General features: G+C 49.4%; 3 protein-coding genes across 6 annotated transcripts in view; 2 read left to right on the forward strand and 1 right to left on the reverse strand.

Moving 5' to 3' along the window:
• The first annotated feature begins 24,953 nt into the window (after positions 1-24,953).
• On the forward strand, positions 24,954-56,675 carry CSNK2A2 (casein kinase 2 alpha 2). Of its 3 annotated transcripts, none has more exons than XM_033517110.1 (12): positions 24,987-25,090; positions 25,299-25,410; positions 36,221-36,322; positions 37,043-37,093; positions 43,111-43,170; positions 45,189-45,272; positions 46,112-46,222; positions 46,433-46,534; positions 46,851-46,951; positions 47,630-47,778; positions 47,952-48,045; positions 56,596-56,675. In XM_033517110.1, exons 1-11 carry the CDS (start codon positions 24,987-24,989, stop codon positions 48,026-48,028), a joined length of 1,053 nt encoding a protein of 350 aa, XP_033373001.1. In that variant the 3' UTR covers positions 48,029-48,045; positions 56,596-56,675. The 3 variants fall into 3 exon arrangements, with proteins under 3 accessions (XP_033373002.1, XP_033373001.1, XP_015495581.1); XM_015640095.3 differs by lacking the exon at positions 56,596-56,675 and adding an exon at positions 51,467-51,913; XM_033517111.1 differs by lacking the exons at positions 47,952-48,045; positions 56,596-56,675 and having other exon boundaries at positions 24,954-25,090; positions 46,851-46,987; positions 47,630-47,733.
• CFAP20 (cilia and flagella associated protein 20) lies at positions 54,434-60,742 on the forward strand. 2 transcript variants are annotated; one of them, XM_015640097.2, is made up of 6 exons: positions 54,434-54,595; positions 56,596-56,675; positions 57,754-57,865; positions 58,205-58,393; positions 59,461-59,571; positions 60,446-60,742. In XM_015640097.2, the coding sequence occupies exons 1-6, from the start codon at positions 54,512-54,514 to the stop codon at positions 60,449-60,451; spliced, it is 582 nt and encodes a 193-aa protein (XP_015495583.1). In that variant the 5' UTR covers positions 54,434-54,511; the 3' UTR covers positions 60,452-60,742. The 2 variants fall into 2 exon arrangements, with proteins under 2 accessions (XP_015495583.1, XP_015495582.1); XM_015640096.2 differs by lacking the exon at positions 60,446-60,742 and having other exon boundaries at positions 59,461-59,580.
• A 6,378-nt stretch (positions 60,743-67,120) lies between these two features.
• Positions 67,121-68,830, reverse strand: part of MMP15 (matrix metallopeptidase 15) — a 3,918-nt gene continuing 2,208 nt past the window's right edge. Inside the window, exons 7-9 of the mRNA XM_015639511.3 lie at positions 68,697-68,830; positions 68,466-68,581; positions 67,121-68,217 (exon numbers count right to left, since the gene is read on the reverse strand). The exon at positions 68,697-68,830 is cut by the window's right edge and continues 17 nt beyond it. Of these exons, the coding sequence (XP_015494997.1) occupies positions 67,778-68,217; positions 68,466-68,581; positions 68,697-68,830 (690 nt within the window). The 3' untranslated portion in view covers positions 67,121-67,777. The remainder of the gene's footprint in view (positions 68,218-68,465; positions 68,582-68,696) is intronic.

The raw sequence follows: 68,830 nt of genomic DNA on the forward strand, positions 1-68,830 counted from the left end.
TAGATCAGCTTCATGTATTCATTTGAAGACTAGTGTCTAAATTTAGATTTATTCCCAAATGAGAAGGGATTTGTGGCCTCAATTTCAATAGCTGTTTCAATCCAAAACTACCACAGGAGTTAGTGCAATGAGAAGTCTTTGATTTGGACTCTGGAAGGGAATGGTAGATTAGAAGCTGGAGCTCCTCCAGCCTTGAAAATTCGTGGCAGAAATTCCTTGGATGTCTGACTTTGCTCTCTGTCCAGCCTTTCTGTGAGTTCTCAATTTCACCAAATTCCCCTTGATTTATGGCAGGTTACCCGTAAGGCCCAGGTGTCCCTGGCTGATCCAACAAAGCATTTATGTCCTTCTTAGGTGGTGCTGAAACATAGGCTTGGTGTTGCAGCCTCTGAACTTGCTCTCAGTGAGACATTCCCTGCTGTGGAGTGAAAGCCATAGCTCCAGGTGAGAGATTTGGTTTGGGCTAGAAGTGTTACCCTGCTTTTCCAGCAGTACAATGGCAGCACATCCAGAGCTGGTGTGGCTGTCACTTCACAAGAGCCTCTGTGGTATCTGTAACCCTGAAAATGACAGAGCATTTCAAAGTATGTGGGGAAGACTTGCTGAGTTATTGTGTATCTTATGAGCAGGTCTTCTGCAGGATGCAAAGCTGGGGTCAATTCTGTCATTCTGCCTTTCTATATTAAGTGTCATAATCTTTGCCCCTTGTATATGTGCAGCTTCCAGCAGGGAAAATGGTAATGAGTTTTCATACCAAGGGGATATTAAATCCCCATTCCCCTTCAGTAATGTATAATGTCAGCAGCAGCCTTTGATGAATACAGCTTCTTCTTCTTTATTAGATGCTTGAGCAAGGGATTATTAATCCATTTATCTCAAATTCTAATTGTACCATGAATTGCTTGCTGAGTTTATGATCACAGTTATCTTCTTACAACCTTTAAGGAGTCATACTCATAAGGGAATGTATTTCTGGAAACTTGAATTGTTGTGTTCTTATTTGGATTACCTTCCTCAACATGTATGAGTGTAGATATTCTGAAAGTCCCACTCCATCAGCCAGGGCTATCCTGCAACACAAAAATTCAGCAACTGCAGCTCGATGCCATTTCATGGTAGTGACATCATGCCTTTAAAAAAATGAATTTTAGCACCAGTAAGGGGAACTGGGTGTTTCTCATGGCAAAGGCTGGGGGTTTTATACCAGAATTACTGAGTGGGCTTGATTTGGAGACCTACCAGCATTGAAATGCACATTAAAACTATTAACTTCAGTTGTGATAGTAATGTATAATTACTAATGATCCTATAGATCTAAAAATCACTCCTAGGACATTCAGGGCAAGCCAGTCCATTTGTTAAAAGAGGATGTAGTTGCCTAAGTGACACACACTTGCCTGGATACAACCAAGGATTCTTTTGAAAATGTCCTCAGAGCAAGCAGAAGGTTTTTTTCCCTTTGAACAGGCTGAACTGGCCTAGTTTGCAATCCATGGTGAATACTGCAATGGCTCCATCTGCTGAAACAACTAAATCACCGGGAGCTTCAAATAGTTGCAGTAAATGGGATTTTTTTTCCTGCTGGGGTCTGTACTATTCATCCCCTCTCCATTTCTGTGTCTAGGGTGCACTATTCCAGAATGGGCTCAGAACATGTTGTAGCTTCTCTGTGTGTCTGTGTGTCCCCACGGAGCAATGGGTCTGACAGGCACGTGGCTGACATTCAGCCAAGTGGAATAATAAATGACAGTGGGTGAGGCCACTTTCTCAGTCTTCTTGTTTTTATTTAGGCTGTTGTGTAGGGTTGCTGTGTGCCAATAGAAATTTAATGGCACCATCAAAATGGTACAGTGATATCTGGGAAGAGAGAAGGGTATTCAAGTGAGGGTAGCAGGTTTTTCTGTTGTATTCTCTGATTTTAACCATCTATTCTGGCTGCTATTAAAAAATACAAACAAACCCTTCCACGGTCACTTGCTATTCCAAATACTGTGGCAGATGACAGCTCTTCTGGCACTGCTGGGCTCACGTGTTGCCAAACAATTGCTTTCCACTGGTGTTTCTGATGTCCTCACTGACAGCTTGTCCTGCTTGTCCTTCCCAGTGCAGAGCTTGTTTCTCGTTAGGGTCCCTGTATCTCACTGCTGAACAAATTCCAGCCGGGATGGGGCCGGCTGCTCCCAGCCCTTCAGCTCTGGAAGCCCTTCACAGCAGGAGCTGAGTGTGTTCACAAGCAGCTGGGCTGAGTTTAGTTCCAAATGTGTTTAAAATAAAATCATACCTGCACAGCTCAGTGCCACTGTATCTTGTTTTAGACCAGAGAAGAGTTTTAGGTGTCTGTTTTGAGTACATCTGGCAGACTGAATGAACAGAGATACCTGCAGTCAGGTTAGCAAGCACAGGGGGGTTCCTTGCACTGTCTGCACTCGGGAAGCTGTGGTCACTTGGTGTGTGAGCTCCTGTTTCATTCTAATTGTTTTACTTGTTCTTGTTTGTGTATCTCATCATTGCCCTGAAACTGTTCCCCACTGCCAGCAGTGGCAGCAGCTATTAAAAACTGAGATCTGTTTATAGCTCAGAACTGGGATTTCTGCACTCTACAGTTTTCTGAACTCCTCCCAGCTCTGCCAAGGATGTGACTTGGGGAAAGTCAGATCTCTCAGTTTCCACTCAGAGGGTATCTTTGAGCCATGGAGATATCTCGTGCCTCATCAAGACTGGAAGGATTAATTGACCTGTACATCCAAATTAATAAATTGCCATACAGGGCCAGACCCTGCACCAGTGAATAAAGGGGGGTTTTATCATTGCTAAAAATGCTAAATTAAGGGGAGGAGAGCTCTAATCAAGTGCCTACCAGTGGGCAAACCCCCACAGTGACAAGGAAAGTAAATTCATAAGTTCTTTCCCCTGTCTTCCTCAAATCTCCCTGTTGGCTTTCCTTATTCACTTAATAACATTCCTGCTCAATCTTCAGGCTCAGCTTTTTCCTGAGCTTTGTTTGTTCCTGCTGTTCTTTCTAGCAGAGCTCTTCTGCTTGAAAAAGGCACTTTGATTCATTCTGTACTCATGACTTGAAGCTAATGAGGTTCATCTGATCTGGTGAGTCAGAGAAAGTTCCTCTGCATCTGTCTTGTGGACTGAGTGAAGCAGAGCCTCTGTGGAAGACAGACATGGGATCATATATGTAAAGAGTGTATACAATATGCCTGACTCAATCTTGTAACTAATTCAGTATAAAACATACCTTTTTTGCCATGACTGTTTGGGGAATAATGGCTAAAATTATTTCAGATCCTCTGTGCCTTTGACAAACTGAAAGCAGTGTTATGGTGATGCTGAGTGGTTTGTTTTGAATACTACACTGCATGCTTTTTTTTAGCCAAAGTCCTATTTATTCTGCTTTTTAAGTTCTCTGCTCTCCTCTTCTTAGAACATATGAATATTTTTAATGTAGTACACAGTGTTTTCTGCTTATACTACTAGTATTTTGTGGGGCACACATCCTCAAAGTAGAGATTTTTAGTTACAGGATCTCCTTTTAAAGTGACCCAAGAACGGCAGTGATGGATTCTGGGTTCCCATGTTGTCTGTGTGTGTTAATGAAGAATTCATTTGTACCAGAGGTCCAGCTCACAGCTGAAACATTAGAGACAGGAGGAAGTGTGGAGGAGCTCACAGTCAGGTGCCAAAATACAAAGAGACAGAATGAATAACTTTTGTGGTGGTCTGGCTGTTCACTGTGCCCCATTTGTTGGGGCAGCAGTGCTGGGGATGCAGGCACAGCAGTTAGAGACTGTGGGTGCTCTGGGTCTGGGGTGGTGGCATTCTGGGTGAATCCCACAAGACAGAGGAGAGGGATCCCTAACCCAGTTTGCTGGAGACTGCCCAGGGGTGAAACAGAAAGCAGAAGGGGGTGCAATATTCCTGCTGATACCATCACCCTGGTGCCATGAGAAGCTGAGTAGTGCAGGATCAGCCATTCCTGGTTACGTAACTCATTTGTGGCCTCAGATTCATTTGATCCCTTTTATGCATTTTGTTGGCAGCAGAACGTTCCAGCCATTGCCCCAGGAAGGATGAAAGAGGGCAGTCACAGCAGATCACATACCCAGTGAACCTGAAAGGGAAAGGTAACTAACCATCCTTTTCCAGTGGTTACCCTCTTCTCTGTCAGCAGAGTAGGATTTTTATAACAAATCCTACTCCAAGTTGCTGAGATAGGCCAGCAAGTGGATAGCTTCTTCTTCCACCAAAGGAATAACCATCCCTTTTATCATCTCTTAGATGTGACATTATTCCTTCAAAATCTAACCTTTGTTGGAAATTACTGATTTTAGAAGTGACCTAAGATTGCCAGCTTCAAGCTTGGTGTTGTATATTTGACAGCACTTTGGGTATAAGAAGTTCTGCCACCTCCTCCTGCCTGGTCTGTTTTCTGTGAATGTGTCTTTCACCAGGCAATGGAGACAGAGAAAAAAGTCCAAATGGAAAGCATTTTTAGAAAATCACAAGTGTTGGTGGCTAGTGATTATTTCAGGGCACATGCAGGTCCTGAGAACATTTTCAAACACATTTTTGAATTATCCCTTTTTGGTGGCTGATAAAATTAATTTGCATCTTTGAAAAGTCCCTTCACTTGGACTCCTTGGGTGCTGTGAAGTTTCCTGTGCTCTGAAGGTCAGGGTGTTAGCTTAGGTTCCCAAATGGCAGTCTAACATTAGATATTTACTGAAAATGCCCAAACTCATCATCACGGGTTCCAGGGGTGATGCATGTCTCACAGGCCTGCAAGTCATCAAGGCAGGGCTGTTCTGCAGAGCACTGGTGACAGAGCCTGCACGCTGTGCAGCAGTGCAGCTCTTTGATCTGCTGGGCAGAGATAAGGCCCTGCTAAGAGGATGTATTTACCTTAGAAGCTCTCTTTGATGGGTCCTCTCCTTTATGAGAGTAGAGCTCTGTGTCTGCTCAATTTCTCTGAACAAACACCGTATCAGCTTTTCAACACAAGGCTCTGGGGTGCTGTACCCCTGCACTGTGCCAGAGGGTCTGTGCTGACCGTGGCAGCACCCAGCAAAGGGTGAATGTAGTGGATTTTATCTTTCACCTTTGTCCTCAGATCAAGGCTGTAAATCTGATGAGTGCTTTGTCATTTAGGACATGCAGAAATGAAATCTTTCACTGCCCCATCCTTTAATATCAAGAATATTCTTAATAACCTCAACAAACCAGCAATCACCCTATACTATTAGAGTGTAGATAATTTCTCCATGTCATTCAGTGTTATGCCATCAATGTTGCAGTCCTGAGCTTGGCACCTTTCTGTTTATTGCCACATTATTAGTCCTGAAGGAAAGCTTGAAGTCCCTACTCTTTTTTTTACTTGAGGATAGTTTATGGTAGGGATTCAGTGATGTGCTGCTCACAGCTCTGTGCAGGAACAAGAGGTTGTACATGCCCCTTTCTCAGGGCTGGGAATGGTCTTCACAAAGCCCAAGGCTCTGCCTAGGATTTGTGTATTTACATGGGTTTTAACAACATGGTGACTCCCATCTATTTCCCAGCTACAGTCAATGAAAACATGACCAGGTATGCACTGATACAGCACCCAGAGCTCCACAGAACAAGAAGAATGTCAGAGCAGAACAGTTTTACACTAGAGCTTTCATAAAAAACACAATGTGGTATTTCCTTTCTTTCTTCCCAGACTCAAACTACTTTCTGCTAGACCCCACACTTCGCTACTACCGCAATTTTCCAAGAAATTCACAGGGCAAACACAGCTGTACCTGGGTAAAAGGGTCCTGGAAGCAGTGAGAAAAAAGACTGCAGTGAGAAAAAATCCCTGTCCTCTTCAAAGACTCTCCTTGGACGATAACTCTTCAATGAATCAAGAGATTCATACTGATGTTGACTAATGCTCCCTGGGATACTGACATTACAACCGTGTGTCAAACTCTGCCCTATCACACAGGTTTGTATCTTCTGCTGTTTGGCAAAAAGTGGGGAGCTATTTCTGAGACTGAAGAACTATTTTCTTAACTCTGCTGGGCCCTGAAGGAGTAAACCCATTCCTGACAGACTGTATATGCACTGCTAGAAATGCAGCCATCACCAGACACTCCTCTTCTTGTGTCCAATAATGATGCAATTTTGCTGTGAAATGACAATTTCAGACATTACACAGTGGTATTTTACTACTCAGGACAATTTTACTCATCCTTTTCTAATCCCTCTCGCCTTTTTTAGGATATTTGGATGAAAGCTACTGTTTGGTTGTCAAGGACTAACCTTTTAAAGGGCTCTTGTAGGGTCCAATGATTTCACAGTCATGATACAAAGCATGTGGGGCTTTCACCTCCTGCCAGTGAACCAGCCCAGGGGAAGCCCTCTGGTCTAGCAGCTCATCACAGCAAGACTGAGCGTGGTCCACTGCCAGTGCAGGCAACGTGCATGGTGAGAGCTCTGAAACACTGACAGCGAGAGGAGTCCTTGCTCTGAGATGTTGACATCTTGTGTTAGAGTGAGTAATGTGCTGGGATGTGTGCCAGCCTCCGAGACCTTCATGGGAAGGCAGCAGCATAAGCAATTTCAGTGTCAGTTAATTACACTTGAAGACACTGGTGGTTGTGGTATCTATACACAAAATAGACGGAGATGTGGAGCAATGCCTCAGGACATGGTGGCTTTAGTGTGACAGAAATGAAGGGCTTTGAAGTTCTTGTCTTGTTTTCTTTGCAGATATTTCTCTTTGATCTCATGCTGGGGGGGTGGTTTTGACAGGTTGGGGTTTTTGCTTAATGTTAAAGCCCAAGGATCCATTGTCACATATAACAAGAGCTGCTGGATGTAGTTCTTAGCCTCTGACATTAGAGGAAAGCTATGGCTGACCTGCATCGCTGAGTTCTCCAGACCTCCTCTGCAACCCCTTAATGCTGGTGTCCTGCAGGACCTGCCCACTGTATCATGACTTTACCCACCCTCATGTCCCTAAAACACAGTGGCTGCCCCATAGATTATGATTCCAGTGCCTGCTCAGTGTACAGAAAGGAAAGGGTGGACACTGGGATCAGGGGTGTTGCCTGTCTCATTTTGTGGCCTATTAGATGTTCTCTGGATGTTTTCTCTCCTCTGTGAAAGACTGTAACTTTTTAAGGTACTTTGGAATCCACAGGAAAAAAAAAGCTTTGTAGCTGCATTAACATAAATAATTCTTTTCCATGCTTCCTGTGGCACTCTCCCAGAAGCTGTCATTGGCTTTGTGCATGATCTCTGGCAGAATTTCTCTCCAGAACCCTTCTTCTGCCAACAGCATGGACAGCTGAAAATAGTAAAAGAATATTTTTTATAAAATCAGTGGAGGTCGTAATGTGTATTTTTTTATGCCAGTATAAGTGTGATATGTTTGTAATAAAGCAGTTGTTGTATTGAAGCACTTAAAATAGCTTCCCCTGCAAACTGCTCACATTGGGGGAATTGCTGTGGATGCTCTTGGCTGTTAAGCCATCCCAAAAGAACTTTTTTGTGCCTTTCTGTCTTGGATAGAGAAGACTGGAGGACTTTGTCCTGCTGTCCTTGGCTTGTCCTACCTGCACAGGAGAGCTTCAGTGGTGAAGGCTTTAGAGCCATCCTCATCCTCTCTTTGCCAGTATCAGCATCTCATCAATCCATATGGACTTACATGCACCAGGGGCTGCAGCTGTGTTTTCTCACCAGAGTAGACACAAAATAATGAGTCAGTTTGCAAGGCCTTCCAATCAAAACTGTGTGTACCTTAATTCCTCTCTATTTTTCCTTTCAGTGCATTTTACCAAATATATACATGAATTAGCAAAGCTAATAGATGTATGCAAATAGTGCCAATTTATTTTCTTTAAGCATATTCTACTTCATGTCATCACTAGAGGTGATGTTCTAGTCTGTTTTATTCGTTTTTCCTGGGTAGAGAGTGTTTCTTGCAGAATACATCTGAAATTAGCAATAAGATCTATCTACAAGGTTTTTGTTGAACAGCTGCTCTGATGTGCTGTTACAGAGTTCACCTTGCACTGTAGAACAAAGGAGGTCAGGGAATGCAAGCACGTGAATTCTGTTCCCTTCTAAATGCTGTCAAATTCCATTCATTGCCCTTCATGGTGGTGTTACTGAAACACCTTCACACAAAATACTGATAACAAAACCAGTGGATTTCCTGGGGTATCTGTGTAGGATCTCTTGTGGAAATCATTATTTTGTGGAGGCTCTTTTGTCAGTTTTTATGAGGCTTGAAGAACTATCTGTACTTTGCAGTAGAAAGGCTTTTTTGGATAAGAGAATTTCACAGTATTTTTTAAAACTTGCCTGGAAGTTAATGTGTTACCTGGAGAGTATTTCATTTCCAGCTCTTTCCTGGCTTATTTTTGGGCTGTTGTCTCCTGGCAGTGTAACTCTTTGGTGGTTTGGGGGTCGAAGTGTGCTATCTGATTTTGCAATGTTTCATGCATCCCGTTGATCCTGAGGAAGGAGGCTGTGAATGGCTGTGTGTGAGCTGGGCAATGACAGCCTGTGCTGGCTGGAGCACACGCTCTGCATTCACAGCCAGCCTCATGCAGTGACTTGTGGTGACACAGCCAGGAAGAGAGGAACACACAGAGTCTGGGCTGAGAACAAAATACAGACTTTTTTAGAGCTGGAGTGAAAATTCCAGCACTATTTAGCAGCCACATCCCTTTTCCAAACACTTGTGCAGGAAGAACCATCCCATATCTGAGGGAACCATGTGTGTTTTTTTTGTCCCCTGGTTTCATTCTGCCCACTTTGGTCACATCATATTCCTGGGCAAAACATCTCCCCAGTTTCCCACACTCTGGCCCTGACCCACTCAGGGGATCTGCAACCACTACATGGGAATTTATGAGCAAAGCTGCTGCTCAGGAGGACCAGGGGGTCTTTTACTGCTGCACCTCAGAGCCTTGGTGACCTTTAGAGAGAGTTACTGCCCTCCCAATAATTTGTATTATTTTAAGTGGACTTGGGCCCAGACTCAACAACCAATTTAATCCCTGAACCTCCTGCTGAAATTAATGGGCTGCAACATTCATGTTGACTTTAGTGGGATTTCTGTCTTGTGATTCATTCATTGCTCTTTTCCTTTTCCATATCTGAACCTTTTCCATTCTATTTAAAGTGTACAGGGGCTGAGCACAGCTCTGCAGTCTCTGCTTGTTGCACAGTGCTCTTTGCACACCCTTCAGGTTGTTAAATTCCGTGATATTTGAGGAAGAGTATTAATAGCTAGGATTCTGCTCAGGGACCAGCTTTTAAGGCTTCTAGGATGGCATTCAGACTGCATGGTCTGTGGGCTGCCAGACATTGACTTCAGAGAATCACAGAATCTTGGAATGGATTTTTGGAAGGGACCTTGAAGACATTCTAGTTCCATTGCCCTGCTATGGACAGGGACACCTTCCTCTAGACCAGGCTGCTCAGAACCCCATCCAACCTGGACTTGAACACTTCCAGGGATAGAATGCCCACTTTTAATGTGGTAGCTTCCCAGAATAAGCCTCCATCACCTGCTATCCCCACTGCAACACCAAACACTAATCACTGGGAGGATTAATTTACAGGTGGACTGGATAAAGTCCCTGCATGTTTATTCTGACTCTTCCAGCATTTACACCCAGATGTGAAGACACAAATAAGTAGCACTGGAAGTTTGCTGTGGACAGCTGTAGATTTTCAATTAACAAGTCTCGTTAATCTTGGGGGATGCAGCTGCCAGGATGGCTTGTGTGCTTTTCCCCTCTACCTTGTACTACTGCTGTCAAGACACGAGGATTGATTTGTGTTTCTGTGCACTAATGTGCAGACAGGATTCAAAGCTGAGATTCACATTACATCTATGTTTTCCCAGCTTGGATTAATCTGACTCCCTTTGCTGCTGCCTGCCTTTCAGGCTGTGCACATCCAGGGAATGATAATGCCAGCAACCCCCAGACCTTCCATGTTGGACAGCTGAGCCAGGTTCTGCTGGCTGCCGTGTCCAGCGATGCGTAATCCCTCAGGGTATCACACAAGACATGAGAGGACCTTGTTTGACATCAGTGTTTCTCTAACATCATCCACCTGAGCACAAGCTTATTCAACAGTGCAAAGTGCATCTTGGCCTTGCACCCTGGTGTGTTGTTTTCCTTGCCCCAACACAAAGCCTCAGCACACTCTGGAGTAAATTGTAGTAGGAAAGATGTTTAAAACTCTTTCCTGAGGGTTGTGAGGAGCAGCTTTTTCCATTTGTTGCTTTCTTGAACTATCAGCCTTACAATGAGGGTATGGTGGATATTTTCTGTCTGCAATTTACCTAACTTTTTCCTCAGCTGTAGCTCAGTGTCTTCCTTTGCTCTGGAGGACACATTCAGCAGAGGACCCTGCCCAGCCCCACAAAGTGCAACACCCTTCCAAGTGCTGCAGTCTGATTTCAGTGTCATTTTCCCCTTGTCTGAAAGATTTTCCTGTGTCCATATCTCTGCTGGAAAAACTAGCTGGTGCTTATCACTCTTCTAATCATGCCAAGTTTTCAGCATCTCTCCTTGTTTGCTTCCTTGCAGTTCCTTGGTGTTTAACCTTTTAATTGCATCTTTTACTTTGTTTGTTCCAGGACAGATGGCTGCTATTTTCCACATTAGTAGTTTGACATGGCATTCATGGCATTAGACTCTTGCACCTCAGAACAGGCACCTTGTGTTAGAATTGTCTTTGCTGTCCCTCAGCTTTATTTTATCAGTGCCAAACCCAAGATCTCCCCCTGTTTAGCCCAGGAGCAGAAAATTGTGAAACCTTTTGGTGAGAGCCCATAGGAGATAACAGGGATATCAACACAGTGAGGTGTAGACAATGCCACGCCTGCCCCAGCCATGCCCCAGGCCTCCAGACACACAAGATCTCCATCTAATCCTGCATTACACAGAGCTGAGCTCAGGCTAAAGTCACCTCTGGGCTCAGACTGGCGCTACCTTCAAAATTTGCTCTGCTTTGGGTAGGACGCCCAGCCCAGTGACCTCCAAATTATTCCATGATTCATTGCCACTCTTCCCTGGCTCCGTGACCCCGGGCAGAAGGTGGCCTTTGTGCAGGCTCAGCTCACTGTCTGAACATGTGCAGGCTCTCAAAAGAAGATTCCCAAATTGCCCAGGGAATTCCTGTCTGATCCAGAGGTGTGTCAGGGGAATGACTGGGAATTCCTTGAAAGCCTGTGTTCAAAGCCTAAGGGCCCAACACCTCTATTTTCTGTTTCTGTGAAACTACTTATAAAATGGAGTTTATACTATTTCTCATATTCCCCTGCTTTTACCACAATACTGAGCAACAAGTAGTATCTTTAGTCTTGTGTAAGGGTCCTCATGCTTGGAGGGTAGCACTGGTGTAGTTCATGACAATTAACACGTTACAGCTGCTGTCTGCAGGCAAGGTTCAGGTTGGTAACCCTGCTGGAAGGTAACATTCTGTTTAATAAACAAGAATTTGTGAACCAAAAGTCCTGAGTAGGTGTGTTTGCTGACACCTTGGTCTCTTAAGACAGGCTGTTTCTTCTTAAAACAACAAATTGCACATCACTACAGGGCATCCCCTTCATCCATGCCTGGAGAAGGAGGCTGAGGAATACGAGCACAGACCAAAGCTGTCTCAGCTTTGTTTCCTTAAGGGCTGCTTTTCATGCTCTGTATTCCAAAATTATCTCATTACACAGCATAGGCCTTTGCAATATTCTCTTAGTATCTTGTGCTCCTTTGGTCTGTGGACTTATTTATATCTGAAACATTTTTATTTGTTGTCTTTTTAATGTCATATTTTAAATCTCCTCGTGGTGCTTGACCTGCAAATGGATACTTGAAACCAAGATGAGGTAAATCTCTCTATAAGAACAGTTGCTGTGGAAAGGGTACATTTATATTAGATTAAATTCAAACTGTGCTGAAGGAATGGAATTGAACCAAGAGAGAAATATGATTTTTATTGCCTGCTTCTCCTGTAAATGATACATCATTTCATCTGCCTCATTTTTTTATTGGCATTTTCCCTCCTGCTTCAATTGCAGAGTTACTGTGATTTGGAGACTGGAAATTTTATTGAGACCAATGTCTTTCAGGTAAGGTGTCTTTCACCTCTTGCAAAAAGTGTGCTGCTGCTTCATTTAAAATCAGACTGTCAGACAACATGATTTGGGTTTGTTAAGAACTGTAAATAAGTTTTCAAACTAGAACACTGGCACAAGTCTAATTTGACAGATCTCTGGCGTGACAGAATTTAACAAGTTGAGTTCAGTACATAATACATGTTTGACGAAAGCAAGATAAGACTTTCACAGAAAAAAATAAAAAAATCAAAACCCTGATGTATCTCACATTTAGGATTGTCACTGATGTTGTGGATGACATCTTGATATCACTAACAGATGAAAAGAAGTCAGCAGCAAAACAAAAATGTGTATCTCCAACTACAGATTCCCTGACTAGACCTGAAGTCTTTCAGAAGCTGCTGTACTTCCATTGAGACAGAACACTTCTGATCAATAGAAACTTTTTTTTAAAGTGAGGTGACATTTTATCAGAAATTCATTTTGTCTGTTTGATTTTGAAAGATTTAATTTTGAAATGAACACTTTTTACCTTCTTTAGGAGTATATTAATTCATTATACTTATATACTTTAGCCAGTAAAATCTTCTTAATACCTGTTAATAGTAATGACCTATATATGTACAGACCTGCATTATGTATTTATATTTTCATTAAATATCTACTTATTATATACATAACTAATTATTTTTTTGAAAAAAATAATAAAAAGGTAAATGTTGAATGCCCAGAAGTTCAAATGAGGGTTTTCAAAGAGAACAGCAACTTGTATTGACCAAGAAGGGAAACACAATCTGCAGTGCCTTAAAGGAATGGGGTTTGATCTGATAGAGAGAAAGAGAGAGAGAAAATTTCTGTAAGATCTGATGTTAAAAATATTGATTATGAGCTCTCAAGTAGTGTCATATTAGTCAAGAATACAGCCCTTTGTTTTCAAACACCATTAGATTTTTTAAAACGTGTAAAATGCATTCAAATTTGTTAATGTTTAATGTAGATACTGTAGTGTTTTTTATATTAAAACTAGGAAATATTTACACTTGCAGCAGGTGTTAGATCAGGGCAGGGGGCAGGTCAGACCTGCCCTGCTCCCCAGCTGTGCTGGCAGCAGGACAGGGCAGGCAGGGATGGCAGAATCCCTGTTCCGAGACAGCCTGCTCAGGGGGATGCACAGCACATTTTCAGCTGTGTCATCGCTGTTCTCTCATTTTCCAAGGTGCTGTGAGGAGCTTTGTGTCCTTGCCATATCCTCTAAGCCAAAAAGATATCAAGTGTCCTAGTGTCTGCTCTCTGGGGATGCTGGCTAATAAAATGCTCTCCAGCTAGCTGCCAGTGCTTCTTAGAAATACCCAAAACACAGGAGGTTACAGAATCCATTAACCCCAGGATGTGTTATTACCCCTAAGCAACAAAGATTTTTATGAGCTAAATCACAGCTTTGACAACAATATATTTTAGAAAATAATGCCATGGTCCCAAAAAGTCACAAAGCTGTCTTAGAAGTCATAGGTTTGGAGTTTTTTCAGAAGGTCTGAGATATATTTGTTAACATGATTATTATTATGATGTCTAATTCTTAACAATTTTCAAGTTTTAAAAAAAGTACTGAAGTTTTTTTCCCCTGATGAAATGTGGCTTCATTGGTCTCTGAGGAAATCAGTAAATACTGCAATACAAAAACATTCCACAGTCTTTTAAACCTGACTGTTAATTTTTAAGACAGTATAAATCAATTGTTTCTGACACAGACACAGCATCTAAGAGAACTGCAAGATTACAGTCCCCAGAGTATAACCAGAAGATGCTTTCTTTGGATGCTTCATCCTCTTTCAGTGCTGAAAGCATTCAAACAAAGATGGAACTTCACTATTCTGGCAGAGTCAAAGACAAGGCAGCGAGTGCTGGTACCTCTCATCTAGCAGATATTTGTCACTCTGACTGACCAACCATTCCAGTTCTCCTTGACTGCCACAGCTTTAAAAGGGAAACTGGCACTGGAGCTGTTTGAATTACAGGCTCAGACACCTTCAGCTCCTCAGCAGCAGCACTGGATGTGCGTCACAGCTCAGGTGTGCATCAGCCAGGTGTGGAGGCTGACAAGAGGTATTTCCTCCTGGGAAATACCTGCAGCTGGCAAATCATTTCCAGAATATTTTCCAGCACCTGATTTTGCCAAAATCTGAAGCTGATGTCTTTGGAGGCTTTCTCTTGGTGCCTATGATTTCAGACATACTTTTGGAACTCAGCCTGACACACCTTCTTGTCTGTCAAGGGCCAAAAAATATTTATCATCCTTAAGTTAGTTGATTTACTACACCAACTCTGCAGCTGTTGTGCTCGAGGTCATGGTCTCTAAACTCTACATCTGGAAAATAAAATGGGATACTGCTATGGAAACATAGCATGGCTCACAGCAAAGTGCAAGTGTTGCCCGCATTTCTGGATTCAAGGCTGGCTTGCAATCCAGCTACTCCCAGGAAGGTTTCAGCTGTGTTGTAAAAAGCAGCCCACATGCAATTTGTTTCTTAACACCTTTACCTTGCTCATGGGGAAGGATGCCCATCCAGCAGGGTGTGTGTTTTCTCTGGAGCTGTGAGATGAAGCCTGGTTTAACTCTTCCTCTTGCAGGAACACAAACTTGCTCTTGCAGCTGTGGCCCAGATGGAATAGCCCAGCACTGAATGCTCCAGTTAACATGTTCTGTGTTTGAAAGAGGAAATACTGGTGCTGAGAAATCAGTAACATTAACAATCTTCATCTTTTTTGAAGGATGAATATGCTAAGGGTATGTCTGTCTGTCTCCTGCATGGTTCTAAAAGTTTGGCTGCCTTGAAATTTAACTCAGAGGCATTGTAATTAAACCTTGGCATTTGAAGTAATTAAGAAGCAGTCTACATTTTAGCATAATCTCAAAGCAACAGCAGGGTGCTGACAAAAATGAAATATGCTAATTTAAAAGTGCCAAAGTTCCTGTAAGCACGTGGTTTGGTACTGTTGGCAACAAGCTCTTCAGAAATAGCACTGTAGCCCCAGTAATCTAAAACCCAGCCCTTCTCTAAGGAGGGATTAAAGAGGGCAGTCCAACTGCTGGGAACTGGGAGCCAGAGTTAGCATCCCCCATCAGAGAATACATCTTACATCACCATCTCTGCTCCTTCACCTCAAAATCTTGGGAAGGTCCAGGAAGCCCAGACTGTGACCATCTCCAGGAGTTGCCTAGGAAGGAAGCAGAATCCAAACCACTGCTTAGTACTTCATCTGGAAACGGGATCTTTGTTACATTGATAAATAGCCAGAATATGTTTCTTTCCATCAGTTCCTCTGGGAGTCTGTTCATCACCACATGCAGATTCAGAAAAGTAAAAAACGCTGATGTGTTTTAGCCCAAAAGCCTCCAGAAGAGAGGCTCAGTCACCTGTCTCCCAGTGCCAGCCAGGGAGTGGGTTCACAAGTCAGGACTGTCGCCGTTTTACTGCTTGAAGAGTGTTGAAAAGGCAGCAGCAGTGTAAATACCGAGACTTTTCAGTGAAGAGGTCAGGACTGGCAGCATCTGTGGCGGTGACTCAGCCCCTACAAAGTCACAAGCATTTTGTGGAGCACCCTTGTGTCAATCTCTTGGTGATAAGAGCTTTTTCCTAGTTTAAAAAAGTAGTTCATAAAGTCAAGCTCCTGAGGCAAATAAATCAGAAGACAAACAAAGGTCTTCAGATATGTTCATGGCATCCAATAAGTACAGAGCATTCACGAAAAGCAGACGCAAGCTGCGTGCTTTCGTTGCCCTCAGTGTTAAGTCAGAGCCAGGCTTCCACTGCTGGGACAGAGTGGACAGACCTGGTGAGGTGAAGGATGTCCTGCTGGACTCCCTACACACCAGACCAGGCTTCCTTACTGGTTTAACCTATCTCAGAGTCTCATATGTCTGGTTCCATAACACCATTTATTCCTCCAAGAAGGACCCACAACAAAGGAACCCCTGAGCTTTTATAACCTCGGAGTCTTCCGACACAAGTCTTGCTCATCCTCCTGAGTCCCCGTCTTTGTGTGCATCCACCTCGCTGGCATCACCCCTCTTCATCTCCAAAAGCCTGGCAATTCCAGGCCCCTGATGTGTCCCTCATTGTCCATTCTCCTGGCTGGCTGTCACCTATCCTCGCACCCTTTGTTATCCCAAAAGGGGGCAATTCACAGCCTCTTGTCTCAGACCCCTACCCGGAGCTCAATCTGCATCTCAATCTGCAGTTTGCAAACTGAGCTACCTGGACCAGATGTATTCCTCAACACCCAGTATGGACAGAGAGCCTAGCTTCAGAAGTACATTTTTTACATCCTCCTCCTCCTATGTCACTAGATTTTTGATGTATGCACAGTAAAAGATGCCAAGGAGGGGTTTAAACACCTCCTGTATCAAAGCACAAGGGGCTGGGCAGTGTGTGAAGGTTTAGACTCTGTTTCAGCAGCTCAGGGCAGCGTCCTACAGAGATCCATCACTCAAGGCCAAAGTCTTGGAAGACAACCACGTTTCCAGCAGAATCCTTAGCTGTGCGTGAGATGTTCCCCTCACTCAGGTGTGTGTGCACCTGGAGCAGCTCCTCAGCATTTTGGGGCTGACTCATGCAAACCACATAATCCTGCTGTGTGTGATTAATCCTGATATTAGTGACTAATAGTGTCTATCATTTTTTCACCCATTTTTCTATGCTCTGTAAACAAACACATGTACAAGCCCTTCCCGCACCATGGTTATGGCAAGTGGCAGCCCTGGCTGGCTGCATTCCTTCTCCCTGTGAGTTCCTGAAAGGCAGGTCACAGGAACATCCATGCTGGTCACAACCACAGCTTCTCATGCATGGAAATCCCAGTTTCATGTGCAGCAGCTCAGACTGCGTGCTTTGCTTTGGTTGCCGACCCCAAACTTGCCTTGAGCTGCAACCACATCTAGAGCAAAGGAATAAGATTTGGGAGCAGGAGTGAGCCAGCAAAAGGTTCTAAATACTGATGTGAGTTCTAGCGAGAGGAATCACTGCAAAATATCCCTGGAACTTCACAGACTGATGAGATTACACTCCAGCATGCTTGTACTGCAACTACTGAGTGGCCAGGTCCCCAGTGCTTTGGTAGCTTGATTGCTTGCAGTTCCTGATCTTCCACCTATGCTGACAATCTGCTAACTTGGGTTCAGACTAAATTCTGGATTAAGTTAGAAGTTTCAATAGTTAAAGGTGAGACCTTTAGCTGCCCTTTGAAGAAAAATTTTACTTTCCCAAGACCTAGGACACAATGGATGGGAAAAAAAGTCTGATAAAGGTAAGTATGCCTGGAGGAAAGTGGCACTGTGACAATTTTGCAAATGTGGCTGTGCCAGGCTCTGCCTCCCACTGCAAAGGACCCAACAGGCAGATATGTCCCTGAAAGTGTCTGTCCTCTGCATTTTGGTCATGACTAGCTTTCTGTCACAGACCATTAAGTCTGACCCTGTTCTGCCGTGCAAACCATTTCATTAATCATTGGGTACTCCATCAGTCACTCATGTCTTCAGGCATCCTACAGCTTTGCAGGTGTTAGAACAGCTCAGATCCACAGGGATTAGGGATAGATCATGCAACAAAATGTAGGGAACTTTCACATCCTCCCACTGATGAGTTGGGATAGCTGCCTGTAGGCAGGAATAAAGGCAGAAACTGGATGAGCCATTGGTCTGCATGGCATCTCCTGCTTCTGTGACAGAAGAAATTGTAGCACAGATTATACTGTCACTTATTCCAAGAACGTTGCTTTGTGACTTCCAGATATTGCTCTGGGGAAGCCTGGAGAAGCCAGTGATGCCCCAGTCCAAAGCAGGAATGGAGTGTTAAGGAGACTTCTCTTTGTATACTCCTGATTCTCACTCCTTTTACTAAAGTGATGAGGCTATAAGAAAAACAGGTGGACAAAGCTGGAAAATTTTTCCTTGGGACAGGTGTCCTGGCTGGCCAACTCAGTTTTGCTCCACTTAGTGGGAACAGTGCCATAGACTGGTGGCCTGGAAGAAACTGTGAATCTCAAGGCTTTCTTTCCCTTTTTTGGATTCATTTTAACTTAAGTTTCCCTCCAAAATTAAGTCAATGAATTCCCACTAACATTGGATCCTTCATGCTTCTTCAGCTACACCTCAGCTACTGTTGTACAGAGACAATACAAGACATGATCACACAGATTTCCTCACTGTAACAATCTGTCAAACAGCAATGATTTCTGAGTGCAAAACCTGTGACCTCCTGTAATCCTTCCCATCTAGCCAATTCCAGCCTTTAAAAATAATTCCATACTCTTTCCATTCCCATGAGAACTGTAGGTCTGGCAGCTCTTGGCTCTGTGGGAAGGGAAAGACCCTTTCTGGGCTAGCCTGGTAAGATTTTAGCGTTAATGGGATTTTTAATTGTTTTATTATGAACTACACAGACACAGAGCCCTTTGGCAAGGGCACCCCGTAGAAATAAATTGAGTCATCATCCTTATAATAGAAAAGCTAATTCAGTATGGATCTGTCCTCCAGTTAAGGGCATGCACATCCCTCAGAGAATGGTTTTACCAACTGACCAGACTTCTGCTTGTAACCACTGTTTGCTTTTCCTGACAGATCCTACTGTCCTGCCTATGGAAATGGCTTGCTACAGTAATGTGTAGGATCAGTCTGGTCCTGGGCCCCCCTCTAACTGTGCTGCTCTACTTGCAGGACTACTGTATCATCTGCTGCTAGAAAGACTCGGCTTGGAGACTGTTTGTCCTGCCCAGAACCTAACTGCCCTCTACTTTCTGCCTTCCTTTCTGCACAAAACATAGCAACACAACCCCAGGTTTGAAATACTCTTCTCCTTAATATGGGAGAGTCTACATAGGCTGTAAAACTTCCATCTGGCGACAGAGAGAAAAATGAAGAATTTCAGGTTGTTGTCTGTCCATAGTGAAGATGTTTGTCCTGGAAAAGCTTTTTGTACCATTGTTATGACAGTGAATAAAGGCCTCCTCAGACACTTCCTTTTCTGCCTTGGCTTTCTTAATACTTCATCTCTTTTGATCTGATATCCTCTTCTTATTGGGAAGGAGGGATTTCATGTAGGACTGGACTAAAAAGAATTTTTATGGTCCACTGATTCCAGTGTCCTACAAAAGGTAGCAAGTCACTTTACAAAATGTCTCTTGGTGCCCTCTCCACGACCAGGACACTCCATGGAAACTCCAGACAAATGACTCCAGTGAGCTGCACAGGGCATGCATTGGAGTACCATGGGTCACACCAGGAACTGTGCCCTGCCACAGCTGCTGCAGGCAGCACCCTCGAGAGCCTCCATGTGTGCTTCAACCCAAAAGCAAGGTTCCCATCCAGAGGTGTATTCCAGGAGCTGGTAAGTAAGCTGCAGAGCAGATCTCCTGTGCAACCACTCTGCCTGCCTGGAGTCATTCCCTGCTGGCCACACAGTTCCAGGCCACCTTTGCTGAGGATGGCAAACACCCATGCCTCTGTGTGGTTTGCCCATGTGTGCTCAACATCTGCTGGAAGGAACTCAACCAAGACAAACACGCAGGTGGCCTCGTTCTGCTGGTACCTGACCCATGCAGGCCATGCATGCCTTTGCCATGGGAGTCTCTGCTCCAGCTGCTGCCTCCAGCACAGAACCAACAACATCCATCACACAATCCTGGAAGTCTTCCAGGATTACTCACAGGTGGTTCAAATTTTGTCTTGGAGTCAAAACTTGCCTTGAGATTTGTCTCCAAGGCAAGATTTAAGCATCTGTGAGTAATACTGTGAGACTTGAAGGCACCAGTGGCCAAAAGCTGTTTTCTTGCAGAGTTCCTCAGTGAAGACAAGGTGCATCGTTCCTGCCAGGCACCTGGCCAGGAGAGCTGTCACCAGGAGTCAAGACCTCAGTGCTAAGGCCAGCAGTGAGGGGAGCAGCGTGGTCCAGAAACACAAGAGGAGAAGCACAAAATGCCATGGAAATGACATAAGAACTTGTCTTTGCACAACAGGGAACCAGGCTTGGGGAAGGAAGCAGCCTTCAAACATCTCACTGTGCTTTGGTAACACAAGCTGTACTCAGAGACTCCACACTAGTGACGTTGCAAGTACCACACAGCATTTGTTTTTCTGGGTGGTAAATTGAATGGATGTGTCCTGAAGGCTGTGAGGGTTATGCTGTACAGACTGGTTTGGCTGGGTTGGTGCTTTACTGTGGTTGATAGATTTTTATCAGATGCTTTTACTTGTTAAATTTTCCTTGGTTGTGGGAACAATCCAGCAAATAGTAAAAATGATGGAGCACCAGGAGACATGCAGCCAAGGAGATCATTTGTTTGGCTGGATCCCTTCCTGCACAAGGGAGCCTTTGTGTGAGCTCACAGAAGAGCCGTGTTCGTCTTGCTGTGGGCAGAACTGGCAGCAGGCTTCAGGCTTTGTCTCCATGCAGAGTCAGGCTGGCTTGGTTCTCCACGGAGCCGAAAACTCATTATTTCCGAGGTTACGGCCAGGCTGCTGGGAGGCTACAGTTCCTTGTGAGAAGTGACTGTCTCCCAGCAGCATTGGCAAGGAGGCAGCCAGGCCTTTGGACAAAGGAAGAGGTTTGTGCTGGTCTCAGAAAGGAATCCCATGCTGCCTGTGAGAGCTGCCATGGGGGTCGTGCATCTTTGGCAGTGCTGACCTCCTCGGAGAGCTGCAAAACTGGGTGAACCCATGGTTTGTGGGTCAAGGACAGGGGCTGGTCATGGTTCCACCAGCACCTGGTCTCCAAGGTGAACTGCTCTGGTAGAGGTACATATGCAGAACTGGAAACTGATCAGTACAAATGCATCTGTGGAGGATTGGCTGCAGTGACAGGGGGCGATGGCAAAGGGACAGCTCTCCCAGGGGTCTCCTGGGGTGCATGTCACTCCTGCTCCTGCAGCACCAGCTCCTGATTAGGCACTGCCTCCAGGCTCCTCCTCACCAACCATGCCAGACAGGACTCAGTCCAGCGGCTGGGTGGTGAAGACTCCAGAGGAGTGCAGGCAAACACTGGCCCCCTGCTCACACCTGAGCTGCATTTGCACCATGGTGCAGGTTCCACTGTCTGTGACATGGCAATCTTCCTCTTACAGACTCTGCTTTGTCACAATCTGGCTGTAAAACTGGGGGAACAATGGCACCAGTCCTGAAGGCAGCTGTCCCCACAGGCATGCCTAATTTTAGGAGCTTTGTGAGGGTGTGGAGAATCATTTGTAAGTCTCCCTGTTTCTGGATCCAGACCATGGCATAGCAATGTGCTCTGACTTATGCTGGATGCTCAGGGCCAATGGCAGTGGGTGGCAGGTCTGTTTAAATGTGTATGTCTCCCACAAAAGTTGATGTAGCCAGTGATCCTTTGCTACAGCTTTTTTGAGATGAGGGGTACAAGTGAATCTAATCATATATATGTGAGAAAGATCAATGCCCTAGCAAAGCCAATTTTATTTCTCACTAGAACATGTCAAAACTCATCTTCAAAATGCATCTTGAGTCATAACCACATCCAGTTCATGGAAGGAACCTCACTTCCTGGCCTTGTTAGGTGCAGGGATGAGCATCGTTCATTGCAGGATCTTCATCACATACAGCACTCGATACCAGAAATTGAGTGTTTTGGGATGAAGAAGAGGAAACAGCATTCATGAGCCTGATGTTCCTCTTTGCAGGCAAGGTGGGATGGGGATCCCATGAAAAAGCTGAACATGAGGACATGAATTAAAAGCTGTTTTCAAAGCACTGCTTTGTGAGTGTTGACTGATTAAGACTGCAAAGATAACCCTAAAACCAGGTCTCTGCACCAGTCCATGGCTGTGGTGCTTCAACCTGAAGCATATTTCAGCAGGATGGGGAGAGGAGCTGGGTGACCCAGCAGAGCCATGATGGGATGGTGAGCAAAGATGGCATCACTGGACAGCCAGGAGGTTTTGCAGATGCAGGAAAGTGGGGTGCAGATTTTTAAGAAGTTTATAGTTCTGTCCAGCCACACAAAGCTTTTCAAAGGTCAGCAAGAGACCCAGCACAACTCTGACAGAAGATTTGTCCCTTACTAAACACCGGACTCCAGAGATCTTGTCTTCAGACAAGGTGATGTTTTAATGGCTGAACAAATATTTTCCCTGACTTTGCTCTGGGAAACAGCTGTGATTTTATGGCCATATTTGTAAATGATAATAATAATAATAATAATAATAATAATAATAATAACAACAACAATAATAGTAGTAGTAATAGTAGAAGTAAAGCCAGCTCTGTACCATTTCAGTGAAGGTAGGTAAAGCTTGGCAAACATCCCGTAATTGCAAACAGGGCTTTTTGCTGTGGGCAGTTCCTGGCAGCATTAGAAGGCAGCAGGCAGCTGTGGTGCCCAGAGCTGGACAGCCCAGGTACCAGCTGGAGGAGCTGGCAGCACACCGGCCAGCTTTCCTGCCAGGAATCAGCCTGGCAAGCCAGTTCAATAGCCTGCCTGTGTCCCACTGGAAAGCATCAAGAGAGTTGTCACCAGTGATGAAACTGCTGACAACCCAGTGTACTCTCCCAGGAAAATTATCCATCAGGGAAAAAAAAAGGCCAGCTCTATGCTTGAGTGTCTCTGCCCAAGTAGTAGCACCCTGTGGCAGGAAAATTCCCTTTTATCATGGGATTTTTCTGTGGTCCCATGCAGAATTTGCCGTGAGAGATGAACTTCTCAGCTGTGTAGCAGGGCAGCTCCAGCCACTTCACTCTGCAAAACAGCTACCTGCACATCCCGGCATCACGGCGCCGCTTTAACCAGTAACTCAGGCATTGGCCTTTGCATATCTGCCACGAACTCCAGTTTATGCAGGGCCCTGACTGCTTTGCTTATGCATTTCTACATCTCCTCCAGGCCCTAGGAGATGATGTTCATCTTCACTCTGCAGTCCTGGCAGGAAGGGCCAGTAAGCTGAGCTCTGGATGGGGCAGCCTTCCCAAAGGACAGTTGATCTTCCTCTTGCTTCGTTAAGAGGTTTAGCAGAAGTGGGTGTCACGTCTGCCTTTTCTTCCCAGGGCCAAGTGCCTTGGAAAAGCAAGCATCATGAACACATCCTTCTTGTTTTCCAAAGATCCTGTGAAAGTCTTGCCTGGACTGAATTCAGTCAGGACTCAAAAGTATGAAATGATAAAGTCCTGTTGGGTTTTTTCATCATTCAGTCTCAGGCACATGGAAAGCTCACTGGGTTTTGCAGTGTCTGGTTGAATCCACATGCTTATCTTTTCAAGGATACTTTGGGGCCAAGGCTGTTTTCCACCAGAGCCTAAGCTGATGTTTTGAGGCCAGCCATGAGCAGCCCCAAAGGACAACCAAGCAACTCCTATCACAAGCTCTGCTCTTTCAGCTCGGGCTGGTGGCTGGTGCTGGGGTCTGGCTGCACCCAGCCCACACAGGCCTGAGGAAGAGCTGGGTTTGGCAGCTGCCCTGGGACTTGGGGAGGTGAGGTGGATTGAAAACTGGCCCAGAATGTGGTGATCAGCAGCACAAACTCTAGCTGGAGGCCAGCACGGTATCCCAGGGGTAAAAACCACATCCAGTTCTGTTGGGAAGTAGCTTTTCTGGAAAGGATCTGGGGGTCTTGGTGGGCACCAGACTGAACATAAGCCACAGAGAAGATGAAGGGTGTCCTGGATTGCTTTAATCAATGCCATTGCATTCAAACATTGCCAGGAGGTGAAAGGAGGAGATGCATTCCCCTGTGCTCAGCTGTGGTGGTCACCCCTAGAGCTTTGTGTCCAGTGCTGGCCTTCTCAGTGCCAGGGAGATAGGGACATAATGGGGAGAGGCCAGAGAAGGGACACAAAGGTGAATGAGGGACTGGAGAGAGGGTGCAAAGCAGAGGGAGCCAGGCTCTTCCCAGTGGTGCCCAGTGCCAGGCCCAGAGGCCACGGACACACACTAGAACACAGAACGGTCCCTCTGAACTTCAGGAAACACTTTTTCGTTGTATGACCAAGTACTGGCACAGCTGGCCAGGGAGGTTGTGTAGCCTCCATCCTTCGAGGTGTCCAGCAGCTGTCTGGACACAATCCTGGACAGCTGGCCCCGGGTCACCCTGCTGGAGCAGGGCTTGGACCAGGTGATCTCTGAAGGTGCCTCACCTCAGCCAGTCATGGCTCCGTGAGTTCCTTCAGAGGAACGTGGAGCCTTTTGTCCACCCCAGGTCCCACCTTGGGGCTGGCAAGAGGTGATGGGGTGACAGGAATAACGAAGGAGTGTGACCAGAGGTGGCGATGGGGTGACGGTGTAACAGGGCTGTGACCAGGCTGAGGTGAGGTCGTGAGGGTGGCAGAGGTGACAGTGTCAGCAGCGGCGTGCGGGGGTGGCGAGGGCGTCAGGGTGTGGCTGGTGTGTGACAGGCTGTGAAGGTGCAGGCAGGAGGAGGCTGGGCGGGTGACACGGCTGCAGAGGAGTGTCAGGGCGTGGCGGGGCGGTGACCCGGGACAGGTGACAGGCGACGGGGAGGGTGGCGTGGCGGGACGCGGCGCCTGAGGGGCGGGCGCGATAGCGGGAGCAGCCGAAGGGCCGGACCTCCACGCCGCCGGGGGGCGCTGCGCGGCGCTGGGCGGGCGCGGCGGCGGCGGCGCCGTTTCCGGGTTGGCTGCGCGGCGCTCGGGGCGGCCCCGCCTGCAGCCGCCGGCACCGGGCCCGGGCCTCGGCAGCTCCGCGGGCCCCGCGCCCGCCGCCCCCGGGCCGGCCCTGCCCCGCCCCGGCCCCGCTCCGGCCTGGCCCTGCCGCCCGCCGCCGCCGCCCTCCTGCGCGCCGCGCCCCGCCTCGCCGGCCTCCCGCGCCGGCCCCGCGCCCTCCTCCTCCTGCTGCTGCAGCCGCCGCCCGGCGCCGCCATGCCCGGCCCGGCCGCCGGCAGCCGGGCGCGGGTGTACGCGGAGGTGAACAGCCTGAGGAGCCGCGAGTACTGGGACTACGAGTCGCACGTCCCGAGCTGGGGGTAAAGCGCCGTGCGGGGACCCGCCCTCCGTCCCGCGGGAGGGCCTCAGCCCGTGGGGAGGGTTTCCTGATCCCCGCTCCCGTGCTGGTCTGTCCCCGGGGGGCTGCGGAGGGCGAGAGGCTGGGAGAGGACCCCCCTCCCCGGCCTGCTGCCCTGTTAGTTATCCGCTCTTCCCCCACCATCGCCTCTCTCCTCTTGGTGTCCGCAGCAATCAGGACGACTACCAGCTGGTTCGAAAGCTCGGCCGAGGGAAGTACAGCGAGGTCTTTGAGGCCATCAACATCACCAACAACGAGAGGGTCGTCGTTAAGATCCTCAAGGTGAGTATCCCGTTGATGATGTAGAGGCTTGTGGCGGCTGGGAACAAGGGAGAGAGGAGCTGGGTTGGAGGGGCCAAAGAACTGTTGGATCTCTTTCTTCACCCCAAAACTCCTGTTTTTTCGTTAAGGACATTAGGATGGTGTGTTTGGAAATGGATTTGGTGTGTTGCATGCCGTAGTGATGTTTTGATGTCTTCACCCCTCCTCGTCCAACATAGCTCAGGGCTGAGAGTTTCTCTAGTGGGGAAGAGCTGTGAGTCCTGACATTTGAACAGCGTTGCGTGTTCTGCCTGTGTTTGGCAAATCGTATCTGGCAATGTCTGTCTAAAACAGCCCAGGGACTGCCATTTCAACAAGAATGTGAAGCCTGGAGGGGAGAATCCTTCTGTTAACCTCTAGACAGCCGGCATGTGGCCTTTGCAGAGCCAGGCTGTGGGATGCTTAGCGGTTAAAAAAGTACCAATATTTTATATTCAGTCCTTTAGAGGATCTAGTGTGGAAAAAAACTTCATCACAGTCAGACTATAAACACTGTGGAAACTTGAGGCGGCTCAAGGAGACCGACCAAAGTTTGGCAGTGTTGGTGACCTGTGTGCTGGTGTGTTGACCCTGGTGGGGTTGGGCTGTGGGGACCTTTGTGCAGCACTGGGAGGTTGTAGTTTGGTATGGCTGTGCATGGGTTATACACTGCAGGGTATGTCTTACTGTGTTTGACACGGAAGCAGCAGCTCACAGTGAGCTGTGCTAACTGTCCTAGCAGCACTCTGTGTTGGTGATCTCGGGGCAGGCAGGGAAGTTAAGACAGAGATGAAAGGTTAGAGTTGCAGTATGTTTGGTTCTGGCTTGGCTGACACTTGTGGCTGTCACTTGTTGGACTAGCAACACTTGTCACTTGTTCCCCAAGAGCACATGGGAGCCAGTGTCTGACCATGGGTGTCCTAAGAATTTGGGCACACATTCATCCACAGTGTCTGAGCTTAATGTGCCCCTGCAGCTACTGAGAAGAGCAACTTTCCAGGACATGCATCTCTGCAGGGCTGTAGCCTTGAGGCATTCACTAGATTCACTCAGAGAGCATGTCTGGCTGTCTCTGCTGTCATTCCTACTCTCTCACTGTGCCTGCGTCCTTGGGATCTGCCTTAGATCTTGCCCAAGAACTTGTCATGGTTTGTCCAGCCAGCACTCTTGGGAAAGGTATGATCTTCCATCTGCCTCTGGAAGGAGGCACACAAACCCCAGCTTTGGCTGTGGGCAAGGACGTGGCCAGGTGAGCTGTTTGGGAGAGCCTCTGTGGCTGAGCCTGACGTCAGGGCAGAGTGGTGTGGTTCACGTGTTCTTGCCAAGCCAGGTTCCTCTGGTATGTTGTTTGGCCCTCCCCCTTCTTTGGATGCTTTTTGTGGTTTGGGTTTTTGTCTTTTTTTAAAGCAGATGCAGGCAGGAGTTCTTGCTGTGAGACAGTAGTCACAAGTGGCAGGTGCAGGCCTGGATTTTACAGCAAGATGCCTTGTGGCTAGCCTGGGGAAACTGTGCACTTGTGCATGCTGCTCTGGAGCCTTTGATGGCCTCTTCAGGGCTGCTGCGGCTTATTAGATCCTAGGTCTTGTCCCACATAGAAAGGCACCAGGAGGCTGCAGGGAAAAGTCATCAGAAACCCTGCTCCTTGCCTCTTCCCAGCCCAAAGAGCCTCCCCTGGAGCGATGCTGCTCTCCCTGTGGCAGCTGAACTCTGTCACGTCTAGGGAGCCTGTCAGCCTTGGACTGTGAGTCAGCTGGCAAGAGTCATCTGAGGGCAGCTGGGTGCTCCTTCTCCTTGGGGCCTGAATGTGTTGCCTTAATGCCCTGCAAGCAGGAGACTGGATTGTCCCAGATTTGAAGCGGATGGTGTTGCCACTGGTTCCCCTGGCTCTCCCCACTTGCATTAACATGCAGACAGCATTCCTCTGAGTGAACAAGGAAAAGCAGAAGGTCCAGATAAATAAAGATGAACTTTCTCCTCAGTGGAAAGTGGGTCAGTGAAAAGGGAGTTTCAGAGCACCACGTTGTGTACATTATGAAAACCTGTGAAGTGTGGCAATAACATCACTCTGATCTGTGGAAAGCGCTTCTGGTTTCCTGTAGCTAGACTCAAAACTTAATTGCAAATATAATTGCATGTATATACAGCAGAGCCTTAGCAAAGGGGCTGGGCGTCCCTGCTCCTTCTAACTGGGGAAAAATTTGGATTCTGTGAGATGAGAAATGCAACCAAAAGTCTTCAAGTTTTTGTGTGATGCATGGATGGGTCAAAGGGAAGTACCATGGTTGGGCAATGGAAGCTGTTTAGCACAATTGCTCCTTTCTCTTTAACATTTTTTGAGAGTACAATTTATGTTATGTGTTAGAGTAAGTTTCAGCAAGTCACTGTTTTAATATCTCAGTTTCATGGGAAGTCATTGGTGTGTCTTCCTAGTCTTTGCTCTTTGAAGAAACTTGTCCTTACTGAGCTCAAGCTAGCACATAGCAAGTACTTCCCCTGCTTTGGCGTTGTACTACCTGTACGTCTTGTACCATCCTCCACAGAGGTCAGGAAATTTTATCACCCTTTGATGCAGAACTGAGCCACAGAGATTTCCTGTGTGACTTTGGGCAAGTCCCTTAGTCTCAACAAATCTGAGACTAGAACATAGGTCCTGGTTTAGTGCTTCATGAGGGAGATAATTGCTCTTCCTCTTTGGGCATCCACTCACTAGTTTGTTTGTAAGTGCCCCATGAAGACTTTAGCTTTGGACAAGGCCAGGGAGCTGAGGGCTCTGGTTGGTACCACAGTGCCCTCAGCCTTTTGGGCTTGCGTAAAGCAGGGTGTTTCCCTGGCCAGTACCCAGCATTTCCTTTCAGTTCTGCTACCCCAAGTGCAGGACCAGGCATAATCCTGCAGGAAAATGGGATGTTGCTAATTATGGTCATAACATGGATCAACAAAGGAAGAGTATTAAGATCATGACTATGGCATTACCATTTCCTGGATCAAGTGTCTTACAAGTATGATGCTCTTAATGTCACTTTTCCTGAAAAATTCTGCAGCTCTTTTTTAAAGGGCAAGTGATGCAAGCAGGTTGCTTCTCACTCCACTGCAGCAGGACATCAGGATGCACTGTGTAGGATGGTGCGTGCAAAGCGGTGGGGCAGGAGCCTGGTTTTCCACACAGACACCCCCTACCCAGCATCCTCCAGAAGCTTTTATCTTGAGCAGTGAGGCAGAGGACAACTCCCCTCCTTTTCAACATATTCAGGGAGCAAAGAGTGAGAAGGGTCTGAAGTGTGGGCACTCTGCAGTGTACTGACCTCCCTACCCCTCAGGTTAGTAGGGCATGGAGTCAGCCAGCAGCTGTGCTCCTGCAGTCCCTCACTGGCCTTGGAGGTTCCTGTGGGCTTTTTGATCTGGCTGGCTTGGGTACAGCTGTGGCCCTGCTTCCTGCCTGCCTTGGGGCAGCCCACACCAGGAAGGGGGAGTGTGTGAAAATGTTCTGTACGTGCATTTGTGTCTGGCTTAAATCTGATGGTAAGGTTTGACTCTCAGGATGAGGCCTTACGTTCCTCAACATGTACAAAGGAAGTTTAAGACATCCTTGTTGCCCGTGAGTCATGTGTTGTCTACATCCAATGCAGGTATCTAAAACACAGCTCTGCTCTTCCATAGCTTATAACATAGAGGTTTTTGATGGACTGCTGAGGTCAGTATGTGCTGTCTCTTTGATGAACTCCTCATTTTGTTTTTCTGCTAATGCAGCTCCAAAATGTCTCCCAGCATGCCTTTAAAGTGAATCCTCTCTTCTGGGGTGTCCTGGGGTGAGCAGTGTTCCTGGAGGATGTGAACAGTGTTGCAAGTTGCCACTCTAAAAGCCAAAGGCTAACTTTCCACATTGCTTGTAACTGCTACAGGTGATACCTTGTAGTGAGAATGCTGCTGTTATAATGACTTATTTGCAGTTAGTGCTGGTGCTGAGTCTTGGCTGTACCTCTGTGTCCTTCACCTCCCAGTCTCCTGTACTGCCCCCATCCCAGTGTGCACTGGGGGTGGAGATTACAGCATCCATGTTGGCAGGTCTCTACAGGAATCAGGAGATGTTCTGCTTTCCTGATGCACCTGTGTGTCCATGTATACTGGTAATTGCCTGCGAAGAATTAAACCCATCAAAAAGAGGCTGTTTTGTCTCCTTGTATGGTTACTCTGCATAGGCACAACATGGGTGGAGGTAGAGGAAGAATGCAGATGCAAGGAGATGGACTAGTGAGATGGAGGCCCTGCAGCAGTGATGAAATAGCCTTTTTCTTCTTTGGTGGCTTTTGTCCCTCTGTGCTGAGTCCATGCACTGGAAATTTCAACCATGTACATGGTTTCACAAGTGCATTCTTGTTTGTTTGGCTTTGTTTTTCCCCTGTTCCCCCATTTGGGCTGTGCAAACCCTCCAGAGCTGCTGCTCATACCAGGCACTCCTGGAAGGTCCTGCCAGTGTTATCACTCTAGTAACTAGAGAACCAGGTTGGGATGGTGGCTCTGGTAAGTTTTCTTCTGACTCTACAAGCTTTAGAGCCCACATAAATCAGCTTGCTCTAGAGAGGGGCTGCAATGACTCCCATGCTGGTGTGCAGGAGGGATTGCACAGGGAAATAGGATTGGATGCTGTTGGTCCCTCAGGCTGGAGCTTTTGACTGCATCAGTGACCTTCCACCAAAGCCGTTCAATGCCTGCTCCTGGTAACTGTGTCTCATGCTCCTCCTGCGTTTGCATGCATTGAATCAGCTCCCCCTGGCCCACTTCCTCCTCTGGCAGTCTTGAAATGAGCCCTTTTGCAAGAGATGGGTACACAGCTCTTCTCTTTTAAACACCAGTTGCCCACAAGGAGCTTAGCAAAGTTGGCTGCTGGAGTCCAGCCTTGTGTGAGCTGAGACCAACTGGGACAGTACTGGGTGTCTTGCAGAGGCTGGAGATGCAGCTGGTGACTCTGTGGTGGTGGTGTAACACCAAGGAACTGATGAGCTGCAAAGCTGCGGCTCCTGCATGGAGGAGGGTGAGATACAGCATTGTGTCTGATGCCAGGGGCCTGAAGGAATGATTCCCATCCATGGAATGGTGTTGGTGGGGATCAGGGTTTAGTCCTCATGTGCCTCCCTTTCAGTTGACTGCAGAATTCTTGACGTATCATGGGCAGTTCTGAAGCCCCAGGTGGGTTGTTTTGGGGTGTGTCATGCTGGACCAAAAAGGATTCTGAAGGAATGAAACTGCCTTCAGAACACATGCTGGGATTTTCTACCAAACTTAAGTATATTTTATTTGACTAAAAAAGCAATAGTACTTTTACAGTTTCAAGGTATATTTCCACCCCACTCTTTTCTAAAATTCAAGAGCAACTCACAGAAGTTTGAATTCCCACAATGGAAGTGGTAACATGCAAACAGCTAGCAGAATGTTAACGTAAGTGGGCTCCTTGATTTTGTAACTCTTTGGAATACGATTATTTGGTTTCCCAGCTGATGTCTGGCAAAATAAGCAGAGCTGCTCTGAAGCCAATTTTCCTATTGAGTAATTGGCATCGGGCTTTATAGGCCGATTATTGTGATCCTTTTGATAATACTTGCTAGAGACAAATGAGCTTCTAGTGCTAGCTTTTAAATGTTTAAAGCCTGTGATAGAGATACTGCTCGAGCCTTTCACTGGTCCTGGATGTTGTGTGTTCAGATCCCCCTGCTTGATCACTGGAAGCATCATTGTATTTCCAGGCTATTCAGGCTTGGTGAGCAAAGAATTGATTTTTTTTTTTAATAGGGTGGTGGAATACATTACTTTAGTTTCTCATGGATTTGTATCTTTGGACTGCTAAACCTTCTTTCCTGCTGTGCTAACCCCAGTTTTGTTTCAGAGCACCTGCTGGGCAAAACCCAGCACCTTCTGGGATTCCTTCAGAGATGCACGTATGCTCCTCAGCTGGCAGCGTGTGTGCACTGCCAGGCTGCCTGCTCTGGGCTAACGTAAAATGATTTTTATGCTTTGGACTTAATTGGTATTTCACATGCCTTCCTGGTCACTGCTCCTCTTTCACAGTGTGAAGATGTGTAGAGAACTTTGGGTAACAAATCTAATCTCTCTCTTTGCTTGAATTCAAGCAATGGGTCCCCAGGTTGTTGGGGAAGGCTGGAACTGGAGCATCTGACAGAAGAGTGCATTCCCTTTGCTTTAGAAACCAAGCAAAAAAAAATGTTTAACCAGGAAGCCATGTATTAGTTCAAGACAGGAAGAGATGGTTGCAGTCTTTTATTTAGAGGTTTATTTTAGCAAACAATGTTAATTCTCCCAGCTGGTGTTTGCTGCAGCTGGACTCTTTCCCTGCTTACAAGTTTACATGATCCTGTGGATAATGACCAAGGATCTGTTCTCTTGGTCACAAAGAGGTATTTTCTTCTGGATCTACCTAACTGCAAAGCTTATCAGGTGACATTTTTCACCTCTGCAGAGGGACAGCTTTGCATGATGCTTCCAAGTCTTTGGGCAAAGAGAGTTGAGATAGCTCTGGCCACTGTCATTGCCTCTTCCGTCCGACTTGCAAGTGCATTGGAGCATCCTTATCCATTTGGCTGATAGGATGGGAAACCTGCAGCCACCAAAGGATAGGTGGATGGGGATAGTCAAGTGAGAGTTGCTGGGTCCAGCAGAGACCATCCTCCTGTGTCTGGAGGTCATCCTGTCCCTCTGCTCTGGGCACTCAGCGTAGTGACATCTGTGAGGTGGTGTGCTTTGTCTCCACAGTATACAACCACCTCACTTCCAGTTTGCTTGAGGAAGGAAGCAATTTTCTGGGAAACTGGAAAACTGCCTTGTGCTAGACAGTAATGTTGTTCTAAGGGTACTGATGCAGTGGAAGTAATTAAACCACTCCCAGTGTAGACACAGTTAAACTGAGACATGTCTTTTAGCCTTGTTTCCTATGGAAACGAGTCTTATGCAATCCTGCTGTCTGTCAGCCTTTCTCCCCCTCCTCCCTCCAGTAGTTTTTGCACTGGTTGGCCAATTTCAACCAAATGCGACAGAAGTCTCCACGCTGTCAAGTTTGTACAGATTTCATGGAAGTAGGTGTTTGCACAGAGCAGGGTGACTGTGTTGGAGCCCCTTTCAGAGGGAAAGGCTTTGACCCATACTGCTCACTGGATAATCCCAGTATGCAGGAAAGCTTTGAAATGCCTCTGGCATGGGAACAGATGGAGTTGGAGGCTGTACCTGTGTAAACCATTGCCTTGCAAACACAGGCAGATCAAACTCAGGAGCAGTTAATTTTGTCAAGGTGCCTGCTCCTTTCCTCTGCTGGAAATCCCCCTCCCAGTGCAGGAGGACTGGCCTGTGTAGGAAGCACAACCTGAAATGCTGCTGTTCATAGCCTGGTTTAATAAAACAGTTTTAAACGAGTATTGTTAAAAATACCCTGGCTGCAAGGGCTGGTGTTTTAGAAGCTGTCCCTGCTGGGAGAGGCAGATGGTTGGAGGCCATAATAGCTTCAGTTCACATTTAATCCATGTGTGTTTGGAGTCAACATCCTTGGAGAGACAGATCGGGTGACTCTGAGAGACAGTTGTAGCAACCCAGACTTAATCCCGGTGCGTGGCTGATATGCTGCTGCTGGCCTGTGGTTTCAGCAGTACTGGTCTCTGGGGCATGAAGGATGTCAGCAGAGTTTCTCTGGTTTGAACAGACACCCCCAGTGCGGTGCTGGCCACGTGCTGGAGTGGTTTGCACCAAGGTGCAACATTGACTTGCCATATGCAAGAGCCTGGGCTCAGTTGGTTACTGGGCAAAAACAGAGCCCCAGTGCTGTGCCCCTGGCACACGGTGTTTGCAGCTGTGGCTGGAGCAGGGGTGTGGGACCTGTGTGTAGGAGGTGGCATGAGGCTGGGTAGGTGAAAGCTGTGCAGCATGGGGCGTAGGCCAGCAGTCACCACTGAAATGGGGAAACTGTTCCCCACATTGCTCTCTCTGAGCAATGCTTTTCCTCTAAAATGACTTCAGCCTGTGGCATTTCTTTTGCCTCATCCTTGTTTACCCAGTGGTGAGAAACCCCATTCCAAGCACTGTCTGTGTGCGGGGAGAGCGTCTGAGGATGCGCTGCTTACAGCCCTGCACTGAGCAGGGCTTCCCAACCCCAGCCCTGCCTGGAGGCTTGTGGGGCCCTCATCCCAGCTCACTGGGATGTGGGGATGGTGTGACCAGCCTGGCCAGAGCTCTGCAGCCCTGCAGCTTAGCAAGAACGAGTGCAAACAGCGAGTGGCTTTTAACTCCCCCTCCTGCTGAGATGGTGTTTGCCCAAGTGCCTTTCCTTGGTGATGTCAGAGATACTTCTGGGGGTGATTATCTCCAGGTATTTCATTAAAAAGGACCAACTTTCATCTCTCCTTTTCTCTAAAAGTCACTGATTTTGTGAGCTCTAATGTTTTAGTGTGTGGTGGGTAAGGATAGATTTCTGATGAAGATAATGTAGGGCATCATCTTCCCATCCTGCAAAGGTGAAAGAAACATGTGGAAGTGGTTGGAAGACAACGTCTGCCCTAGTGGGAGCAGTGGTTGCTATGAAAGGAGAAAAGGAAATCTTGGAGGGCTAGAGGGATATCCTCCCCTACCTAGCTGATGCAAAAGGCCCCTGAAATTACAGTGCAAAGGAAAAGGTGTTTCAAAGCAGGCTTCACATCCTCTTGGCTGTATTCAGGGACTGTTTCAGCTCCTAATCAGGTGCAAGTGTTGCAGCAGAGAGGTTGTAAGGCATGTTTGTCATAGCCAGGTAGTTCAGGGAGCACCTTCAGAATGTCAGATTCCTCTTTGAAGTTCCTTGGAAAACAGTTTGTGTGTGCATCTGCCTCACTGGACAAGCAGAGTAACCAAATTACATCCTCTAATTCCATCTTGACCTTCTGGTAAGATCTGTGCATGTGGGTGACACAAGGGCGGTGTCTGTCTCCATGCTGACATAAATTAAATTAGTTCCTAATGAAGCATCCTCCTCTCAGGTTCCAAAATGTAGCCCTCACTCTTGCTGGTTTCATACCCCTGCTCTGGCTGATTCTCCCTTTCTGTCCAAGCTCCCAGGAGCTCCAGCATTCTCTGGGTACTGCCCTGGGGCTGTTGGTCGCCCACTCCCCAGCAAGCCCAGCCCCGCATCGCTTCAGCTCTGACAGCTGCAGTGGCCTTGCTGCCATTTTCCACAGTGGCTTTATGAGGTGCTGACGTTCCCTGTGCTGGCATTGGTGTTATTTTTGGCACTTTGCTTCAGGCTGAGATTCTCATCTTTTGGCTTTAAAGTCTAGCTCATGCCTTTTAACTTGCAAGAGGAGAAGAGCAGGATTCGAATCTGAAGGTTTCAGCCACCTGAAGAGCCTGGAAAGACAGCATATTTTATCACTTACATAAACGCCATATTTTCCCACTATATAAAGCCTTCTGTTCCTTCTCCTGTCTGCTCATACATTTTTGGGGTCTGAAAACAGGGGTTGCTTTGGATTTGTCTGTAAGGGGGAGTATGAGTTGTTCCATCAGCACTCTGTGGCCATCATAGAAGAGAGAGGCTGTGGCAGAGGTGAGGTGGTGAGCGCGAGCTGTTGAGCTCCTGTGGCTCCTTGTCCTTCACACAGACATCTGCTAATGTGTGTTACTTTGGGAAGGTGCCTCATACCTTTGCCATTCCTCATCACACCCCTCCACACACACCAGACTCAGTGCCAGATGACGAATATTTTAGAAAGCTCAAAGTCTAAAGAGGAATTTTCAGCAGCAGCCTCAGAGATGGGGCTTTACCAGCAAAGGGCTTTGCCAGTGCCTGCAAGATGTCTCTGCAGTTCTTTTTTGGTGGTACTGGTGTGGCAGGAGGGGATGTTCCAGCTGTGGAATGAAGGACTGCTAGACTTGGTGACTTGCAGCTGGTGCTGCCCACGCTGGTCAATAAGCAAGGCTCGTTAAAAAAGTCTCACCTCTTTTCTGCTCTAAACTGCGTTTCCTTTCCAGCAGGCACAGAGCTAGGGTTGTCCTGGGAGGGGATGAGTTACAGAAACATCATTTGCATTGAAGTGAACCACTGGATCAGCAAAGTGTAAAAGCCAGCCCAGGCTCTGAGCCTCTGCCTTGGGAGCAGCTGTTCTTTGTCACTCTCCACAGGGTGATGTCCAGAGAAAAGCTTACTTTGCAAAGAGGGCTCCTGAGACTGAGCAGATTAGAGAAGGAGTCAAAACTGTTTAAAGTGTCTTTAGGCTTTAAATATAATCATGGTTATGGATGCAGGGACATGCAGTGCAGTTGGCTCTGTGCAGCTGAGGTGGTTGCAAGTGAGGCACAAGTAATCTTGGTGTTGGAGACTTGAAGGTTATCGTTTCATGGGATTAAAGTACTCATTGGGAAACAAAAGTATGGAAGTTGAAAAGTGAAAGACTGGTTAGTGCTGGTGAACAAAAGCAGAGGTAGGCCCACCATGCTTGTCCTATGGTTCTGAGTGCACAACATGAATTGGTATGCTGAGGTTACCACAGAGCAGTCCAAGGCACTTTTAACTATAGTTACTGGAGTCAGTTATGTTTGTCTGGAGTGGTTTGATTGTCCCCCTGATGCGTGGAAAGGTTTCATCAATGGGAGGGAAGTCCTAGTTCATGCAAGGTGTCTCTCTCCTCTTTGGTGCTAAAAATGTTCCCATGTGAGGGTGGGAGCAGAGAGAGGAGGGGAGGTGATGTGTTCCAGTCAAAATCAGTGGCAGAAATCAGTGTTAATTTCTGAAAGGACTCTCACTTCTAATTTCTTTTGTCTATTTAAGCCAGTGAAGAAAAAGAAGATAAAACGCGAGGTTAAGATTCTGGAGAATCTCCGTGGTGGCACCAACATCATTAATTTGATTGACACTGTCAAGGATCCAGTGGTAGGTGTCTGTGTTGGGGGGTGTGCTGGGATTGCCTTCCCACCAGCTGAAGGCATGGGCTGGTTGGTCTGGATGGGCTCCTCTTCCTTTCCATGTTCCCCAGACTCTTCAACACCCCTTGTGTGTCCTCTCTGAGTTGCCGCAGCTGATGGGGGAAAATTTTGAAGTCCTCCAAATTTTCAGTAAGAAAGTAGAGCCTGTAGCCTTCCAGCTTCTGTCTGGTATCTAACTACCTAAGTACCAGTCAGGATAACGAGATATTAAGCACTTTAATCCTTCTGGTTGCTGTCCTACGCAGTGACCAGCAGTCATGTCATGGTCTGCACTGCCACAGTTACCCCATTCCTGGGGAGTTTTCTCTGGCTGAGGGCTGTGACTCCCAGCCTGCTGGCAGCCCTGGAGAGGAAATGCTGCTGCAGTGTTGGCAGTCCTGGCTGACCTTTCTGCTGTGAGGAAGGCTGGGAGACCTTAGCTCCTGGTGACATGTTTTAGCTCACCCAGTGCTCTCTCTGTTCCATGGCGTGGCGGGGAGCAGCACTGGCCAAAATGCCGAGTTGGTGCTCAGTGTATGGGGTATAAGCAGGGCTGTGCTTTCCATGTCCTGCTCCTACCTTGCTTTCCCTAGTGAGGGCTGGGCAGAAAGCAAAGGCTTTCTCAGGTCTCTTGGAGCCAAAGAAAGGTCAAGTGCATATTTAAACCATGACTTTCTCTCTCTTGCAGTCAAAGACCCCTGCTCTGGTGTTTGAGTACATCAATAACACAGATTTTAAGGTGAGTTTGCCTGAGTGTGGAGGAGGGAGGCTTCCCATTTCTGTAAAGTGCTGTGATTTTTAGATAATCCTCAAGAGCTCTGGGGAGAATTTAGAGTTCTCACAATTGTCAGCTTCACTTTTCTTCCTCCATGTAAATCAGAAACCTGTTAATGGACTCTAGATGAAAAGGCATAAAAGGTTTGCATGCTGATTCTCCCAGCTCTGAGGAGTAAGGTCAACAGGTTAGATATTCTTACTCCCCTCTCAATTTAGTAATCACTGCTGTGCTATATATTCAGCCCAAGTTAATCCCTGAGCTGTAGTGTTCTGTTTACAGCAGTGCAGTTGATGGAGCTGGTGACACCGATTTATTCTGGAATCCTTCAGACCTGGGGACTGTGGGGTGGCAGAAGCTGGAGAGCTCATCTCCCACTGCCAATGGGCCTGGTACTGGGGGATTGAACATTCTTGAATACATCCTGAGAGCTTTTTTTCCTTGTCTGAGGCTGCAGCATATTCCCTGGCTCTTCTGTCTGGGGGCTCCAAGGGATATTACTGTTCCCAAAATGAGAGTCCTTCTGTCTGGGTGCAGCTACAGCTGCTTTTGCTTCCAAAATGCTTCTAGACAAAAGGGAGCTATAATTAGCAGCCACACCTATTTTATCGGTATCTTTCCTTCCCCCATGTGAGCCTTTACCCTAAGTCACTAAGTCAGTGGTGGAGAATTAATTGAGCAGTTGCCATTAGAAAGCCAGCAGTCATCTCTCCTGCACCATTCAGGGATCTCTTTCATTCCATGTTATGGGATGGTGGTTTTTTAATTCCTCTGTGTCCTGGATCATTATGTAGGTAGGTACAGGTTTTGTAGGAAGCAGATGTACCAAACACCCAGAGAAGAATCTTGGGGTGGTGTTGGTTTTCAAGGAGGCAGCTGGCTCACAGACCAGCTCCTGCAGCCCTGCATGCTGAGGGGCAGCACACATAGTTTCTGTCCCTCTGGGGTGGGTCTGGCGAGCTGGATGCTGCCAGCTGGGATGCGTGTGTGTAGCCAGAGCTGCAGCCATTCTGCTGTGGAGGTCTGAGTGCTGTTTAATCTCACGTAGAGATACACTGCAGGAGCCATAATAACAGCAGCTTGTAGCAGCATCTGCCCTGACAGCTCTGGGTGGGGAGAGGAGTGTTGCCTCCATCAAGTAAACAGCCATGAGAGGAGTGTTCTGTGGTGACCTTTCAGGGCTAATTAAAGCAGGTTTGGTTTGCCTGGGCTTTGTTGACATCATCTGAGCCATGCCAGTGCCTCCTGTGTTGGGAATGTGCCCCTGTGCTTCTCCTGTGACCCACAGCCTCCTTGCAAGGCTAGTCCTAGAAGTTTTTAACTTTCTGTTTAGAGACTTTTTAATTATTTAATTGATTTTTATTTTTAATAAAATATCTTGAGATAAGCTACATTGCTCAGGCAGTGGTACACCTTGCTGAGGATTGCTCTGTGTGTCCCCAAGTCAAAATGTGATTACGCCACTCTCTTGTGTCCTTAGAGGTAAAAATTATCCTCAAGGATATCCCCTAGAAACTGAAATGTGTTCATGAAGTGGAGTGTTCAGCAGTACCTTGAGGCTGATGGCCAGTAGGGACTCTTAACTGAAAAATGCTGGGCTCAAAGCCCACGGTCCTTTGGCCACATGGAGGGCCAGGCTAGGCACTGCTGCACTGCTGAGGAGCACTGGACTGGCCCTCTGCACAAGTGACAGTTTTCTGACTCTTGCAGCTCTGGCTGTTGCATTAGAAACAACTACATGAGCTTGCAGCAGACTTTTCTAGGCTCCTGGGAGAAAGCCTTGGCTCTTTGGGGAAGTCCAAATTCACAGCTGTACAAGTCCAAGACAGAAAGTATTGATGCTTTTGATGCTGATTGGTACAAGGCAGGAATAACTTGTCTTGGGAATGCAAGTGTGTCCCCAGGGCATGCAGTGTGGCTTCTTGTGTTCAGAGCTTATTTGTAACCTGAATTTCCCTAGCTGTGTATGGGGTGTGTGGGTTGTTTGATGCTCCACTCCCATGAGCTGTCTGCCTGTTTGAGTAGGTTCTTGGGGCTGCAACTAATTGCAGAGAGCTGCTTCTACTGAGGGTGCCTGTGGGTGTCTTCTTCTGTATAGAAACTCCCAAGATATCTCTTCCCTTGCTCTGAAGTGCCAAGTAGAGAGTACAGAGTACGTGAGAGCACTTGTGTTGGAGGTCTCAGCTTGCTCTGTACCTTTACACTTGGAACAGCTGGAGAGCACCTAGTCATTGTTCCCTCTGCTCCACGGTCCTTATTTCCCTGGGCAGCCAAGTTCTGCTGGAGTTCTGCTGTCACTCCCAGCCTGCTGGCAGCCCTGGAGAGGAAATGCTGCTGCAGTGTTGGCAGTCCTGGCTGACCTTCCTCCTGTGAGGAAGGCTGGGAGACCTTAGCTCCTGGTGACATATTTTGCAGGCGGCAGGTGGCTGCTGACCACTCCACAGCATTTATTTTTCTCTGTTCTGTTGGCAGTAGTTGCTCAGAAGCTTGGATGGCTGTTCAGTCATCTCCTTTCTGGAAGTTCTTTCCTCCAGCATTATTATTTTTTGCTTTGATGCTAATGCTTTGACCCCTTTGCCTGTTCAAATGGCAGAACACTGCTGATGTCAGTGTACCCATGGAAATGGCTGCTGGGTTTCCTCAGCTCTCTGTGCCTGAGCAGAAGCTGCAGTTCTGTGGGATCTAAGCTGTGGCTGTGGACAATCCCAGATCAGAAGCACAAGCTTTTATTTCACTATTCTTAAATGATGGTATAAACAGGAGACTTAGGTGATACCTCCCCAGAGCTGATTACATTTTCTTAAATTACCTGTCTGGGTCCCTCCTGGAAGCAACAGCACTGTACTTGCCAGGAGGATGAGCTGGAGCCAGACTGGATATGTATTCTGCTGTGTGAAGACAGCAGCTTATGTGCAGGGTTAGTGTTTCTCTTCAGACCTGCTGCATTACTTGTCATCTGAGAGCATTCAAGCTCCCCACAGTAATTTGCCTTAAATGAAAGTTGCACTGCAGAGCCACATGCAACTGAGGAACCATCAGCAAAATTAAATGTCTTTTGCTAATTGGTTTCAAACTAGAAATGAGATGCTGCACTTCAGCCACTGTCAGCTGTCACATATTTTGTAAGTGTGCCAGATTCTGCTCCTTTCATTGTCCCAAAGAGGCAAATCCCTTAGGAAAGAAGGGGACAGAGACAGGTCTCAAGGAGCAGTTGTGGATTGAGTTTGCTCTAGCAGGTTTGGAGCTGAGGATGAGACGGGCAAGAAAAGTGAGCAATGGAAGGTTGCTTCAGGATGTTCAGCCTGCTGGAGTTGTGGGTCCAGTGGGCTTTTGAGTCAAGTCTTCCATTTCACCTGCACTTTGGTGAAATATGTACATAGGTTTTATCCTTGTACATCCAGGGTTTGTTTAAAAAACAAAGGTTTTTATTTGTTTGTCTAAGCAATGCAGAAGTATAAAGGATTCTCCTCCCTTGTGTGGCTGCCAAGAGTGGGATGCTTAGGGAACTGTTTTCCTGGGGGTTTTTTGCTGCTGCTGCTGCCCTGCACCCCAAAGAAGTGTCTCTCCTCACAGCCACCCTGTTGCTCTGCAGATGCTGCTTCCTGCACGTAGCCAGCTGTGTTGCTCACTCAAGGGAGAGGAATGAGCATTTAACTCCTGTCAGCCCCATGGTGGGGGAAGTGTGTCTCTGCCTCCTGGGGCACTAACAGGATTCATTTATGATTGGTTATGTGATGTGTGCCAAAATATCACCAAAAGCTGGAGAGGGGTAGTGGCTGCCTGTTGGGAGGGTTTGGCCTTTCCTAGTGCTTTGTATGGAGAAAGGAGACCAGCCCAGGTCTCTGAGGCCCCATGGCATCCTGAGTGCTGAGCAGATGTTTGAGCTGGGTCTGAGTGATCCCCACAGTGATGTTTCTGATAATCCTACTCCACAGAGACAACTGTAAGAACAGAGTATGGGGCATGTCTGCAGAGGTGTCTGTCCTGCCCTGCTAGGCTGGCCAAAGGGATTTGGAGCCCACTGTCAAAGCCTGCTGGAGGCAGCTGCTGTGCTGGACCCACTTGGAGTGGAAACCTTGGCTCTGTCCTTCAAAGCTGTCTGTGTTCACTGGCTCCCTGCAGGGCTGAGCAGGCTCCTGCTGGGACTGCTCCCTGTGGTGAGCAGAGCTGAGCACTGCTGGCCACACTGGTGGCCTTAGCACTTAGACAGGTCAGAGGGACTGGTTTGCACAGGTAGCTCTTCTAGGGAAATCTGTTGAATGCTGTTTGCCCAACAGTGTTTGGGCTTATCATGGCCCATTGCTGAAGGCCATGAGCCAGAGAAGCAACAGCACTGCAGGTCTGAGAAGAACACTGGTGACCTCCCTTCAGTCTCCTTCCCATTTAAAGGCAGCAAGAAGCAGAGAGCCAGGGAATAGGGAATATGGGATCTAGTCTTGTAATGCCACTGCCTTTCCTGCCCTCCTCCTTCCCCAGGTGCATTGATGTTGCCAAGTGAAGTTGAACAGGGCAGTGAATGCCAGAAGGACATGTTTTACACATTTCTGACAGTGTTTGTAACCTAGGAAGCCATTTAAACAGACTTCTGGAAGGACTCAGCTGTCCTCTGTTGGCCCTGTGTCCTGCATCGGTTGTGCACAAGTCAGGAATCTATCCCTGCTATGGCTCTGTAGCTTGTGGCTATGTCTTTTTTGCTCCTGCTCACTTGTCTGCTTCACTGGGTTGTTCCAAAGTGTTAGGATCATCCCAGCTCACGAGAATACAATGCAGTTGTGTCCTGGAGGCTGTTAAAGCTCTGTATGTGTAAATGACACTTGTATGTTGTCAAATTATTTCTGATTTTGGGGCTGGGTGGGGGCTGTTTGGAGATGGCCTTCAGTAAAGCAGGAACCTGAGGATCTCAGCATGGGCCTGGAGGGGATCCAGCACCAGAGCTGCTTTTTTGGAATGTGAATTTCAATCCCTTGCTCTGGGATTTTTCCTGAAGCCGCCAAGTGGTGCCTGTGATGGACAGCGGGCTCCAGTGCTGATGCAATTGGTGATTTGTCTGAGCTATGAGATGATCCTTGTTTGTAAGAAAGGGCAGAGAGGTCTGGTCCCACTGCTGCCCTGTGAGTGTCCTGCCTTGCCCTGCCCTGGCATCTTGCCTTGCTTTCCATGGAAGAGAGAACAGCTCAACAAGGTTGGGCTGACACTGCAGCCTGTGACAGATACAGAGCAGAAGGCAAATTTGGGGCCAGCTGTGATCTGGTGTGGGAGCAGCAGGGTGATGAGTTTTCCTGTGATGGTGCTGGTGGCACAGGGCAGGTTCAAGTGCCCCCAGAGCTCTGTAACTTCCACATGAGCAGCCACAGAAGGACACAGGAGAGGAGAGTGGTAGCAGTGAGCACTTCCCCACAACTCTCCTTGGTCTCACAAGCATTCCTGTGCTCTTCAGTTGTATTAACCTTTACCCTGGGATAGAGGAGAGCCTCTGTGGCTCTAAGGCTGGCTCTCCTTTCTGCTTCCCAACCCCATGTTCCTTTAGATTGATGTTTTCCTCTCCCTGTCACACCCTGAACACTTGGACACCTTCCCATGTGTTCCAGCATGCCTGCTCTGAATGCTGTTGTCACTGCTGACATACAAAGTCATCACAGTGATTTGACAACAGAAAGTCACAATTGTCTGTGGCCTCCTCCAGAGCTTTTGCTGTGTCCCCCTTGGACAGACAGCTTGCCCATCTCCTGCTGGAAAGTTGTGACAAGTCTGAATGATGCCAGTACCATTTTACAGGAGCTTTTGCATCCTCCCTAGATTTCCTGGCAGGTCTGAGAGCAGGAGAGGAATGCTGCTGCAGGAATAGGTAGCATTCATAGGGAATTTGGAATGGGGTCAGTGGTTGGAAGCAGGTGGGGTGCAGGAAATGAAACTAATCTACATCTGGAGTATTTATTTTTTTCTCACTTTTTTTTTTCCCTCTCTCCCCAAATCTCTTTCAGCAACTGTACCAGATCCTGACAGACTTTGATATTCGGTTTTATATGTATGAGCTGCTTAAGGTGAGTGGCATTGCACGTGACAGTCTGGATGGGGAGACCAAGAATGAGAGTGGCAGTAGTGGGGCTCATGGGACACCATTGCTGAGAGGTTTCTTCTCTTGTGTTCAGTACAGAACACAAGTCTCATAACCTGGGAAGGTTTGGGTTTGGGAAGAGATCAGGTTACCTGGCTTGCTGTGAGGTATTGCAGCCCAACTGGGGGCCTTTGGTCACCTCCAAAGGGTCTGTGATTCTCTGAGGTCTGAAGTGTTTTGATTGTAGACCAGGTAGAGCTATGCTTGGTCTCCCTGTGTCTCTTGCACCATTGGGCTGCTGTGATCAACTCCCAGAAAAACATCAGAGCCAGGACAAGGCCCTTGGGGCAGGGCTGGGAACCTATGGTGTTAGGGAGAGTGAAGAGAGGGACTGGCAGCTCCAGGCATTCCTCTACTGCAGTATTCAAATGCAGCCCCAGAAGGTGAATTCTGCCCACTAGTTATGCCACATGTTACAGGTAACATCAATATTTTCCTTTGACACCTCCCAGCCAAAGCTTTCCTTGCTCCTCTGATGAAAGGTGAGGAGTGCCCTAAATACCTCCCCTTAACTAGCTTAGCTTGCACTTCCCCATGGAAATTCCCTTAAGGAGCCATGGCAGGTCTGTGGGATGTGCTGCACTGGCTCTTGGGGGTCTCCAGCTGCAGAACAGGGGAGGCAACAGGGCACAAGGAAGAGCTGCCAGGTTTGACTGATCCCAGGGCTGTTCTGTGCTGACCTGCAGCAGCTTGGCTGTGTCAGGTCCTAGCAGGGCCTTGACACTTCTGGGCTGGCACTTTGCAGCTCCCATGCTTCTGGAGATGAGTGGCACAGGCTAGGAAAGCCCTTTGTGCTTCAGGACACAATGACTGAAGGAGACTTCCTGAAACAGATCCAGTAGGCTCAAGGGAGGCTTTCTTCTCTGCACCTCCACGCTTCCCACCTGTCTGCAAGGGAAGGACCTTCCTACTGGATATTGGGAGTGGGCCTGAGGCAGCCTGGGATTAGGATGGGAGGGGTGATGAAGTTTAGATGATCCTTGAGCCTTGGCAACACAAGACACTCGAAGAGCCTCATCCCTGGAAGCAGTTTGTGTAACCTGTTACAGATCTCCTGGACTGGAGATGCGGGACTGGTGTTTGCTGTGAGTCCTGTGGGCTGTGAGGCCATGTGTCACTGCAGGGCTGCTCTCTGAGGCCTTGCTGTGATGGAAGCTATTGCCTCCTTGCTTCCCCTTGTGGCACAGGCCCAAGGACAGCATTGCTTCCCTGGCACTGATGTCTTGGATATTGAATGACTACAGGCTGTACCTTCTTTCCGTGCTGCTGGAGATCTCGTAGCATCTGATAGATGTTGATGGATGGATCTCCCTCCCCTTGGAGATGAGAAAACAACATTCTCACCTCTTTGCTCAAGGGAACAGCTGCGTTGGGGGGGCAAGTGGTGCAAGGTCATGGAGCTGGGGAGCTTGTATGTGCTCCTGCCTACAAGCTTGAAGCAGGTTTGCTCTCCTTCATGTGCTATCACTTGCCTTTTTTAAGTGCAACTTGGCTTAAATCAGCAGGGCAGAGGTGACTTTCTAGCTTGAGTGTGTTTTGGGGCACAAGTGGAAAGCCTCACTGGAAGTCCATAAAACTGTATGCATGTAGGAATCATTCCCTTTCTAGGGAAGAGAGCCTGACCTAGGAAGCACAGGGCTACCCAGGTTGGAGCACTGGCCTTGACTCCAGGTGGGACACCTCTCTGCATTGTGTTCTTCAACAACTGTGCAGGGAACACAGTTAGTTCCAGGAATTGTGACTACAGTAGGGCACAAGGTCCATACAGTCTTGTTGTCAGCTTGTCACTTTATCATGTGCAGTATAAGAGCTGAAACTGCTCATTCCATGTACCAGGATTATGGCACTTCTTGTGAGCTCTTGCTTCTGGCTGAGAACTGTTACATTGGTAATGTTGTGCCTGTGGTTACAGCCATGTCTAATGTGTGTGTGTGTGTCTGCCAGGCCCTGGATTACTGTCACAGCATGGGAATCATGCACAGGGATGTCAAACCCCACAACGTCATGATAGACCACCAACAGAAAAAGGTACTGTGACACCAGGGCTTTTCAGGGAAACTTGAAACTCTGCTGCCTCTGTACCCATAGCACATACCCCTCTAACCTTTCTTCACTGGCTCCCTTCCACCCATGCCAGCACCAGGAGATGGTCAAAATCCCACAGGGGAGCACCTCAGTGGTGTCCATGGCTTCCTCACTGCTGGGGTGTGCTGGTTAAACCACAGGAAATGGACAGCACAGGGGCCTACCCCACCCTGTCATGGTACTTGTGTCCCATTGAGTGCTGTGTGTGCCTGCTCCAGGCACCTGGAATTTGTGTCAAGGAACTAGTTGCTGGTCCAGAGGTCTGTCTCTGTCAATCAGCAGTGGCTGTACAGGCAAGACAAGGTGTATAAGGAAGGGAATGTCTTATTGGAGTCCTTCCCTACTAAGCTGGTTGTGCATCCCTGCAGCTGTGGAGGTGGTCTGCCTTGCAGGATGTGCTGAGCCCCTTCTACCCCATTTTCTGCTCTCAGTCCCCAGGTAAAATCAACACTGCCTTCAGCCCAGCCCCTCTAAACAGTGGAATAAGACTTTTGCCTGTTCCCTAGTACTCAAGGATCTGGTGGTGCTGGTAAGGAGCCAGCTGCCCAGTAGTAACAGTGTGCTTGGACTCAGAAGGCATTGGAGATCTCGAAGCTGGGTTTTGCCCCACGAGCTGATTTTAGGGAAAAGGGAAAAACCGATCAGAGAACTGCTGGGAGCATCTGCTGTCCACAGAGGGCCTCCCTTCACCCTGGGCTCCACACTTGCATCAAGGGATTGAGGTTTGGCCAGTGTGGCTTCACCTGCCTGGTTGGTGATGTGTGTTTCTATTGCCTGTTCAGCTGCGGCTCATAGACTGGGGTCTGGCCGAATTCTACCATCCAGCTCAGGAATACAATGTCCGTGTGGCCTCTAGGTACTTCAAAGGACCAGAGCTCCTTGTGGACTACCAAGTAAGAGTCTGTCTCCTCTTTGCTATCCAGTGATAACACTTGTGGCTGCACTTTAGCCACCTTTGGGTTGTCTGGTTTTGCCTGTCAGGGCATTGCCTGGGTTGGAGAGAGGCTGGCTGTGAAGTGCAAAGGCTGAGGCTGCCTGTGCTGGTGGGGAACCAGGCTGTGGTGAGTGTTCCTTTTCTGACAGCTTCTCCTTTTCTCCCTCAGATGTATGACTACAGCTTAGACATGTGGAGTTTAGGCTGTATGCTGGCAAGCATGATCTTCCGAAAGGAGCCCTTCTTCCACGGCCAGGACAATTATGACCAAGTAAAGACATTGCTACCTGGCTTACTTTGTGAAAAGTTTGTCCCCAGTTCATCTCTGTGTGTATAGTGGGGAGGCTCTGGGGATGGGACTGCCAGGCTGGGAGGATGCTGCTACAGGTTTTGTTAAGCCATTTGTGATTTTGCTGCCATGTGTAGGAAACTTGTTTTCTGCACATATTGCACAAGCAAGTTTCAAGGGAGAAACTCCTTCTGTCTGGGATGTTTCCAGAAGGAGGACTCTTAGATTTGGGCAGCTCTGCCTCTGCAGAAGAGTGATGGGCTGCCCTTCTGCTCTCTGAACATGCCTTTTGTTCCAGCTGGTTCGCATCGCAAAGGTCCTGGGCACAGATGAGCTGTATGGGTATCTCAAGAAGTACCACATAGAACTGGACCCGCACTTCAACGACATCCTGGGCCAGTAAGTGGAGAAGTGAAATGCTGCCATTTCTTCCATGTAAGCACTGAGAGAGAGATAAACTGCTGTCTGTACCCTTGAGGCACTCTCAGCAAAGGCCTGCTCGATCTTCTGGATAACAGTGCTGCTTGCAGGCTTCACATCTAGTTCATGTCATCTCCGGAAGTCACTGAAATGCAGGCCCTTTCCTTTTGTCTCTCTTACGATTCATGAGCCATCCCCTATTTCTTCTCTCTCCTGCTTGTTCACATCCTTAAAGTGGAGGTGTAGACACTGCAGTTAAGTGTGGGCTGAGTGGCTCAGAGTCTTCCAGTTGAGATTTCTGAAAAGGACAAGTGGAATGGATGGAATAGTGAGGACAGCTTCTGTGAGGCTGCTGGCAAGCCAGAGCAGTTCTGGTCCCAAGGATGTCACCCTGCCTGCCATATGCTGTTGTCTATTCCCTGTAGACAGAAGGGAATGTGCAATGTTGTGCCTTTCCTGGCACAGGAGGTCCATACAACTGTGTAAATAAAGAAGAGGATTTTCCACCTTTGGCAGGTGTTTGCTGGGCAGTAGCTTGTGCAAGGAAGAGCTGTGGGCTGTTTACCACAGCCACCCATACTCAGAAGTGGCTGGTGGCAGGCGATTCCCATGGGACGTCGGGGTGGTGCTGTGCAGTGACAGCTGCTCCCTTTGCAGGCATTCCCGGAAGCGCTGGGAGAACTTCATCCACAGTGAGAACAGACACCTGGTCAGTCCTGAAGTCCTTGACCTCCTGGACAAGCTGCTGCGATATGACCATCAACAGAGGCTGACTGCCAAGGAGGCAATGGATCACCCTTATTTCTGTGAGTCTGTGGAGTAGCTGGGGCCAACAGGGATAGATTTTGGCTCCCCACTCTGCCAAAGCCTAAGCAGCTCTGTGGGTTTTGAGGGCAGTTTCTTTGGAAGGATTTGCCTGGGTGGAGCTTCCGCATTATTAAATGCTGTTTCCTTTTCCTGCCTGGTCTGTCTCCTGCAGATCCAGTGGTGAAGGAGCAGTCCCAGCCCAGCTCAGAAAACGCTGTGCTCTCCAGTGGCATGACAACAGCACGATGAGGACTGGAAAACGACGGGTAATTCAAGATGTTTACAAATAAAAGCAAAACCTTCGGTCACACAGTGAAGGGAAAAGAACCAAGGACCCCCCCCCTTCTTCCCCTCCCCTTTATACTCGGCAGAAATCTAACCTTGTGGGGGGGGTCTTAAACCTCAGTTCCTCTCTGGTGGTTGTGGTTAATGTAACTCTAACCCTGTGGTACCAAAGCCCTGGGCAAATGGTCTTGCAAGAGCTAAATATGTAGTGATATCCCCAGGGCTCCACACAACTGATTCTGGTTCACATCTCTATGGATCCTTCTCTTCCTTCTCAGTCCAGCCTTCCCCACCACACTGGTGGGGACAAATTGGTCGTTCCACCATCAGCCCTTAGCATGCCTCTTTCTAAACTTGCCTTTCTGACTTGTAGACCCTGAATGAACCAAATTCAGGCTGGGGGTCAGCAGGTGCAACTCTGTTTTGAGGTCCAAGTCTTTACTGCTCACTCTGGGCTTGAATTTGGCCCTTGAATTCCAGTTTCAATTGTGAATGCCGGGGTTGGGGGGAGGGAGGGGGAGTTCAACAAAAAACAACCCACAAACCCAGCAGCATCTCGGGATTAGTTTGGAGCATTAAAACGAAGGCACTGATCCGAGTTGCTGGGGAGAGGATCCCCCCCCTCCAGTGTGTTTGACAAAGGCTCGCTCTGAGAAGAAACTCAATAGACCTGCTTTGGAAACTTGTGAATGTGAGGGCTGCTCTTGTGGCAGGAGAGGGGAGGGACTATCCAGACTTTCCCACCGAGCTCAGGAAAGTCAGTGTTGCAAGATTTCTTGTGATAGGTGTGCAACCACGTACCTCATGACGTGGCTCCCATGAGAATTCGTGCCAGACGCAGACTTGTGCCAGAGCACAGCTCTGGAGCGGTTCAATCCAGCACCGCAGGATGGAGGAGTGGAGAGGAGGCTGGGGAGGAGAGCACAGGGAGGGGGGAGGATCAACAAACAGCGGCGTCAGGATGGGGGCTGTGCAGCTACTGATCCAGGCCTTGGGATCCCACGCAGTGTTTTAACAAAGTCAGCCATTTGTTGAATTCTGGGGTGCCGATCCTGTTGGGGGGTGGGGGGTTCGTCTTATGGGTTCTTTCATCAGATCCCTCGATGGCTTTATAGCCCCACAATTCACAGTTGCCTCCTCTACTTGTTCTGTGTGTAACTTCATCAAGTGGTTCTGGTGACACTCAAACCTAGACGCTGGAGATAGTGTTTTCCCACCAGCACCTAAACACAGAATTTCCTTCTGCGGCATTGTTGAAATAGTTAATTTTTTATAAGGTTGCAATGTTTCTATTTGAAACATCTGTTTACATTCCATATTCCAATAAAGTTCTATTGGCATCAACAGCAGGTCAATCCATTTGTATAAATCACTGAAACCAATAAATATCTATACGTCTGAATGTCTGCCGTCTCAAATCTATGGGATAGCCAGAAGGCCTGAGAGCTGGAGGCCTTGTCTCCTCCAGGAGGGCAGGTCAGCTCTTCCAGCCTCTCTTGTCTGTGGTTTTTTTGGGATCTCTCAGTCTTTGGTTGCAGTCTTCCTGCTGTCAGCCCTGAGAGTTTCTCTGCAGCAGATCGTGTCTGCTGCCACGAGGCCGCAGAGGAGGTGCGAGAGTTTGGGCACAGCGTGGGGCTCAGCTCTTGTGCTCCACTGGCCTCAAACAGGCACTCACTGCCTGAGGGACAGACCTGACTCTGCCCTTACCTGGTGGCTCAGCCCAGGTCACCAGTGCATGGCTGGAAATTGGGGTTCTCCACCTGTGTACCCCCATGTTCGTCTGCATGGATGGCTTTGTCTAAAGATGTGCTGAGTAGGGAGTAGCTGTTTCCTTGCACCTGAGGCCATGGGGATCGTCCTGGGTGTCTGTGCTGAGGAGCAGCCTGTGGTTGCTGCCATCCTGCAGGGCCTTGCTAACATCTGGTCTCCTGCAGAGTGAAGGCATTGGAGTGTTCCCAGCCCTCTCCTTCCATCTGCCCACCCTTCTGGCTGCCTGGCCTGAGGGACAGGGGATTCTCTTGTGCTCTTACACTGTGCCAGTACCAGCAGGGTTGTTTTGGGGTTTTAATACCAAGTTTTGAACTGATTTTAAATATCTATTGAATTGCTCTATTGAGAAGTGGATGTTTCTCATGGCCTGTCCAAGTTGCTATGGGAGAAGTTTGTCTGTTCTCCAGCTCTTGTGTGTTGGCATTCCTAGCTCCTGGAGGGGCAAGGCAAAGAGGTGGGAAGAAGAAGAATGGGTTGAGTGGGGGAACTTTGATAGGTGAACAGTGTTGACCACTGTGCATGAGTGTGCTACACATAAATGCTTGACAGTGTCTGAAGCTGATGGTGAAATTTCAAGGTGGTGCTTCGGGAAGTATCTGTTTTGTAAACCTGAGTCAGGACTTCTTTCCTGGTACCCTCAAGCAGAGGAAGAGAGTTGCTCTTCCAGAGACTGAAATGGCTTTCCCTGATTGCAGTAAACAGAGAGGCTGGAACAACCTGCCCCTTATCTCCCCACATCCCTACCCCAGCTCTAGGGTAGGATAAGCAGTGACAGATTCATCCTGGAGGGAAACAGCAGCTGAGCAAGAGTAGTCTGGGAGTGAGGAGGGTGTGGAGTCTCCTGATCCCAGGGTAGTGGGGACGTTTGACTGCAGCTTGTGCCAGTTTACCTCTGCAGCCAGTGGCTCTTCCAGCACTCAGAGCAGGAAATCCCTCTCTCCTCTGGACCTTAGCAAAGCTTTCTCCTGGCTGTAGGGATAGCCAGGAGCTGGGAAAGAGTGCTTTGTCCCTAGGAAGTTAAGAGGACTGGGGAACATGCATCATCATCTGCTTTCTTCTGGAGAAAGTTAGGAGAGTCCTAGTGCATGTTCCTGGCCTTTCAGCTGGCCTGGCTCCAGCTCTGTAGGAGAGGTAGAGCATGGGTTTGGCTGAGCCTTCTAAGAGGAAAGGCTCAAAGCTGAGCCTCAGCAGCCTCTGAGGGATGGAAATGGATGCAGAAGGCAGCTTTGCCAGCTTGTCTGTTGCGAATGTGCTGGGCATGATGGGAGCTTTTAGTGGAATTATGGGAGGTGTTTGTGGTAGTGTGGGGAAACTCAAAACAGTAGGTCATGGAAAAAAAAGTCCAAACTTGTGTCTGGCTGTCTGTGACAGTTCTGCTTTGCTGGACTGCATCTGTCTCTTGCCTTGCTCAGCCCTGCCTTCCTTTCTCGCCCCTTTGAAAGCAGGCTGAGGTTCTCCTGCTGTCCCCGGATCCAGAGGGCCATGGAGGGTGCGCCTGGGCCTGGCTGGGGGTGGGGATGGCAGATGTGGGGCAGCATGCCCAGCCATCGCCTCATCACGGCACTGGAGGAGCTCCGTGTTGAGCTGGCAGTGCCCCGTGACGCTCACTTCCCTCCTCCCATCTCTCCTCAGGTCCGATGCTGTTGCTCCCAATTTTCCATAAGCAGAATGAGAACCAAATCAAACGTCCCATCGGCGCGGTAGAGCGACGGCGGGCGGACTGCGCGGCGCGGGCAGGGCTCAGAGCGGGGCACACGCCTGGCTGGACGGCACTCGCCTCGCTATGACCGCAGCCCTTCCCTCCGAGTGTTAAAGGTTCTTCTGCCTCTGTTTCCTTGTTGAGCTCCTCCTGACCCAGAAAGCGTGGAAATGTGAAGGGTGTGCAAAGCAGTTGTTGGTTAGTCGTTCCTTCCTCTGTTCTGGCTGTTCCCCCCCAACCTCTGATGGACCATGGTTAGCCAGCTTGTGCCTGTCTCTTCCAGGACATGGGGGTTGCAGGGGATGTAGTATCATGATGGACAGTTCTATACTATAATTGAAAGAATTCTATATTGTTGAATAAAAGTTTTAAAAGAAGCATGCAAGGAGGAGTATTCAGTGGGGAGGGAGCTGGAGAGTACTGGCAGAGTGAACTGTTCCCTGTGCCCAGCTAGGACAGGCTGGGTGAGGAGAGAAAGAGAAAATTGTACAGAATCAGTGTGGGCAGAGGCAAAGGAGGCACTTGCCACCTTTGGGGGTGTTTCTCCTTTCCCTGCTTAGACCCTCCCCCACTCTTCTGAAGGTGCTGGCCTGGGTGGTGACCTGCTCTGTCTCTGAACCACCAGAGCTCCTGTCTCTTCCTCTTTCTTGGGCTCAGGCTCTCTTCCTCCTCCTCCCCAGCACCATGACTGCAAAGCTATGAGCCTGAAAGTCCTGCCCAAAGGCTGCTGCACTGCAGATGTGGTCCTTCACTGGCAGTGCTTGGGAGAGTCTGGCTGCAGTAATGGTTGTTGGCCAAGCTGGGCTCTGGTCTTAGGTATTAATGAACCACTTGAAATTCTGTCTAAAAGCCCCCAGCTGGACTCTGTATGACTGTACATGATCATTTCTCTTGTGTTGTCCCATTCCTTCATTGCCCATATGTTTTTCCCTATGGTTTTCCCCTATACTGAAGTTGCCCAGGGGAAAGGGTACCTCTGAGACAAGGCTCTTGCCTAGGAAAGAGAGACCTGTTGCTGGTAACCAGGGAGGGGAGCTCAGCTGTGGGTTCCTGCCAGCACAGAACCACTCAAGCACTGCTCTCACCCAGCCCTGGACACTGACCAAAGTGGAATTGCAGGAGTGAGTCTTTGCCCAAGATTTGTAATGGGTACAAGTGTGGGAACACGCTGTCCTGCTGTGTTGCATCTGCTCTGCAGCCCAGTCAAGAGGGCAATGGCCTGGGTTAGGATTTCCCAGGCCGTGAACCTGGACCATGTGCTTCCAGGCAAGCACAGACTTGGTGCTACTGGAGAGACCTGCTACATTTTGGTCTTGTAACTGCACCCAGCAATGTGACACTAAAGAGGAGCAATGTTTCAGAAGCTTGCTGAAAATCTCATTCCTCTGAAGGCATCGGATTGCTGAGAATTCTGAAGGGAAGGAAATGCTTTGGTGGGCAGTTATTTCTGGAGCAGTCACTCTCTGCTCGCTTCTTGGACCAGGTTATTTTCTTAAGATGGGCCTTTTCCTCCATCTGTTATCCCAAATTCAATCCCTCTACACCCTGGGAATTGGAAGCAAGGGTGAGGCAACATGCCAACATCTTCCTACCTATCTTCCAGGTGGATAACATCAAGGTGTGAGTCTCTGAAATACATCTCTCAGAGACCTCTTTCCAAATGCCAGCCTCGATTATTAATATGAGTTAATGATTTACAGGGCTCTCTGCCTCTGCCCTCTCCTCTAGCCCACACATGCACAGCGAAGGAGGAGGGGCAACAGATACTATATTTTGTTAAAATTAATTGAGAAATAGGGACAATTTGAAACCACAACCTATTTCTGTGTGCAGCAAAACATGACATTAAAGTGGTAAGTGGAGAGTGTGTGAATGAGCCGGCTGTTCAGGAATGGCAGCTGGATATTTGTCCCAGTTGTCTCCTACCATCTGATTAAGGGAACAAGTTATTTCATCGTGCCATATAAAGCGTGCTCTAACCCACTGACTAAATATAGCTGATCATTTCTAACTAATGCCTTGCTTTTTGTGTGCTCTACTTGTTTGTGCAAGGAATTGTGGAGGAAAGAGAAAGTGCTGCTAACTGAGGTGCTGTGAGGGAGTGTTTGTAGTCCATGGGAGAGACAAGTACATCCAGCAGACAACATTGTTAGTATTTGGATGGGGCATTAGTTAACAACAGAGGCCAGGAGTTAACCTGAAGAACCATAAAGCTGGTGCAGAATGGTAACTTTTATGCTGTTTAGTGTCTGTAAATTGAAAATAGATGACATAAACGAGTGTTATTACAGCCAGAATAAATGTATGTCGGTTTAGAAATGTAATTTCTAGGCCAAGCTGTTCCTGTTAAGCCTCTTCAGCTGTGCCAAGGCTTTGTCTCTACTCAAAGACATTCTCACACCTGTAAAGCCGTACATCAAACCCCCAGTATTGCCAGGGTTCGGTATGTTATCCCTGCCTGGCTTAGAGCAGCAAGAAGACACAGGGAGGTTCCTAGGGCTCCCAGGCATGAGTGCAGCTAAAGGGAGCAATGAAGCAGAGCAAACACCATTCGAATGGTCCAGTCCTGTAAAACCAGCACAGGGAGCCCCTCGGGGAACGAGCAGAGCCCAGGCTGAGAAACACTCCACGGGCAAAAAGCATCCTTGGTAAAAGCAACCCACGGCGTCCCCTTTGGCCTGAGAGTCGTGAATTGCAGGGGGAGACCTGAGATGTTTTAGAGATGTCCCTGCCTACGGCCCAGGCGTTCAGGGAACGCGGTACCAAGCGCAGGGGAGCGGGCAGGGCTCCGGTAGCCCGGCCGAGCAGGGAGGGCAGAGGCCGCAGCCGCGGTTGCCGTGGCAGCGCTCCCACAACACGCGGGAAGTGCATCCGGGGCCGCCCCAAGTAGTTCCTCGGTGACGGCGGCGGCGCGGAGGGATCCGCCGTGTCCTGGCAGAGCGGCGGCCGCGGCCCGGCGCGGCCCGCCCGGCCCCGGCATGTTCAAGAACACCTTTCAGAGCGGCTTCCTCTCGGTGCTCTACAGCATCGGCAGCAAACCGCTCCAGATCTGGGACAAGAAGGTGAGGCGGCGGGCTCGGGCAGCGGCGCGGCCCGGGGAGCTCGGCTTAGCCTGCCGGGGCAGGCCCGGAGCCTCCGGAGCGCTGCGGACACCTGTGGGGCCGGAGCTGCAGCGGCCGCGTTACCGGGACCCCCGGGAGCGGGATACCGGTGTCTCTCCGGTATTGGTTACCGTGTACCGGGCCCTCGGGGTGTTTCTGAAAGGAATGTGTTATTATGAGTTATTTTCTGTCTTTGCTGGGCAGAAGAGCCCGCCCGGCATCAGAAGCTGCAGCGCTGTGGGAAAGCTGCAGCAGTGCCCAGCACTGGCCGTCGGCAGCGACATGCCCGTGGTCACTGGGGGGGCTGAGGTGGGGGTCCCCTCTGGTGCGTGACCCACCTTTCAAACAGGCTTGCAAAAGTGGGCTGTGTGGCGGCTTACAGGGTGTAGAAGTTGTGAATGTCTCATCACTTTGTTTCTCCCTCCTGACAGTTTTTAGAGTGGTTCTGCTCAGGGCCCCGTGCCTTCTCCAGGCTGTCCTGCATCACAGGGCCTTCCTCAAGATGTTTAGAGATGCTGAGCTGTGCTGCTTCCCCCCATCCTAAAACCATCCATGGTTTAGTGATTCTGCAAAATACTTGTTGCAGCCTCTGAGACCAAGGCTACAACCTGTACTTGGTTTCCTGTGCATGAGCCTCAGCTGAATTTCTTGTGGTTTCAGCAGGCACTAAAGCCTTCAAGGCATTTCAGACAGCAGTGATGTTTGACCTGAGTGGGCTTGTGTGAGCATTTACAAGTGTGAGATGAGGGACCCGAAGCACAGACCCATCCTGTTTCCTATCAGTGGGGTACCCGTGTAGCTCTGTGAAGAACTGGGATGCCTCACACTGCCCATTTGTGTCTGTCTGTGTTTTGCACAAATATCTGTGACTTTAAAAAAGGATCAACAATTTATTTGGATGGTGCAAGGACAGGACACATTAAAGACTCTTAGACAAAGGGATGTACTTTACAGACTGGATAAGCCATAAGCAGGCTGGGATGACCCTGCTTGGAGGTAGAGGTTGGACTGGAGACCTCTGGAGGCACCTTCCCACATGAATTGTCCTGTGCAGGGTGATACTATTATGATTATAGCTGGCCAGCAGGAGCTCTGCTTTCAGGGTGGATGTCAGCAGTGGTCCTTTCAGCTGAAATAGTCTTGAAGTATTTCTCTTGCATGAAGCATGGCCACCCTGGGTGTACTTGTTGTGAGGATTGCCCTGCTCTCTTCAGCAATGCTTGAAATGCCCCTATCACTTTGGTGAGAACTGGAAACAGTAATTGACATTCTCCCATGTCCTAGGTGCATGCCTGAGATTACTGGGTTCACAGCTGTCCTAATGCAGACTTCCATATCTTTGCAAAAAAACCAGCAGGCTCAAACTTCTACTTTTTTTACATCTTAGGGAATATCTCAGTGATGTGGGGAAAACCCATATATTTTTTTGCCTTACTAGAATGTATACTGCTTCTGCTGGAGAAGAGAGTGTATGTGTGAGTGTGCAGGAGTGTCTCTGAGTGTGTGAGTGTCCAGCCCTTCCCCAGAGGCAGTCAGCCATGCCCAGCAGTACAGACCAAGTGCCCTTGGTGACTGGTTGCTGGCTGGCTGGCTGGTGGCTCCCATGTATTGCTTGTTCTTGTTTTTACCCCTTGTTGCACTCAAGTTTGACTCATACTCTTTTATGTTTGTTTATCTGGGCCTCTGATATGAGGCTTGAGTCCCTTGTGTTCACTGCAGCGTATTTTGATAGATGGAAGTCTTGCACTCTGTGTACATGCAGCATGCTGGGCCATAAACTCTTGCTGGCACTCTGGGGCAGTGATCAAAGCCGTGGAAACAGTGAGGTCCAGGAGAGTAGGAGCCAAGTGAATGTAGATGGGTCCTCCTGGGGTCTTATTCCTTCTCTTAATGGAGCTGCGTGTGGCTATTTTTTCCCCTCTCAAGTAACGTCTGTGCTGTCTGCCCCACTTTTGTTCCAGGTGCGCAATGGTCACATCAAGCGAATCACGGACAATGACATTCAGTCACTGGTGCTGGAGATTGAAGGAACAAATGTCAGGTAGGAGAAGCCTATTCTGCTGTTCTGGGGGAGCAGGACTCTGCCCTGAAGCAGAGTGATAGATGTCAATGCCCAGCAGACATCATCTTTAAACTACAGCAATGTGATGCCCATGTCTTTGTCAATAAATTGAAGAATCTGGGTTATATCACTGATACTGCTCTGTAGCAGTGTGCTGTGCCTTTTCCTGGATGTGGTTGTAGAGCTCTCACTCTCATCCTCAGTGGGACTTAGGGATAAAAAATAAAATCCCATTATTTTTCCATCACTTGAAGGGAAAAAAAGCATTATTTAATACCCAGCCTCAGTCAGCACTGCCAGTTACTGAAAAAGCAGCACTGTCTGCTGTCTCTTCTATTGTCTTGGGCCTGTTCTCCTCACATGACGGCTGCTCTCCCTACAGCAGGAAGATCAAAGAGAGATTTATGAGGGGAGTTGCTTATGGAGCTTCTCTTAGCAACCTCGTCTCCATCGCCCCGGGAGACAGACGCCAGCTCCATGAGCAGGCTCAAAGTCTCCAAGGCTTCTCCAGGGGTGATTCAGAGCAGGGCGCTCCTTATAAGGGCAGTGGAGACTCCTCTCCTGCAGACAGACTGAGCCAATGCTTCTCTTCCTCCAAGAACTGTTGATACAGAGCTTGCCAGGCGTGACGTGGACTTCTGGGGCTCGTGATCTCTGTTTTCCCAGCCGTGTAGAGCACACAGGGCCTCTGCCATGATTGGGAGGGCTTTACCTGTTCAGTCAAGGGTAGGAGGAGGTTGTGTTAAGAAACAGCACTGACATGGCCCTGAAATTGGGGAGGTGAAGCTGTCCAGGAAGGTGTTTTATGCCCTGGGGGAGAAAAGTGCAATTTGAGATGCATTCTTTGTGTCTTTTGTCTTTTTCTGCGTGCAGCTACCTCTGAAACTCTTCCTCCTGTTACAGGAAGCCCTGGTTGTTGCTGAGATCTTATGATCACAGTAATCCATATCTGCAGGTCCTCCAAGACTGCATTGGGCCAAGGGAGAGACTTGGGTTACCTCAGGCTGTACACTTTGTGCCGTGTGAGATCCTAAAGTGTTTTTCTCTCACCTCTCAGTACCACGTACATCACGTGCCCTGCTGACCCAAAGAAGACCCTGGGCATCAAACTACCTTTCCTAGTGATGATCATCAAGAACCTGAAAAAATACTTCACCTTTGAAGTGCAGGTGAGGAGTGTGCAGTGGGGAGGCCCCTCCAGGGACCACTGAGGAAGGCGCCAGAGAGCCTGCAGTCTTGTGTTGGAACTTGTCCCAGGCAGTGAGTGATCCCCAAAACAGTTTTGCTTTCTTGGCCATGTGGTGTGTCAGGTCTTCTGGTATGGGGGCATCAGTCAGCTCACAAACACGTTGTTGCTATTCCTGCAAATGGGTCTGTTTCCTGTGTTAAAGTTACTTCTGCTGTGGAATGGAGGGGTGGGAGTAGAGAGCCCTCTTGGAGACGGGTAGTGCTGTCCTGGAGAGTCGGGGGCCTGGCACCTGGGTGAGCAGCCTGCCTTCCTTGCCCAGGTGCTGGATGATAAGAACGTCCGCCGGCGTTTCCGGGCCAGCAACTACCAGAGCACGACTCGGGTGAAGCCGTTCATCTGCACCATGCCCATGCGGCTGGACGACGGCTGGAACCAGATCCAGTTCAACCTGTCCGACTTCACGCGCCGCGCGTACGGCACCAACTACATCGAGACCCTGAGAGTGCAGGTGAGAAGCAGCCATGACCTGCCCTGGGAAACCAACAGCTGGTGATGTTCCTGCTGGCTCGGACAGCGGGATGGGATTCTGGCTTTAGCCCTGCCTGGTTCCTTTGCCAGCCCTGCTCTTTGCAGAGCACTGTGGAAGGGGAGCAAAAGCCTGACTTAGGCCTGCCTCACTTTACTTGACTAGACTGGGATGAAGGAGCCCGTTTCCACCTTATTTCTCTGGCTAGGTTGTTGGTTAGGGTGAGACTTGCAGTTCCCTGTGGCATGCCATGAAGGTGGAGCTCTGCTGGGAATTAGCTGTGTGTTGCTTTACTGTCCAGATAGGCTGGACAGTCATTGTCTGAATGGGAGACCCACAGTGTACAGACCATTCATACCCCTGGTCAAGCTTGTTTCCTAGTGGTAATGGAGTGACTCTGCTTGCACTGAATTGCTTGTAACAGAGCTGATGCAGTGTTTGTTCCTGCTGAGGACAGGGAACTTGTTCCATATGCTAGGAAGTCATGTTCAAAGTGTCCAGTGGTGTGTGTTATTTTGAGGAATGTCTGTGTGTGTGCTCCTCTCTCCCTGAAGTGCAGGCAGTCAGCTGAGAGTTGTCTGCCTTCTCACATACTCATGAGGGGAGCAGAACAACTCCTTTGCTGCCAGCTGATAGTGGAGGCAGCACAGACTGGACAGGCTCATTCCTGACCTCAGGGAGGCCTGAAGTGGGCATGTTAAAAATGTAGCAGGCTGAGGCTGTGGGTGTTCCAGCAAATGCTGATACCAGCAAAGCAGGGGTCAGTTCACAGCAGAGAGTCCCTGTAGCAACTAACACAGATCTCAGTTGGCAGAGATGCCAGAGCTTGGACAAATCTTTTGAGTGTGTTCATCCCTGGAGAGAGCATCCAATACAAAGCAGAGGACACAGACCAGAATTTATCTGATGCCCTGTCAGATTCAAAAAAGCAAGACAGTGAGGTAGATTTCCAGCTGCTGAGCCAAAGAATCCATGTTGCAGCATGACACCAAAGCTGGATGTGGAAAGAGCATGTGGAAAATGGAGTGACTCTTTGTTTTGACTCTCAGATCCACGCCAACTGTCGCATCAGACGGGTGTATTTCTCTGACCGGCTGTACTCAGAGGATGAGCTCCCAGCTGAGTTCAAGCTGTATCTGCCTGTCCAGAACAAGGCCAAGGTGAGCTAGATGTGGGAAGGAGGGTGGGAGAACAGTGAGCCTGTCCTCTGCCTTCTCAACCCAGAGTTTATTCTGGCAGCAGAACTCTTGCCAGCTTTGGCCACCAGCCAGGGAGCACCCTCTCTGTTGCCAGGGTGAGCAGTCTGTCTGGGGTGCCTTGTTGCATTGCTTTCCTGCCAAAACACATGGAAATTGTCATTCCCATCTCGGAGCAGGGTGAGCTGTTCAGCTGCTCCCCATGTCCTCCCTGGTTGTATTGAAGGACTCTGGGCAGTTGCAGCCTCCCGGCATCTCTCCAGAGCTTTCATCCATGACTCAGCTCAGCAACTTCGCTCTTCAGAGCAGCTGCAGCTCCACATTTGTCTTCCAGGAGAGATACTGTTTGTGTCTCTGTAGCCCAAAATGAGTCCCCTCTGATCTTTTGCCCGCCCAGTGCAGATGGTGGTGCCATGAGGGGGGAAGGAAACATCATGGCTGCCCTCAGGAGGAGATGCCAAGCTCTGCTCCTGCAGTGATGGGAGAGGAGTGAACAAGCTGGCATACTGAGAGATCTTGAGCAACATGCAGCAATTTTGAGGCTTGTGAGGAAGCACCTTCTTTGCCAGGGCCAGCCTGTCCCAAAGCAGACACTTCTTTTAGCAAAGAATATTTTTGGGCAAAGTTTCAAGCTGCTGAGGGAGGATGTTGGGGGCTCCTAGTGGGAAGTAGAAAGTAGTGTCAACTGTAGGTAACACCTCTGGTGAACCTGTCACTGTCTTCTTGGCTGTAACAGCCTCACAGAGGTGTCTGGGGAGTACTTGGAGCCCTCCCAGTACTGTTGTCTTGTGCTGCCAAGTCTTGTAAGTGTCTTTTTTCTTCTCCCTGCTCTGTCCAGCAATAACACCACGTTGGGAAGAGATGTTGGCTTGCAAATTCAGAGTCAGAGTTTTCCTGACTGTTCCTAAAATGCTGAGCCTAAACTCTGCAGGTGGCCTGGTACCCAGTCTTGTCTTGCTCAAAGTGGCCACTGTGCCTCCAAAGAAGGGATTCAGCAGGAATTGTGGAGTTAAGTGTATCCTCTTGAAGTTAGCGATTTTATTTTTTATTTCCTTGTTTTCCATCTCTTATATATGCTCTAAATATGGATGTAATACTTGTTCTTGAAAAGTTATTAAACATTTGGCTCTGTAAATCTGCTTCTGTCTTTCTTCCTCCTTTGATGGATCCTTAACTTGCACATTTTAGTGCTTCAGAAAGTGCCAGAGAATTTTGAGAACCCAGATGTTAGAATTTGCCTCTGAACTTGACTTTGATCAGCACCCTCACTCTTTAAGGGATAGCACAGACATGAACAGCAGCAGTCTGGTGAGAGGAAAATTAGTGAGGTTCCACAGAGAAGACAGAAACTGTCTCCAGTCCATGAAGTTTATGGTACTATGACAAAAACTCATGCTGTTAATGAAAATGGGTTTTTCATTCCCTTTTTCCTTGAAGCCATTTTCCCCAGAGGTGACAAATGAGGCTTACCTGCCTGTTAGGGCACAGTTTTGTTGGCTGTGTAGTTACCAGCTTGCTCCAGCTCTCAGCCAAGCCTTTAGCAGCACGAGGCACACAATAGCCTTCCAGCTGCCAAATTGTCCCTTTCCCCAGGGATCAAAAGGGAGGGTTAGCAAAGCAGCATAACAGGAGCGGAAGTCTTTTCCTGTGCTGAAGCTGCCCTTCCCTGCCTGAAACCAATCTGCCTTTGTTGTAGAAAGGCTTGCAAAGAGGAGACCAGAGACTCCATCAGTAATGGGGTGAGTCTGGGTGATGCCTTTCATGCCCAGGGCCAAGCTCCCCATCAGTGCTCTGGAGGGCAGGTACCCAAGGCTGGGACTGATCCTTCTCTGGGCTGTGCACTGAATGGGGAAGGCTTCACTCCTGTTACTGCTCTGTAGAACAAAGCTTCCCAGGAGAAGGAGAGCCTCCTGGGGGACATCTGCCTTTGATTCTGGGTTTAATCCTAACCACTGAGACCCCACCTGGTTTAAAGGTTTGGCATATCTGTGCACCCTCTCTCTGCACCTCTGTGGCAAAGCTCTCCAGACACCTGTTACGAAACTGCATCACCTGTGCCTTTAGAGCTGCTGGGGTTTGAACTGGAGGTGCTGCCACATGGGGCTGGACTGCACCTGCAGAAGGCTTTCTGGAGAAGACCTTTGCAAATCTTCTAGCAGCTGAACAGCTTGGTAGCTCTAAGGAGCCCAGCCAAGGAAGCCCACATGAGAAAGCACCATCCATCTTGCATTGACACGTGTCAAAGCTTGGCTGGACTCGATCGGTTAAGTGGAATCACACTGGATTGTGTGCCAAGGGTTGGCCTTAATGAAGTCCATGGCAAGGCTTTCTCCATGTTTGCAAAGCTTGCCAGAGCTGGGGAAGTTGCTGAGCAGATCCACCAGACCCCAGCAGGGTAAAACGTCCATCCTTTCCCACAAGCCCTTGCTCAACACCATGTGTTTCTGGCAGTCTTTTGCAGCTAAGCACTCAGAAGGAGCTGCTGCTGCTTTCCCTGCTCTTCTGGGGCCTGTGCTGGAGTTGCCCCTTGTCCTTGAGGACTTGAGCTCACCCTGAGTGACCGGCCCTAATGCATTAAGAGGGGCTGGGCTCCCCTGGGCCCCGAGCTGGCTGCCTCTGCAGAGATCAGATGGGCCCTGCTGCCAATTCCTGCCCGACCTCCAGGAGCTGTGCCAGCGGATTTGCTGGAATAAACTCCCAGCTACAAACCCTTACATCCATATGGACCTTCTGTGTATTTTTAAATACGAAACAAAATACTGAATCTTCCTGTTTACTTGCTGCACAAAGTGGAGCATCATCGGATACTGGCTCTTCCCTTTACAGCCAGACGCTTGGTGATTTACACAGTATTCTCCAAAATCTTTCTCTTCTAGTCCCTCTCTCCTATCAAAACTAACCATCTTGCTGAAGGTGGGTGAAGTTGAATGCTTCCTGTGGGAGAAGAGGATGCTGCTGGTAGATGGGCCAGAATGTCAGAGGCATCCAGTCAACAGCCCTTTCCTAAACGTGCACAAGCAAAACTCCTGTGGTGGAGCACCCAACTTCTTACTTCTTTGGTTATGGCTTTTGATATTGCTGGGATGCAACATCCTCCTACATGGAAAGAGTGGAGGAATGCCAGAAGGAGGTGGGAGCACAGATGGGAATCATGCATGGCTACTGCCTGCCTGTTCCCAGGGCAGCCCAGCTGGGTTTGAGGGGTGGGGCAGAGGAGAGTCCCAATTCAGTGCAGGCAGCCTGTGGAGAAAAGATCTTAAATATCTCCTCGTTCACCTTTCTGTGGGTGGCCTGCTCCTTCGTTCCTGCAAAAGTCCTTGTTGCAGTTCATGTCTAGTGGGAGAGAACAGTCTTTGTGGGGAGCCCTGGTTTCCACCCAGGGAAGAGCAGGGTCCACCCAAAGATCAGTTTTCCTTCTCTCCACCAGCTTTTCTCCTTTGTGTTCCATTGGCTGGGGCAAGGTTCTGCACTTGGACACTTTGATCAGGACCTCAGTGCTAGGAGCTGCTTTCTACATGAAAGGCAAAGGTTCCCTTTGAAAGCTTGGGTGCTGAAGTATGGTGAGTGCACAGGCTGCAGCTTGGAGCAAGAGAACCCCCTGGGTTGGGCCAGCAGCAGCAGGCTCGGGCTGGAGCAGCTGGCAGTCACTGTGGTGTGAGCCAAGGCTGGGACATCCCAAGGCTCCAGTGGCTCTGCCTGGGCAGGTGGCAGCTGCTGGCAGGGCAAGCAGGGGTTTTCCTGGAAAGCTTTCTCCGTTTGCTCTGCTTCCGGGGCAGAAGAATCCTGTGTGAGTGTCCAGCCCAGCAGAGTGGCAGTACAAGGTTCTGTTCCTGTCCGTGTTTGTCCACGTGCACTTTGTCACCTTCTCATCAAGTGGGTCCTGACAAAGTACAGAGCTGTGACCACAGAGAGATAAGCAGGAATCAGAAAATCTGGGCCAAACTCTGCTTCTTGTCCATTCTGCATCCTCGTGGATGTTGCTGTCATCTTTATAGAGGGATTACACCTCCACAGCAACATTAATCCTTTGCAGCTGTTGTCTAAGGTGGGGCAGGCAGTGCTGGAGGCAAGGGAAATATTTATTTTGAGTTTTACCACTGGCCACCACCCAGGAAAATCAAATGGCAGTACTGGGGACTTTGGCCACTTTGCATGCAGAGAGAGCTGATGTTCCTGCCCTGCTGGCAGCTGCAGGAGAGGGGTGAGAGCTTCCCCTGGCAGGCTGCAAAATGGGGTCACCCAAACACGATTTACTTGGATAAGGGAGCAGTTGTGCATCCTGAGAGCTAACCTGGGATGCAGTGGGGAAAGCCTCAGAGCCGCTAGAGGTGAGAAGGTGATGGATGCAAAGTTGTACTGAAGCAGACCTGCAGCCCATCTGCTTCACTATCACTTCATGTGGTGCCTCTGCAGCCCCAGAAATGACTTTCTGTGAGATGAGGGGTGCCAGCACCCCCGGGAGCAGGCTGGGGGCTGCCTGGTGGGTGTGAGGGGAGGAGAGGGGCATGAGCCACACACACGTGCTGAGCTCAGTGTTGTTGGTGGGTGCATCCCACCCAGAGCGGGGCTGCACCAGGAGCCTCTGCCCTGCCTGCAGTGAGCACAGACAGCAGGTCCAACCCCTCCCAGGGCCCCGCGGCCCTTCCCTCCATCCCCAGCATTGTTTCCTCCGACCTTGAGCCGGCCGGTCGCTGCTTGCTGTATCCCAGCCCCAGTTCTTCCTCTGCACTGAGCACGGCTTCCTCTGTGTTTTCCGGGTCCTTTCCTCAGCGCTGAACAGGGGACCGTGCCCTGGCTTGCAGAGGAAGAGGAGGATTCTCCTGAGATGCTGTCAATCAGGCAGAGAGCCCCTGCCAGCCCTGGTCACCCCCTCATGCACACCCCAGCAGCCACCCCAGCTCAGCAGGGCCTGGAGGACGCTGAGCTCTCAGGGTCTTTTCCAGGTCAGGCTTCTCCAACCTATTTTTGGGAAGCAGGGAGCTGCCTGGTGGGAGTGGATCCTGGTAGGGCAGGCCGGTGGCTGCCAGGGCCGGGCTCAGCCAGACTCACATTCCCTCATGTTCCAAACAGCCCTGTCCCTTATAGCAGGTGCCTGCCTGCCCCTCCTGGGCTCTCACACCCGCTGGTGGCCAGAGGTGAGCTGACCCCACTGTGGGCATGCAGGGCAGTGCAGGAGCCTCTGGCAGAACCTGGGTGCCACTGAAATGCTGAGCTTTGTCTCCAGCAGGTCCCTTAGTGCTGTCCATGAGTGTTTCCAGATGGCCCTGGGCTGCTGGCACCAGCTCTGCTGCAGCATCCGGGGAAGAGCAGGAGGGGGTGGGAGGTGGTGGCCCAGCTCACCAAGCGTGGCGGCCTGCGCCTCTCCTCCCAGCATCCCTAATTCCCGCCAGGGAATTGTTCCCAGCTCCTGTCCCACCCTGAATCAGCAAGGAGGCTCCCCTCCCTGTCATGGAAGGGATACCACAAGCAGCTAGTCCTGGGCATCTGCTCTGGGCTCTGGCTTTTCCTGCAAGCCAGGAGTCTTTCCAGGTACCAAGTTTTGGGGTCCCAGCCCTGCATCCTATCGAGCCCTCTGTACCCCCAGGAGAGAAGGGAAAACACTGCTGCCGTGGGAAATACATCTGTTGGTGGAAATGCATCTGCCACGGGAAGTGCATCCAGTGTGGGAAATGCATCTGCCGTGGGAAATGCATCTGCGCTGGCCTCTGGAGCAGTCCCTGCGGGGGTGGGGAGAGTGAATCCCGGCCATGCTTTCCTCCTGCCTCGCCTTTTGGCCAGGTTCATGGCTTTTGGCAGCTCCTGGTGCTTGTCTGGCCCCCGTTCAGCACAGGCTGGAGTGCTGGGCTGCCCCATGGCAGGGCTCCCAGCTCAGCAGAGCTGTGGATCCTCCCTCACCTCTAGGGAAGACACACACAAGCACAAAATGGTCAAAACCGAACTGAAAGAAGTTAAAAGCTAAGGAATGTGACCCAGCAAAGCCTGGCTGATGGAATACAACAGCCCTGAGCCACTTGGAGACCTTTCTCCACCCACTCCCACCAATTCCTCCAGGGTTTTCTGTTCCTGATTTTGACTTCTCGCTTGGCTGCAGCGATGTGCTGAGTCTGAGCCAAACATGTTTTCCAGGGAATCGGCTCATGGCTGGAAGTTACTGCCCAGTGTGGGCAGGGATGGAGGCTGGGGCAGGGGATGGGTGACTCAGACCACAGGGTTCCCCCCCAGCACCAGGAAAGTGGGGCGAGAGCCAGCATCAGTCCTTCCCTTTTACAGTAATTAGTGGCTGAAGAGTGGCTGGGCAGCTCAGGGTAGTTCAGTGCTGGGAAGTGGTTGTAGCAGTTGGGAACTGAGCCAGCAGCTCTGGGCCCTGGGGAGGGGAAAGGATAGGGGAAACAGAAAGGCTTCATATGCTCATCCATGAAGTGGGGCAGCCCTCCCACCCATCCACCAGGGCTGGTGGGAGGGCATGAGGACAAAGGAGCAGCTGGAGCACCAGGGCAAGAGGAGCAGGTCAGGGGTGCACCAAGACAGAAGTGCCTGGAGTAATGAGGCAGGGCACAGGTGCAGGCACAGTGCTGGCCCTGGTCCTGCTTCAGGAGAGGCTGGAGGAAGCAAGGATGCTGACTGGAGTCAATTTCCACATGGGGACACTCCCCAATTCCACAAGGTCATTCCCACAGGGATGGGTCAGGTTCACACAACCCCCTTGCCCAGCACAGCCCAACCAGCCTCCCCACCAGTGCAGCAACTGTGCCAGGCCTCTGCTGCCCACCCCAAGGCTGCACCTGCAGAATAAACCTGGCTTTGGCTGCCACCTGTGTAATCATCACATCACCACCAGAGGCAGAGACACCACTACCTCCATCACCATATCTATGGTTTTTCTTCCCATTAATGGCTGAGCAACATTTTTCCCCAGATAAAGTGAGTTTCCTATCCCTGAAGTCTAATCTTTCCCACTCCCGTGATTATTTCCCTGACCACTGCAGCGGTCGTGACTCCTCTTGCCTTCCTCTGCCGAGACAGCAGTGGTGAGACAGGATATGGCCACCCCTTCCCCCCAGGAAACTCGACAGGGCCACGTGGGGACAGGGAGCTGAAGGACCCTGTGAAGTGACTCCAGGAGGGTCCCCAGCTGCTGCCGGCCCCTGCACAGGGAAGGGAGGCGGCCGCCTGGGGCTGAAGAGCGGTGCTGGCTGGGGGAGAACAAGGCACGCTGTGTTCCCAGCCAGGCCCTTGTCACTGCCATGGGAGCTGCTGAAAGGCCGCTCTGTCCCCTGATGGGGGTGAGGGGGCTGCTTTAGCTGGCCCCCCCTAAAGTGGCAGCCCTAGGGCAGGGACTGCTACAGGGACATCACTAGCCATGCTGGCCCCTTCCCTGCATCCTGTAGCATGGCACCCGCTCCCCTGGGGATGCCATGCAGAGTGACCCCCCCCAGACAAGCCCTATTAGCACAAAATTTGCCCAGTCCCTCCCAGGGCACCCCCACTGCAGGAAGGACGATGGCACCACAGCTCTCCACACACCCGACCCGTTTAATGGACATACAAGGCGGCCGTGCCCGCTGCCCTGCCCACAGGGCCACGTGCCCCAGGGCTTCGTCCCACGGGGCAGCAGCAGGGCCCGGACCGAGCTGAGCCCCAGCAGGGTTGCAGAGGCAGCATCTCCCAACTCGTGCTGTCTTTAGGCACCACATCCCTGTATCCCCGTGGTTCAACAGGAAACACAGCCGTGAGCTCAGCCCTCCCTTCCCTGCCACCGCAGGTGCCAGTGGCTGAGACCTGCCAGCCCGCAGCACTTGTGAGCAGCCCCCCAGCCCACTCACCACCCCAGCTGCAGCGGGCTCACACAGGAGGAAGGGACCCTGCAGGGACCCATGGCAGATGCAGGCACGTGATGGGTGGCAGCCTGAGGGTCACGGCTAGGGGACGCACAGGCACTGGGGAGCAGGCAGGGCCTGGATGCCCTCCAGCCCCCCCATGACCATCCCCGGTCCCAGCCCGGCTGCTCTGGAGGGGCTGGGGGGGTTGGGCATCCCCCCTTTTCTGAGGCTGGAGCCATCAAGCAACAATGGGGTAGAGGGGCCGAGGCCGTGGTGAGGGTCAGGGGGAGGGGGTGTCAGGTCCATCTTAGCACCATGGTGGTGGGGGCAGTTGGGGGAGGGAGCCAGGGTCAGACCCACTCCTGCAAGGAGCGCTTGCAGTACAAGAGCATTCGTGGTGCGCCCTTCCTCTGCATCTGGACGATGACATAGATGAGGCCCAGGATGCAGAGCAGCAGCACCAGCAGCACCAGCACCATGACCACACTCATGGTGCGTGTGTACTCATCGATCTGCACCACCACGTCCACGTCCCTGCCTGGCTGGCCATCTCCCTCGCTGTAATCCTCATCTTCCTCTTCCTCCTCCTCCTCACCTTCAGTCCCCCCATCCCCATCAGGGTTGAAGGGGGGTCGGTCCACATCGGGCCAGCGGGGATTGGGGTCTGGGACCAGCTCTGTGTGACAGCCCATGAAGTCCCGTAGGATGGATTTGGGATAGCCTGGCTCTGTCTTGAGACGCTCATTGTCGAACTTCCAGTACTTTGTGCCTCTGTAGAAGTAGGTGGAGGCTGGGGGAGCGAAGATGGAGACAAGGGGTAAGTCGGTGGGCACAGGACACTGCAGAACCTGGGCACCTCTGGAGATGCCCAAGACAGCATTTTGCTCCAGGACTGGTGAAATCCTTCAGAAAAGGATTCACTGCTGACTCCAGACACTGTCCCCAAGTCCATCCCATAAGGCCAGGCTATCAGAGGGATAATCTCATCCCTGAGACACCCACCACCACCACCATCCACCTCTCTCCTCCTCTACTTACAGGCATCCGGGCTGAGGAAGGCTCCCTTGGGCGAGGGAGGGATGCCCACCCAGACAGAGATGGGCTTTGGGTACCCAGGGTCCACCGAGCGTGTGTCCTCGTTAAAGCGCCAGTATCTGGGGAGGGAGGTGGGGAGTAGGTGATGAGCACAGGGGTCCCCTGCTGCCCAACGTTCTCTCCCTGACAGGGGCTAGGAAGCAGCAGAGCAGGGAGAACCCCACAGACACTCACCTGTCCCCACGGAAGAAGAAGGTGTGTCCCGTGGGTTCCCACCAGACAGCCGTGTCAATGCTGTCGTAGGGGATGCCCTGCCCATAGGTGACCAGGGGCTGTGGGTACCCAGGCTCCAGGTTGGCTTCTCGGAA

Source organism: Parus major, chromosome 11, assembly GCF_001522545.3.
Source record: "Parus major isolate Abel chromosome 11, Parus_major1.1, whole genome shotgun sequence".
NCBI lineage: Eukaryota > Metazoa > Chordata > Aves > Passeriformes > Paridae > Parus > Parus major.

Bases quoted from the DNA above. Each gene is read 5' to 3' on its own strand.
- CFAP20 (XM_015640096.2), top strand. From the start codon at position 54,512: ATGTTCAAGAACACCTTTCAGAGCGGCTTCCTCTCGGTGCTCTACAGC. The intron at 56,676-57,753 runs GTAGGAGAAGCC...CTCACCTCTCAG, and splicing joins ATTGAAGGAACAAATGTCAG to TACCACGTACATCACGTGCC. The intron at 58,394-59,460 runs GTGAGAAGCAGC...TTTGACTCTCAG, and splicing joins TCGAGACCCTGAGAGTGCAG to ATCCACGCCAACTGTCGCAT.
- CSNK2A2 (XM_033517110.1), top strand. From the start codon at position 24,987: ATGCCCGGCCCGGCCGCCGGCAGCCGGGCGCGGGTGTACGCGGAGGTG. The intron at 37,094-43,110 runs GTGAGTTTGCCT...AATCTCTTTCAG, and splicing joins TCAATAACACAGATTTTAAG to CAACTGTACCAGATCCTGAC. The intron at 47,779-47,951 runs GTGAGTCTGTGG...TGTCTCCTGCAG, and splicing joins AATGGATCACCCTTATTTCT to ATCCAGTGGTGAAGGAGCAG.